Below are 50,948 nucleotides of genomic sequence, written 5' to 3' on the forward strand. Positions count from 1 at the left end.
GATGTAAGACATTGTATGGAAGGGCTTATCATAGAATCGTATTAAAGTGGTAATTGAAACCAGCGCTAATAGATTCCTGCTCAATCAAAGGCAATGAAGAGTAACATTAGTCGTTAACCCTAGCGTTAGTCTTTTCTTTGAAAAGGTGCTGTCTTTAAGGATGCTAGCTAGTTTAATAATAGTTTATATTTTCTGTCTGAAAATATAATATTTAATTAATTTAATTTTAAAAATAAATTATAAAGATTCTTTGTTTAAATTAAAATAATAACGTCCCTAAAATCCACACGGAGGTGAGGGGGGCGCATGCAATTGAAAATAGAAAGGACTGATGTCCTTTTTAATAGTTACAAGGAGGGCAACTAATCCCCTCCCAACTTCATCAAAAACAGTACAGTAAAATGAAATAGAGGCAAATTTAGGATTAAAAATAAAAGTTACCGTCAATAGAAGTGGTGATAGCACCCCCCCCCCCTAAGGAATCTTCTAGAGGACTTGGGTGCAAGGCATAACCCCGGGGGGGTCGGTGTTTAGGGATACTCGCTAGTGTACTCTTTCCTTTCAGCCCTACTCTGGAATATAATCGTGGCGGTTGGAAATGCCTGTGTTATTTATAATTACATGCCGATGTTAAGATTGCAACTGATGTTCCTAGGTCTTTGAGTGGAAAAGACCTCTGATTGATTGAAAGTGGTATCATGTTATCACTTTCAACCACAGTTTATAGACAGTAAGCTTATCGCAGATCATTTCTGGTCTTCGGTCTCGGTGCTAACAAAAAGCTCCTCCCACTTATTTCTGCCTTAGCGGATTAGTCTGTTATCGTCAATCACTGAGAATTTGGTTACCAAGTGCATTATTCGTAATTGCGAAAGCAGAAAAAAACTTGGTGAGCCAGCCAAGTGGTTTGCAAGTGTCCCATCTCACAGGTATGAATTAATTTATATACAAATTATGACTTAATCTATTATTTATGTGGACTCAACTGATCGGCCTATGTAGGATTTTATAAAAAAGGGGGCGGTGGGGTTGATGAAATTTGTGAAAATAAGGAATTTTTTCTTCTTCTAATAACTGGTGGAGTAGGTGTGATGGTTTCAGGGGCGGATCCAGGATTTTTTTTTAAGGGGGGGGGGTGCAAAATAGGTTGATCCGACAAACTTACGTTAGGAGCAAGTTTAATTAATGCAAACTTGCGTTAATTAGGTAAATTAGACTACTTTACAGGGGTAACCCTCGCCCCCCTCCCCCCTCTGGATCCGCAACTGGATAGTGTATCATTTTTTTTCACGTCTTGATATTTATTTTCTCAGATAATAATCTCAGATCATAATCAAATGTCATCGCTTTATGGCATTGTTCAAATAAAACTTATTTTTTACTTGATTATCGTCGTAAATTTATTTGTCTTTCTTTCCATTCTTAAACCAATGTTATATTTACCTTTTGCATTATTACAGCCCACTATATATACATTCATATAAATTTATATGCAGTGTTATCGCCATACCAATTATTCTCCTTTCCTTTTTCATTCTTTAATAATAATTTCTGGTCGTTTTGAGTTTGAATTATTGTAGGCTTCTATTTCTACTGATCTTAAGTTTAATATGGCCTTTACTTTTCTTTAAAAAAAACTTTCTTTTTCGTTGTTTTCGTAGTATATATATATATATATATATATATATATATATATATATATATATATATATATATATATATATATATATATATATATATATATATACTACGAAAACTACGAAAAAGAAAGTTTTTTTTAAACTTTCTTTTATAAAACTAAAGTTTAAACTAAACTTAAACTTTTTTTTTTTTTTTTTTTTATATATATATATATATATATATTTATATTTATATCGGCGCGAAAAAACAGCTCCTCTCATTTGATCTGCCATCAGCGGTCCAATTACCCTGGAACACGTATTTTGGCAGAAACTTTCTCAAAATGCCTTTGAAACCAACTTGAGACTTCGAAACCTATTTTTTATTCCTAAAAACATCTAATAATAACATTACACTGCTAACTACCGATTTTCATGTATGTATTGGGATAAATTAATTTAAAATTAGTTTCTTCAAAATTAGTGTTCCAACGTTGAAGCCAAGTTTCGCGTCCAAGAGAAATCTGACTTGTCTACCCGTGAAAAGATCTGACTTCGCTTATGTTTATATTTGCCAAAACGTTCTCCGGAGCACTCGCACCCTGGTCCGGGTTTTTATAATGGGTGAGATAGAGAATGATCATACTGCTAATTATATAAACTGTGCTTTCAACCAATCAGAGGCCACTTTACTGATAAACCTACGAAAATTTATTGAACGGATGGATCAAGTAAATGCTTATTTTCCAATGAATTGTTAAATATCAATGAGAGATACATGTTATAAAATCGGTTACATAAGGAATTCTTGAATTTAGATACGTTAAGGAATAACAAATAAGGAATACGTTTGAATATAGAATTCGAACGTTTCAGGATTACTCTTGGTTCACGCCGGAGCGTTAGCTTATCAGGGCAATTGATTTCTAATAAGCGGGGTTTTCGGAAGGTGGAGGAGGGGTCTGAAATTTTTCATACATTGCTAGGATCCCTTAACTCCATTAATATAAAAATTAGTTGTTTTTTCTTTCGAGTGATCAAAAGTTATGCCACGCTTTTTCATTTGTAATGTGAAAGAGCAAAACTTGCTATATTTGTCTCACATTGTTAAGGCATAAGGCACACATGTTAAGACATTTCTAGACTAGACGACATTTTCTATTGTTTGAAAGATGAGGTTCTAGGGGGTCAGATTGAGGTTCTAGATGAGGTCAAGATGAGGTTCTATCTACCGAACTATCCTTGAACTGCTTTTATTTAAAAAACTAGAAAAAAAAATTATTGGAAAAGGAAAATCGTTCTTTTTTAAGCAAATTTAGTGTTTTCTCTAAGAAAATGTAGCCATCTGGTCATCTTTCTTTGTAGCCATCTTAAGTCTTAACCACCTGAAGATCGCAATTTTTGTTAGTTGCAAAACCTTAGTTGTTCAGGCAGAACCAGATTTTGTCAGTGTCACTACGATGAACTGTCAACAACTACGCAAAATCAATTCAGCTTTGATACCCCTTTTCTCCGTTAAAATTCAAACCAACGGTTTTTGACTCCCAGACAGTTACAACTTCAGAGGACAGTTGCTTGTTTTTAGCTAATTTTGTTGAATATGTATGTAGTTGTTTAAAGTTTTCAGTTCCACATATCCTGCAATCAGATTTCATTTTTAAATTTTAGATTGGAGGCTTCTGATGATTTTGGAAAGTAGTTCAGTTAGGAGAAAGAAAATTTCGGAGACGAATCCAAGTCTAAAGTATACCCTGGAAAAGTTACCAAACTGCTATTTCTGCCCTTTCTTATTTTGATTACATACATGACTAGGTTATACTTATCTACATTCTGATAAAAAAAAAATGTTTTACCTTCATTTTGTGTTTTAAACTCTTACATTGACTTCGAGTTTTAAAAATCCAATTTCCGTTATTTCAGTAGAATTTTTCCCATATAATGTTTTTCTTTCAAAAATTATAATTAATATAGATGTTTTATTAATTTTATAGATGTTTTTATAATATCTATAAACCTATAACATTATAACCATATAATATTATAAACATCTATAAACCAGTTTATAGATGTTTTCATAAACTGGACAAACGTACGGGACTCAAACTTTTTCTTGCTTCTCGTCTGAGTAAAAGGTCTATTTTGCAAGGTTTCACTTATATAATACAAAGATTGTTGAAGGCCATGAAAGGGCAGTGTGCTTTGGAGATAGAAGAAGTGGTGGAGGTAGGTGCTTCAAAACACCTTACTAGGAGATAGTTTAGGCTCTGAATCTATTCCCGAGTTTCGCTCACCTAACTCAACTATCTTCCGAGATAAGCAGAAGCTCATAATATAGAATTTTTTCAAGTTGAATTTCCTAGTTTTTATAGAGGATGTGGATGGTCGATTCATTGTAAGTTTTCCATCATTTATATGGCCCATCTGCCTTTTTCAATTTTTATTCAGTTAGGTAATTGATTTTATTTGTACCCTTTTCTTTCTAGCAAAGGCCACTTATTCTGCCATTGGCAAGACCTATTCATACTTGACACCTGATTTGTGGACTGAGACTGTATTCCAGAAGTCACCGTATCAAGAGTTCACTGACTACTTATCAAAGAATCACAAGCCAATTGGCGCTCAAAAACAGGAGACCAGAGTCTATTAATGTTCTATGTGGAGCTCTTAAAATGTTCTTGGCGAAATAAAGTCATTCTCGAAAAAAAAATGTTGCTGTTACTTAACTTTAGCTTCTAACGCACGGCTAAAAAACATCTTTTATGGCACCAGTTCACGAGAAATTTTATATATTTTATATATATATATATATATATATATATATAATGCACCCCAAAAATGTTGTTAACATACATTTGAAGACTATTTTCATTGTAAATGAAGTTAGTGTATGCTATCATAGCAAAACTGCTATAGCGAAGGATATGGTTAACTTAGACTGAAAACTGGCGCTAATATCGACAAACAAAAATTACCAACGCCATCTATTATTTGGCAAAAACTTGGCATTCTTCAAGTTTAGTAATCATTTTTCTGTCGGGAGCTCAGATCAAACACTAATTTTGCCATTTAAATTAATTCAAATAATTGTTATTATTGATACTCAAAGGCGCGCTGTATTAAAATTATTATTATGTTTGCTTATAAAACAGGAAGCGACATGGTAAAGATCTGTCATCAGTCATATTTGAGCCATTAAATATCGAAAAGTTCTTTTTACAGGCCAGTTTGACTAAATTCGTAACGCTATAGAGGTGTCTGAGCTCAATAGCACAGTTCAGTTCCGAGTTATTTTGAAAAACTGCACGAAATTTTGCGTGAGAGAATTTAAATCTTTTAAAAAGCGCTATTTTGTTCCGTAAGCAGGTAAGTTTTGTGACATAAATAGAACGTACAAGTTCAGCTTCCGAATTATTTTGATAAATAGCTTGGAATTGTGTTCGAGAGAAACTGACCTTTTAAGAAACTTTAATTTTTATAAGCTTGTTCGTCCGGTAACAAATAGAACAGACAAAATCAGCTCCGAATTATTTTGGTAAATAGCGCGGAATTTTGTGTGAGAATCTGAACTTATAAGAAACCTTCTTTTTTTTTACCTGCGTCCAGTTCCATAAAGCATACCTCAAGACATAATGGAATATATAAGTTATTTCAAGGACCTTAAACTTTGCTACAATTATACATAATTATATATTGGTGTATAATTATCTTTCGCTTTCGAAATGTTTGCTAATTTAACGTAAAACCCGTGAGCATTTCAGAAAACTTGCTTCTTTTACCTACCACGACCTTACTGATAAGACTAATACAGTTGCGCTTTCGAATATGGCAAAGCCGGCTTCAAAGCTACAGAGCAGGTTAAATACCATAAAACCCTTTTTTTTCGTACAACTGGCTTGACTGCACTGAAGAAAGTCAACGGATCAAGTCTGCACTGCCCGGACACACTAACAAGGTAACTACTATTATCACTCTTATCTCATCTCTTAAAGAAGTTTAATCAAAGTTGTTTTAATGTCAGTAGTTACTTCCCATTTTTCCCCTTTTTTTTGTCCTAGTTTGGACAAAAAAACAACGCCATCTAGCGTTTGGCGATACTTTGCATTTCTCCAATATAAGAATAATTGATTTAATTAGCGAACTTGATAATTAAAATAAGTGTAACCAAAAGCTGGATGGCGTTGACATTTTTTTTTTGTCGTCACTAGTAAGTTACCCATACTTTGATTTTAGCCTTAAACTAACTGGACGCTACCTAATAGTGCTATTCCCTTTAGAATCAAAGACAGCACCTGTATATCCTGTACTATTCCTAGGGCTAATTACGGCACCACCCCCTTCCCGACTCAAACATAAGTAAGAAAGCTCCAGAAACCCCGGCCGTGACTTGAAGGGCACCCCCTCCCCCAAATTCTAAATTTCCAGTATTTGTTGAAATATTTATGCCAGTTATTAAATTTCGTTTTGTTGGCCCCCTCCTTCCCAGAAAAAAACCCCTGCGTACAAGATTGTTTCCATCCTTCTATCAAAGTGTATCGGTGATATATGGTCTATTATTAATATTTATTAACAATATTATTTTATGCTTGTCTAGGATTAATTCCTTCATCTTGCCTCTCCAAATTTCTAATTAAATACCTATATGTACATACATGTGCACATACAGATCTGTACATATACGTACATAAATGTATCTATATGGAATAATAAATTGTTGAACTTGAACTAGGAAGCTAACGATTCACCTACTTCGTAATACATTTAAAATTTGGGTAACTTGGAGTTACAAAATTTAATATTTACCGACACTACAATACAAATTATTCAATATTTGATACGCCCAGCTCTTCGTCTGTCCATTTTACAGGATCTGGTATATCAAATTCACCCTAAAAATAAATAGGAGAATTGAATACAGGAAAAACTAAATTTAGGTACAAACAAAATAGCAATATAAACGATTACCAAGCAGACAATATTTGAAGACTTTTCTAGCCCCCCCCCCCCCCGACCAAGGATCTAAAGAATAAGCCTTAGTACAACAATTCTTGAAAATACGAATTATACTGAAAGATAGATTACTTTTAGCGTTGATAATGATAGTAATACATTTTATTGCAAGTCGAATAAAGCCATGCAAAAACAGTATTCTATAGCAGATATCACAATTTTAAAACTCAAAAAATAATCTCTCCCCTTCCCTAAAAAAAACATCACAGGAAAAAAAAGAACAAAAATGAATTATTCTCCTTTTCAAAGTCGTCTGCAGGACCCCCGGGAACTCCAGGGTCTTACCCTCAAAAAAATACTGCCAAAATTAGAAAGCTGCTGACACCCTTTTTAAATATGTACCATATCCTCCACTCCTAAATTACACCTGGGACAAGAATAATCAGCCTCCGAGGCCAGCCTTTTTCTATCAAGCACCTCATTTCTATTCTTCAATGGTAGACAATTCATTCGAGCGCGAAATCGGGTTCCTAATATCTCAGACGGTAAACCTGATTTAAAATAATTTTCAAATCCAAAAAACCCTTAACCTGGGCATAAAACTTCAAAGTCTCCGACCTTTTTAATTGCCGAATTTGGAAAACATCTGAGAAAACTCACGCCATTTACCCGTGCCCCAGCCATTTAAACATTTGCCTCTCAATTACTTGGACTATCTGTCTTGGCCTTCCTCTGTCTACAATTAGCCATATCTTGATGCAACCTACTGCAAAATACTTGATAACTTCAATTCAGCCTATGCATAAATATACTTGGCTTTACGAATTAAGGAATTCAATAAGTTTCTATATTTTTTGTACTTTTCAAGATGATGATGAGAGTTAGAGGACTTGAATGCCCCTCACAAGTAAGTCTTCCTTTTTGTACTCTTAAGAAGATCTGAAGTCACCCAAGGGGCACGAGGAACTGAACGCTTGGCAGCTGAGGTTAAACAGCAACTATCAACAGACCGACTTGAATCGGTGAGAAACTCCCAGGAGGTATCAGACAATCTAAATTTAAACTGTTCAAGTTGATGCTGCTGGTAATGGACTGGTAAATTACAAGGAGTGGAAGGAACTGATGGTAGACCAGAGATTCAATAATTTGTAATACATGGAAAGTGGTCAGATATGATAACAAAGCTCGAATTAGGCATTAAATTTTATGAAGTTTTCCTAGGCCATGGTCTTCCATTCTACTCCTAGGCCAAGACACAAGCGATTCATCCTTCTCTGGCGGTCCCAGTTCTCATTCAAAATCTGATCTGTTTTAGTCAAAGAGCCAAAATATACAGATTCAATTGGATCTTGTCAAAATATCCACTTAGAGCTAGTTAACACATACGTGTCCAAGGCATATATTGAGATCCTTCAAGGCGCACATGTCATATTGAGATCCTTCAAGGCGCATATGTCATATTGAGATCCTTCAAGGCGCATATGTCATATTGAGAACCTTCAAGGAGCATATGTCATATTGAGATCCTTTAAGGCGCATATGTCGTATTGAGATCCTTCATGGCGCATATTTCATATTGAGATCCTTCAAGGTGCATATGTCATATTGAGATCCTTCAAGGCACATATGTCACATTGAGATCCTTCAAGGCACATATGTCACATTGAGATCCTTCAAGGCGCATATGTCATATTGAGATCCGCTTCCAGAGTTGATTCTTGTAGAATAAGATTTGTTGCCTTTTCTTGCTCTTGTGAACCGGGCAATACGAGGGAGAGAGCCCTCTTTATGTTAATATTTGTTTCTTTATCAAGGCTGAAGCTCTGGCAGACATGGGGACGGAGAAGTCACCCACTAGCTTTTTTTTGTCCTGTTAACGAATCTTTTGAAAAAAGGGTAATTAAATTTAGCCAGCAGCCCCCCCCCCCTCTCCCATTGAGTCCTGGCAGTTTTTCAGAATTGTCTTCTTTGGTTTTGTCATGGTATACCAGTTCAGCATTAGACCTTTTACTTTATTTTATTTACAGTTGCTAGATAAAACCTTCCCAGGGTATACTTGTGTTGTGGAACAACACTACTGCTTTCTCAGTTTCTGCTTTTGCCTCTATACAAAAAGATATACAGTGTTAAAAACATAAATAATGTAAACCACAACCCACAACAACTTAAAAAAAGAAAGAATCTAAAACCAAAAAAAAAGAATGAAAAGAAAAAATCAAACTAATATACAGTAGCTACTCTATCAGAAAACAGCAGAAGCAGGGTTGTCACCACGGTCAATTCCCAAAGTGATACAATTGCCAGAATTTGCGTGCTACATTGCGATTTTCGGTGCTAGTCAAAAAAAGTTTGGGCGCGTGTCACGGCTGCCCCGTGATACACGCATGGTCCAATTAAGTGTTCTTAGATTAGTTTTTAGGTCAATTTTTTAATCTTCTTGAATGTAATGGAATAAAAAAGTAACCTGAGCTGATCAGAGCGCTGAATGTACGCGCCCACGCATACCCCGTATTTAAATGTATTTAGATTATTCTCATGCATAAAAAATGTACTGACATATATTTTCATGTGAGACAAATCACACATCATGTAATTGCATTTTATATGTCTATATTTTCAATTTGCTCATATAAGAGATAAAGTGCTACATTCAATGTAGCATGTGCTACAGTGCAACACATGATGAAATAGTGCTAAAATAGCACTTTCATGCTGCAGGTGGCAACCCTGAACAGAAGTAGAATATAAACTACAATGAGATGCTTCTATAAAATACAGTAGCAAATGACGGTAAGATAATAAATAATAATTTTTTTCAAGATTCTAAAATCTTCGCTTTTTCTTCAATTCGTATTTGTTATTTTAATATTGTAAATCTTTACTTGGTTTCGAATTTGTTTTAGTAGCACTGAATTTTTTTTTTTTTTTTTTATTTAAAATTAAAGAGTGTTGGAATTAGCTAAGATTAAAATAAATAATTTTTATCGTAAGTATGAAAAATATTATCTTTATGCACAACCTTTTTACTTTTTCCAAAATTTAAATAATGTTTTATATTTTGTTTTTTTTTTATTTTTACGCATTTTATTCAGTTATGTTATTAAGCTCTGTAAATCAATGCTTTGTTTCATTTGTCGAAGTATATTCTTTTTGCCATTTCATTTCTGTATTTTATGCATCCTACTCCTCGATTTTGAGGGAAATAATTGAAAAAGTACTTAGTATTCTGTTGAGAAGTAAAATAAAAATGACATTTTAAATAAAATCATATTTTTAAAAATAATTTATAATATTTTTAAAATACCTTTCTTAAAATTACATTATAAACTGAATCAATTGTAAAAAGTTGTAACTTGGTCTAGCAAAATCGCCAAGGGATTGAATTAAATATATCCACTTAACATGTTTGATTGTTCTTATTTTTCTTTCTACTGGAAATAGACCTTTTATTTTTATGATTTTCTTCTTTGGTTTTCTCATGGTAGACTGTTTCAGCATTATATCATACAGAAAGACGGAGCATAGACAAGAGAGAAATAGAAAAAAAGAAAGAAAAATCACAAAAAGCTTTTCTTTTCCAAATAATCGGAAGTTTTTAATTGCAGTTATTTACCTTACTCCGTCATCCAGCCAGATAGAATTTAAAAATCATTTTGAAAGTATGTTGGATAAATTAGCTAGTCTTAATACTCCTTATTTAGTTATGGGTGATTTTAATATTGATTTAATGAAACTCCTATCTGCAGATCAGAATAGAATAGATAGAAATACTTTGCAGTTTTTGGAGGGCCCACTATCTTATGGACTAAACCCCATATGTTTTGTGCCCTCTAGAATAGCTGATACATCATTTTCACTTATTGATAATATTTTTTCACCTTATAGTGCTGTTAATACATTTATTATTCCTGATGATTCATCTGACCACTGTATAATTATGTCTGATTTTCTTATAAATTTTCCGCATAATAAAAAAAATCAAACCAAGCGTAGAGATTTTTCACATAAAAATGTGTTAAGGTTAAAAGAAGGGCTTGGTGATGTTGATTGGAGTCCTGTAATTGATGAGAAGGATCCGAACCAATCATTAGATAAATTTTATTATATTATGAATGAAAAGCTTGATCTTTTTTGCCCATATAAGAGCCCGAGAAGAAAGAAACTTACCCCAAAAAAACCTTGGATAAATGAATCACTTTTGAGATCTATTAATGAGAAAAATCGTTTATATAAAATTAGAATAAAATATCCCACGGAAATAAATATCACGCGTTTTAAAAATTATAAGAATATGCTGGTAAGGATCCTTAGAGTAAGTGAAAGACTTTATTATGAAAAATCTTTTCGAAATTCAGATTCCCCTAGAAAAACTTGGAGTTTGATTAATGATAAAATTGGAAGAAATAAAAAGTTGTTATACCCTGAAGTTTTATTTGATATTAATGGTAAAGAATTTAGAGGACCACAAGCTGTTGCTAAGAAGTTTAGTGAATATTTTGCTAGTATTGGATCATCTGTTGTTTCAGGAGAAGTTGACCTTTCTTCCCCAAGGTCGCATAAAAAATATCTACCGCCCACTGAAGATACGAGCATATTTATGGCCCCGGTTACTTTTGCAGAATTTCAAAAGGTCATTAAGAATTTAAAAAATGGTAATTCATTGGGATATGATGAACTTTCAACTAATTTACTAAAAAATATTGCAGGCGTAATTTTTGAACCATTGCTTTATATTTTAAATTTATGTATTTTCTCAGGTACATTTCCTAAAAGATGGAAAATTGCACGTGTAATACCATTGCATAAAAAAGGAGATAAATCTGATACAAATAATTATCGTCCTATTGCAATTTTATCACCATTGTCTAAAGTATTGGAAAAAATTTTAAAAGGAAGGATTACTAATTATCTAGATAAAATAAATTTTTTTACCAAATATCAGTTTGGATTTAGGGCAGGCCATCCGACGGAACAAGCAGTTGCAGCTCTTGTATTAGAAATAAATGACTGCTTAGATAGTAATTATCATGTATCTACTGTTTTTTATGATGTTAAAAAAGCATTTGACACTTTAAACCATGAAATTCTTTTTGATAAAATGTAAAATTCCGGTATAAGAGGGAAAGGACTTGAAATAATAAGATCATACCTTTATGGACGTAAAATCGTGGTAGATGTTGATGGACATTTGTCTAGTTTAAATGATCTTGAAGATATTGGTGTCCCACAAGGATCGGTATTAGGTCCGCTTTTATTTTTGATGTATATTAATGATCTTCCACGATGTTTGCAGGGAAATAATGGTCTTGCAATTTTATTTGCAGATGACACAGCTGTTTCTGTTAAAGCGAAGGATTCATCTACATTAATTCAAAATTTGTTTAACACTGTTAGTTCAGTTAATCGATGGTTTGTTTCTAATTATTTAGTACCGAATTTTAAGAAGACTGAATTTATGGTTTTTGTTCATTCAAAACATGCTACTAAAAAAATTTTCATGTAAGGAGCTTCAAGTTGGTGAGCATAAAATACGTAGAGTTCAATCATATCGTTATTTAGGAGTTTTTATTGATCCCCTTTTGTCATTTCAAACTCATATTGATCATTTAAGGGTGAAACTTTCGCAAAATATTGGGTCTATGTATCGTTTGCAACATGTTTTTCCATTTTCAATTTTAAAAATAATTTATCATTCTTTGATTGCTCCTTATTTAAATTATTGCACAATTATTTATTTAAATACTTTTTGGACGCATATAAAACCCCTACAGATCCTTCAAAACAAAGCAGTGAGAATACTTGGAAATTTTTTACATCGTCCATCAAAACTTAGAGATGCATCGGAAAATGAAACATTATTTCTTTTCTTGAATTTATTAGATCTGAAACATATAAGAGAACTTAATATATCAATATGGCATTTAAAATACAAGATCCTAGTAGTTATTTTTATGAAAAATCTCTGTTGATTCTGCCCCCTCCTTCGGCTCTTAGGTGTTCTGGAACATATCGAATTCCCTTTGTTAATTATGAAAGATCTAGATTTTCAATTAGATACCAAATACCATTTATTTCAAATAAATATAGGCTGAAAGATAGAATTCAAATTGAGGCATCATTTCGGCAAATATCAGTACTAAGGAAGAAAATATTAAAATTATGTATTGACCTGTGATGGTGGAATAGAAATTTTTTATTATTATTATTATTATTTTTTTTGTTAATATTTGTTACCCATGTTGGGATAGCCTTCCGTGCCTCACTTGTCCAGCGTTTGTTTTCTTTATGTTTGTTATGTTTTTTGTTTTTTTCTTTAACCAGGTTTTTTTTCTTTCTCTCTTTTGTTATGATGAGAAAATGTTTTTTTGTTTTTTTTTTTTTTTTTTTTTAACCAATTTTACGAGCTTTGCTCTCTGTTGGGGGTATATATTTTTTGTTATGTTGAATTAATCAAATAAACAAATAAACAGTAAATCACAATAAGCACAAGAAAAACCAAATACAAAACATGAAAATACTTTAATAAGTCACTAGTCAATACCGAAGACCAAGGACGGCTCAACCCCGATAAAAGAACACTATAGACAGACAGGCAACAGGGTCAGTTAGGTTCTCCAAAAAAGACCTACCATATTCAGTGCCAGCCATCACTATAAAAATGGACACTCCAAGAAACTGTTTGCAAAGCTACCTATTGAGAAACCATTCAAACATGCTTCACAAGAAAAGTCATAAAACACTGGAACCAGCTGAAGGGCTTAACAGTCAGCATTCATCTAGTGTTTCAAATAAAAGATCTAAAGCCGAACTGGCCAGCCATGACAAAACAAAGAGAGGGAAAAATCTCAAGATGAAGAAGAAGAAAAAAATGGGGCTACGGCCAGTGGGGGTACGGCGCTCTGTAGCCCACAGAGTGAAGCGAAAGGAAAAGGGCTAAATAGTATCAACTGAAAAGCCCGTCTGTTGTGAAATAGAAGAAGAAGAAGAAGTAGAAGGAAAAGACAAACTAAAATGACGTGGATAAAACTAAGATGACGAAACTAAGATGACGTCAAAAATAATCCAATTTCACCGGAAGCGAAACCATGTTAATGCAAAACTAACTCTAAATAAAACAACTATTCGAGAAGATAATCATATTAATTACCTAGGTCTCATGCTTGACCAAAAATTTAATTTCCACCTCCACATTTCAAACACAATAAAAAAATGCTATATAAAAACAAATATACTAAAAAGACTTCTTTCCACACCCTGGGGCTGTAAGGAGAAAACCTTACTCCAGTTTTATAAATCACATATAAGACCCCATATTGACTATGGGCTCATCGTCTATGGTGCATATGCAAAGACCCAGATGCAAAAAATTGAAACAACACAAAATGATATAATACGTCTCATATTTGGTCTTAGGAAACCCACAAGCACCAAGTTTCTGCTTATGGAGAGTGGATTAACGACAATAAGGGAGAGACGTAGCTTTCTCTTGACCAAACATCTTACAAAAATTGAATCAAATAGCTCACACACCCTACATAATTGGTTAAGAAATCCAGCCATGTATAGAGGCATTGCAGATGAGTATGCCAACATTCAGAAGAAGTTCCTCGTACCAGCAAAGTCTATTGCACCCACTTTCCCCCAATCCCCTCCATGGAATTGGTCAAGTCCCATAATAGATACTGATTTCTCAAAGTGGACAAAGTGGACCCCATCGCTCTTGTCCAGAAAAAATTTGCTGAACTTAATACAATTACCTATAAAAATCACTTCCAAATATTTGTTGATGGGTCAAAAATGAATGAGAAGGTAGCAAGTGGTGCTTTCCTTCCTCACCTGAAAATTGCAATGGACGAGAGATTATATAATAATTTATCTATAATGTCAGCTGAGTTAAATGCCATAATCATGGCATTAGAACACATTAAGGAAAACCAACCTTTGATTGCAAATACAAATAATATTATTGTATATTCCAACTCTTTATCCAGCCTTGAGTTGCTGGCCTCAGCTCCTCAGTATAAGTTGGACATTGACACTTATTATTGTCTCAGTATTATAGATAATCTTGCTGCAAGTAGCATAAAAACTTATTTTCAGTATATTCCTAGCCACTCTGGCATAAGCGGTAATCATCAGGTTGATGAAATAGCAAAAAATGGTATATATATTGACCAGCCAAGTGGGAGACCAATTCCGATTAGAGATATTTACCGATGGAGGCTATCAAATATCAATTTTAGTAAGTTTAATCCTATCCTTCCCCCCTTTCCCAAAAAGTATCTTTCTAAAATTTATCATAGAATTCGTTCTGGAACAAATGGACTAAATTTTCTTGCATTCTCGTATAAGTTTTCTAATTCAAGTGGTTCAATTCCCCTGTCCCCTCTTTGCAGGCATTGTAATATGAATAATGAAACAATTGACCATTGCCTATTTGAATGTAATATGCTGACGTCTGCACAACATACCTTGCTTTGCAAACTGTTAAAATGCTTGAAACACCACAAAATCTCACTATCGGCCAATAGCCTAGCCAACTATACCTGCACACAGAGCATAGAAATCGACATCTATCAACTCATAATTGAACTCCTAGAGTCGAAAGATCTACTGAAAGATATTTGATAATCATGAGGCAATCAAGCCAGTAGCTCTGTAGCCCACAGAGTGAAGCAAAAGGAAAAGGGCTAAATAGTATCACTGAAAAGCCCGCCTGCTGTTAAATAGAAGAAGAAGTGGATATTTCGCCGGTATAAAACAAGGAGTCTTCAATGCTAAATGTAGAAGAAACCAAATAATGGGATTAAAGATAAAACTTAAATAATCTATAAAATCGAAAACTAAATCAAATCCTAAACTAAAAGCAATAACATAAGAAATAAACCAATATCAACATATACAAAAGAAAAAGGATGAAACAAAAGAAAATTAATATAAAATTAATTAATTTTGATGCTAAATGATCCTTTTGTTGGTATCCAATGATGCAATCCTCCTTGGTCTTGTATTTATTCTAGTTTCAAGTAACAAGGAGTGGAGCCTTGACAAGGAATGGAAGAAGAGGCGGTGGTGGCGGTGGAGGTTGCAAATCATCAGCTCAGGAGCATTTTCAGTATGTAGGACCTTAAAGATCTCAAACGGAATAAGGTGATGTCTGTTTCCACAGCTCCAAAGTTATTCTGCATCAGTTCCAACATTCTTAACTTGATTAGCTGGAGCGTAGCTCCAACATTTTTGTTGGTGGGGAGGGTGGGGGCAAGAGAGGTCCACATTTGGAAAGTCAAGGAGTATATAGTAATTTTTTCCTCCAGTTATTGGGGGAAGCTGACCCCTTGCCCTCCCCCCCCCCGCCCCAAAAGACGCTAATGTTGACTAGTTTACCTTTTTTCATGTACACACTTAAACACATGCACAATTTTATATATACGTAAATATATAATTTCAATAGGGGAAAGCAACTCACAAAAACATGTCCTGGATCCTTCCACAGATTGTATAAGACCCAATACCAAAATATAGCTCCTAGGGCCTCACTCAAATTTTGTGTTCTACTTGATATTGTTGGTGTACTTTCTCTGTAGACATAACTGCAAAAAAAAAGTAAAATTTTTAAAAGTATACAAAATTGTGTACTTGCTTCTTAGAAATAACTTCCCAAAAAAATTACTGAAAAGAAAATTGCTATTTACATTTCTTATCTATTTTTGTGTGATCTGTTATCTAAATATCTATATTTGAAAAAACAATTATTAAATATATACTAAAAAATTACTAAAAATATAAAAAAGGAGACACTACTCATCTGGTGAAAAACTATCAAGAATATAAATTATTTGCTTATATATTTGTACACTTGCTTATCAAATGTACTTAAGTATGTTTAAGCATGAAATGAGTGAAGCTGGCTACTAAAAAATGATTTCACATTCAACTATCAACTTTTTTTTTAATACTCTTATATAAACAAAACGATAACAAACTTAAAATTAAGAGCTTGAAAAGATCTAGACACTAAAATTAGCCTGTTCAGCATCTTCTATAAACTACAAATAGGAAAATCCCAAGTATGCTTATTTGAAACAGAACAAAATTCATTTTTCTTTAATTAGCTCTAATCAAGAACACCCCCATAAATTTTCAGGTGGCTAGACTAAAAATATTTTTTCTTCAGGGGGCAAAGGTTCTTAAAAAATATGGCTTTTTGCCAAATAAGTATCATATTAGTTTTGGAAGTTACAAAATTAAACACCTTATATGGCAGGTTCAAATCCTGGCTTCAGCATTAATTTTTGTTTACAATTATTCTTTTTCTTTTCTTTCTCGCACTGTTGGTCTTTTTTTTGGAGGAATAGGGCAATTACCTTCTGACAAGATTGAGACCATGAGAGTTAAGTTCACCTTTATTTGAAGAGAGGATTTTTTTATATTAGACATACAATTTGTCTTTGATCATATTACCTAAAATCGTGCTTGCAAGCAACAAGGTGAAACTGCACCTAGACGTCACCATGGATGATGATGTTGACACAATAAATACATTTAACACGAGATTGGCTCAAAAATGTCCACAATGATGATTATGTAGACTGGACTGACACAATATCCTATAATTTCACTACAAATTTAGAAGCTTACCAGTCTAGTTTGTACAGCTTACTAGACCAATCCGCACCTTTTTTTTAATGTGCTGACAGATTAGAAAGTAGCAGTTTTTATCAGAGAATTCCCAAGTGACACCACCCTATCTGACAATAATTTAGCTCTGCTTCTTTTTTGAACTGAATTCTACCCATAACTTGCAGCTATGGCCGCAAGTTCTTGTGTTTGGATTCAGATGGGACAGCTTGATCTCGTTTGTAAAAGTAGGTAGTTAAATTTAGCATTTTCAGTCTTTGTTGGTAAGGAACTTGGTACAACTGCTGACAAGTTTTTTGAATTCCTTTGCATTGAAGTTTTCGTTTGCTTTTCTTTTTATTGAGGCATTTTTTCAGGCTTTGTAATCGATTTTCTATCAAGACCTGAGATCAGACACTTATTGCTGCACTCCTTTTACTAATTACGCAAATCGAATTAATTATAAGCCGTTCATAAGCTGTATTAATTGAGTCCACTTGAATTAGTCCTCCCTATGTTCCTTTTCTATTTTATCTAGTCAAAATCTTTTTGTACTTTAGTGTGAAAATACTTGACTGACAATAAAAAATGCCATAAACACAGTAGATACAGCATATAATCTTTGGGACCCTTTAAAGTTGCTTTTATTCACTGTGGAGCCCTCCATTTTCAGGAGGAAAGAGTAGGAAACAAAGCAATTCGTTTGGAGATTGCTGCTTGCATGGTCGAATTGCAATGTCACCACTTCAATTTCCAAATGAATTTGTTTGCCTTTTTCAGGACGTCACTTGCTCTCTGAAGAGTTTCATAAACGTATTCAAAACTTGAACTCGTGTTTTGCCCTAGCTTCATTAAACATAAGCGATGATAGAACCATAAACAGTCGTAATATATTTAGCTTTAAAGTAACTGGAAATTTTTTTTAGATATTTTTGACAGTTCATCATCCACGCGGCAACCCGGTGACAGCAATAATGCAGCAACCTTGTTGCAGTGCAGTAGATAAAACCTCGCAAAGGGTCTCTAGAAACTGCGTAGACCCGGATTTACTTAGAACTAGTCAGTCAAGTATTTTCACACTAAAATACAAAAAGATTGTGACTAGATAAAATAGAAAAGGAACCTAGGGAGGACTAATTCAAGTGGACTCAATTAATACAGCTTATGGACGGCTTATAATTAATTCGATTTGTGTAATTGGTAAAAAGTTGGCATTTAAATGGCATTTTTATTAGTTGGTAAAAGTAGTGTAGCAATAAGTGTCTGATCTCAGTTCTTAATAGAAAATCGATTACAAAGCCTGCAAAAATGCCAGGTGTAGCCAAACGCTAGATGGCATTGAAGAGTTTTCTTGCCGACACTAGCGCCAGTTTCTACTCTTAGACCTTACCCACACTCTTTTCCCTTGTTGACTAGGAAGGCTGCAATATTCCAGTTTTAGTCTGACTAAACCTTTGTAAAGTTTGCTAATAAATTCCTTGGATCTGCTGGCTATGGTTCTCTTGATGAGTGGGAGCAATTTTTTGGCAGACCTGACAATAAATTTGGTGTTGGAAGTGAACATCAGTTTATCATCAAGAATGATGACATGGTTTGTTTGTTTTTTTATTTTGTTCTGTTATCTGTAAAACACGCAAGAAGTGAAGTTTGGTTAATGCTAATGAAAATAAAACAAAATAGAATAAAAATATAATAGTTTAGAAACAAATTTTAGCTATATATTTGCACATTAGGGGGGTGGGGGTAAAGCATAGCATTTATTATATACGTAATCAAACCTAACCTAGGTACCTTTTCCCCTAAACCCAAAAAACTAAAGTTTAAATATTGTTCAACGAAGTGAGAAACCCCTGTTTCAAAGCAATTGCCAATTAAAAATCTTGCTTGACTAGTTTCTTCGCACACTTTGTTCGTGCTTTTCTCGAGTGGCTATCTCGCGTGTTTTACAGGTAATAGAACAATAGCAGTTTTTCTGATACAGAAAGATGTTTTAATTTAAACTGTTACCTTTCTTAAGAAAATATGCAGTCTTGGCTTTGTGAGACCCAAATTTGATGATATACAAGCATATCAATGTCAACTTGAAGAGAGCATTAGAACTGGACGTTTTATTTTATTTATTTTAAACAAAAACGGAGTAAGCCATAGGCTTGTCTTGTTACAAGTTAACAGTAAACAAAACAATAAGCAACAATACACAAAAGACAATTTACAAGAATTGAACCCCTGGGTATTGATCGATACAAGAATTAACTAATAAACTCCTTAGGCTGAACACATTACAAAGAAATAAACAAATACACCAGAATGCACCAAAAGACAAATAATGCACAATTAGGCCAAGTTTACTTTTTCTGGTGCATCATTCATGTAAATGGTGAAGAGGGCTGGTGCAAGGATTGTTCCCTGGGGTGTGCTGCTAAAGACTCATATCAGTTCTGACAAACAGACATGCCCTCCTGGCAGAGGCGTCCCAAAGGGGGACAGGGGCGCGCTACCCCCCCCCCCCCCCCCCAACTTTTCTGACATTCGGTAGAATCTTCACCGAAGGCGATAATTTCAGCGGAAATTTTGCAAAATCGGCCGAAATTTAGCAAAATTCTTGATTTATGCAGATAATTCGGCATAAATCAGGTAGCGATTCGGTAAAATTTACGAAGATCGCCCCCCATCGAGCCTCAGGACACCCCTGCCTCCTGGTCCCACAATAAAAACAGATTGAATAACTCGATTCAAGAGCTCAGTCATCCAATTGATGACAACCTTGTGCAGCTCCACTGCACTACATTCGACCTAGAGGTATGCATGACTAACTTTATTGAAGGCATTGACTAGGTTGAGAAGTATTATATCAACAGGGATATCTTTCTCCAGATGGACTGTAGTAACATAATCGTAGGCATCTAGTGGGTTTGTTTTGTTTGAGTAGCCAGTTCTAAATCCATGTTGACCTTCATGAATATATCTACCGTAGGTGGTCAATAATTGAGTCAATTATTTTGCAGACAACTGATGTCAGGCCAACTGGTTAGTGGTTGCATGCCTCACCATTTTTACTCTTTTATAAAAAATGTGTAACGAATTTCCTTTTCTTAATGTGCCTAATGGGTTTCCTAATGTGCCTAATCCGTAACTAATCAGTGCCTAATCCGTTTCCCAATGTGCCTAATCAGTGCCGAATTTCCAATCATTTGGCACTGTAGAAGTTTGTAGTGAACAATGAGAAATTTGGTTGAGAGGTTTTATGATAACTGATGGTGGTTCTTTCAGTAGCCTTGGATGAATATCTTCTAGTCATTTGTCTCTTAGAGGGTTTAGATTCTTTAAACTCTTTTCAACCTCATCAATTGACATTTTTTTACACAGCATCTGGTGTGAAATTTTATATATAGGTGGGTTGGTTGTGGTCTAGGTCGGGCTGTTGTAAAGATAGAGGCAAATTGCTGGTTAAGAAGATCTGCTAATTCTTTGAATTGGTGGCTAACCCACTATTTTCTATGGTTAAATGATGGAGAATGGCACATACATCTGTTAGATGATACATACTTCCAGAATTCTTTGGTTTTTGTTTTACATTAGCAGCAAGATTATTTTCAAAATCAGTCTCCTTGTGCTGTTCCTCACCTTGTTTCTTGCCTTTTTGTGCTCTTCATAATGGGAGGGCTTTATGCTTCATTTATAATTCCTCAATGTCCTCGTTTTTTATTTCATATGTAAATTTACTTCTTCTGATAATATTGGGAGGGTTTTGGAAGCTTTACCCACTTCAACCTTGGGTGGGTAGCTTTGATTGCCATAACAGTAGATTTCAAATTATCCTGTAATGAATGAACATTATTGTCACGATTTCCGAGGATCTCAATATTCGTTTGAAAGTAGTTAAAAAAAAGCGTTTCTGGGGATTATAAACATTGATAGAGATTTCGATGTATCGAACATTGTGATCGCAGTCGAAAGTGTTGCTGGTGCAAGGCGTTTTGGACAGTCATCGGTTGTGTAGCTAAGCTTTCGTTCAAAAGGAGTTGGAAGCGGCACTTAAGTATGGTATTAAGATTGAGTATTGGCTTTATCGAGTTTCCAAGCCCTTAGGCTTGGAAACTCGACCAAAACAATGCTTCAACTGCAGAGGTTTTGACCATATAGCTCGTAACTGCACTAATCAATTGAAATGCAGTAAATGTGCCGGTGAACATAGTAAGAGCCGTGAGAATCCTTGTCCTGAGCAAAGTATCAAGTGCTCAAACTGCGGTGGAAGCCATAAAAGCTCCAGCTTTCAGTGCAAAGAGTTGAAAAAACGAGCATTGGTGGGTCATAGTGATGCGCCAATACAGGCGAGGTGTTAATAACTGAAGTTTCTATGTAGGCTAATGTTTTTTGCCTGAATGTTAATGGAGCAAGAGAAAAGTTAAATATTCTAGAGTTAGTTCGTGGTGTATTTGACATAGTTTGTATTCTTGAGCATCTTAATTTTGATAATTCGAGAAGGTTGGAACTTTCGACTAATCATGAGTTTTTTATTCGCCTGGCTAGATCTACCGAAGGTCGGCCCTCTGGCGGAATTTTGGTAGCAGTTCATAAAAAGTATCAATGTAAGCTTCTTGATATTAGTGATTTTTTTTTTTTTTTTGCACTTGATTTTAGTAACATGGTGCTTATATGCCGACAGATTACCGTGATAAGAATTCGTCCAAGAAATATGCATGACTTGTGCATCGCTGTTGAAACTTAATCAATATGGTCTTTGGATAAAAAGCTGACAATTTGTGGCGATTTTAGTACTGATCTTTCAAAAGCTATGTCCCCTTTTTAGCAGATGTTTATGTTTCTTTCTTTTGTTTGTTTCTTTATGTTTGTTATGCGTAAGAAATGCTAATTTTACGCTCAATGTGGGAAATCAGCAAACGACGTGTGTGGCCTATAGATGTGCCAATTGGAAGGCCCAGGTATGTAATATGGTCTGCGGGTTTAACAAGAGAATCGTCCAGATTTAGAAGAGAAGTAGAGGGATTTCGCCAATTGATAAGGACAACTTCGGATTTCTCAGGATTAAAAGACAGACCGATTTTTGAATATTCATCTTTGAGGATTTTGAAATTCTGCTCAATGCTCAATTTATTATGTTTAGTAACATGGTGCTTATATGCCGACAGATTACCGTGATAAGAATTCGTCCAAGAAATATGCATGACTTGTGCATCGCTGTTGAAACTTAATCAATATGGTCTTTGGATAAAAAGCTGACAATTTGTGGCGATTTTAGTACTGATCTTTCAAAAGCTATGTCCCCTTTTTAGCAGATGTTTATTAGTTCTTTGCCACCATATATGTCTGTTGTTCCGAATGATAAAGATTTTACTTATATTCATAATTTTGGGTCCACTTCTAATTTAGATTTTGTGGTCACTAACTCTTTTCAAGTAGCAAGTTGATCAGTACATGTTTTGGATGATTTTTGCTTGGTGATCATTCTCACCTTGAATCTTCTTTACCGATTTCAGCCACGAGAAGTAAACTTTCAATAAATATTTTTTTTGTGAAAAATTGCTGGAAGAATGTAAATATTGAGCTATACTATTGTTTTCTGCACCTTTCAAAGATTAATTTCTCGTTTCATTTGCTATCTTCTACGTCTAAAGGTAGTTCTATTGGTCTAGATTACTATCTTGCTGAGATAGTACATTGCTCAAAAATTACCGAGTCTTTTGCAGTACCTTGAGTTTCTGTTAGAAAAAACACTCAGAAAATAGGTTGGTTGGATTTTCCTCTGCTTAAAGAGGCCAAACTCCAACATCTTTTCTGGTAACCTATATGGTTGGAGTGCGATAGGCTTAGTTTTGGAGTAGTATTTGAAATTATGAAATTTACGAGACGTGCATTCCATAAGGTTGTTCGAAAATAGAAAAAACAACAAGTATATGATATATCTTATTCTGTCCAAAATAATCATCAACTTCTATAGAAACAAGTATCTAAACTTACTCGTTGGTACTCCCTAGAATCTGAACAGATTAGTATTTCTGAGTGGCATGCTCATTTTTTGTCAATTTTTCAGCAGACCCGCCACTTCTAGTCTTTTTTCGAGATATTCCTTGTAGGTACCTATCAAATATTGACCATAGTAAGAACTTTTTTAATATTCCACCTTCATCTATAGCTACACAAATTCAATTGATGGGAACAAGAAAAGCCCCTGGTCTGGATGGACTAAATACCAAGCATCTGAAGTACAGCACGCCATACCTCATGACCATCTTTCCTTGTTGCTCCAGGCAATTGTGTCTCAGCAATATGTGCCCAACGCCCTTTATGAAGGTGTTATAACTTCATTAGAAAAAAGAATATAGACCCTTCAGTTTGTGGTTTGTATAGGCCAATTACTGTTTGTTTGATAATTAGCAAACTTCTTGAAAAAGTCCTCTTCCCGTTTTTTAATGTACGTCGCGATTTTGGCGACAATCCGTTTGGGTTCAACTGTGGCATTGGAGTTAAAAATGCACATGCTGTTTTCCTGGATATTATTGATTGACACTGTTTGGCTAAGAAAAGTTTGTATGGGTGCGCCTTAGATATCTCTAAGGCCTTTGACTCTGTCCTTCATTAACATGCTATCCTTCGTAATGGCGTCCACCCTTTCATTTGTTTTTGCTTATGGTGTTGGTATCAAAATTATCATGTTGAGGTGGGTTCTGGCATTCATCTTACCGATCGTATTCCAATAAAGAGAGGGGTCAAACAAGGTTTGGTCATTAGTCCAGCTTTATTTAATAACACTATCCACACAGCTACTAGAAACAGTCCCTCTTTTCTCATTGATCTGTTCATTGATATAAGCCATCTATATTATGCTGTTGATATTGTTTTGATAGCTAAGAGTCTTGATTCACTTCAATCTGCCGTTAATGTTGTCCAATCTAGTGTTTTAGATACAGTCTTTCCTTAGAGGCTTCTAAAACAGAATTTATTGTATTTCATTGAAATTCTGGAGTAAGTGACTCTCTTCTAGTTGGATCATCCTCAATTGCATGCTTAGATATGTTAAATTATCTGGGACTACCCTTTCCTGTGTCTATGAAGAATACCCGAGCTCTCATTATTCAAGCTATTGATTAAAAAAACTTTTTCCACAAAATAAGTTTTTCAAAGAAAGGTAAAGAACTCTATTAAACAGAAAATGAGCAAAAATAAAATCAAAAAATCTAAAAAGCGTGAAACTAACCTACCACAAATCAGCATCGATAAATAAATGAAACCCAAAACGAACAGAAATTACAATAAATAACCAAGTCAAACTCAAAACGTGCAGAAATTAACATAAGTTGGGCTAAAAACCCTTATGCGTTCCAAGGCCAGAACATAATTTGCACTTTACTGAAAAAAATATAAATACTTTTACTTTTATAACTTAAATAAATTATATAATTTTAATTACTAAATATCAGCATATGTTTATTAAACTGACAATGCCCGTTCATTTGTAATTTTTTCAGTAAAGTGCAAATTATGTTCTAGCCTTGGCAAGACAAAAGGGATTTGAGCCCAACTTATATTAATTTCTGCTCATTTTGAGTTTGACTCGGTTATTTATTGTAATTTCTAATCATTTTGGGTTTGATTTATTTATCAATACTGAATTGTGGTAGATTCACGCTTTTTAGATTGTTTGATTTTATTTTTGCTCATTTTTTTTTAATGGAGTTCTTTACTTTTCTTTGAAAAACTTATTTTGTGGAAAAAGTTTTTTTAATTATTTTCTGTTCGTTTTTTATGGGCATATTCTTTTCAGGGGAAAAGAATAATACTTTAAATCTTTTAGTTCTTTAAGACTTTATAGTTTGGCCTGCTATTTGTATGCTGGAGAAAAATTTTTCAGCAATTTTCAACAACATACACCCTTTTAAAAATCTGGACACAAATAGTAGTGTTTAATTTCGTTTCATACCTCCTCTAGTTGACCTGAAATAGAAAACTTGATACCATTCGCAAAAAAAAAATGTTTACTTTCTTTGATAGCTTGGATACACTTACATTATTTTGACTTGGTTAAATTTTAAGAGCAGAAGTAGCCCCGAAAGTTTGAACATAATACCCTCAGTAATTCTTGGGATACTGCTGAGATGCCTTATTGGGAATTAGCATTAACACAGTGCATTTTGATTTAATCTTAAGGCAACCCCCTCCTGTGGGAGGGGGATTAGTTGCACTCCAATCACTTCCGACTATTAAAAGGGCATCAGCCCTTTTTATTTTCAATCGAATGAGCCCTTTTCGAAGTTCGAACGACAACTCATTTGATACGAATTGCCCTGGTATAAACAAGAATAAATAAAAAAAAAAATCACACATTATACCCACATCGATCTTTACTATTAAAATTTCAAGCCTTCCAATCACTTTCAACTATTAAAAAGGGCACTAGGCTTTTCAATTTCCAATCGAATGAGCACTTTTTGAGTTTCTATGATAACGCTTTCTATAAACACCTTATATACCCCCAAAGCATAAATTACAACCCTTACCCTGAGGGCTGTGAGGGTGGTTGTCATCCTCTAAGACATATTTTCCAGAACTTTTAACTACGTTAAACAAAATGGCTATCTTAAAATTTTGATCGGATGTGTTTGGGAAAATGGTGGGCATGAGAGGGGCGGTATTCACTCACCACTCACTTTCAACTACTAAAAAAGGCAGTACCCCTTTCAATTTCCGATCAAATGAGCCCTTTTGAAGTTTCTAGAATAATACTTTCAATAAAAACCTTATATACACCCAGGGAATAACTTATAAACCTTGCCCTGAAGACTGTGGGGGGAGTGTCCTGCTCAAAGGTATAATTTCCTGAACTTTAAACAGCGTGGAACAAAATGGCTATGGTATCTCAAAATTTTGATTGGATGTGTTTGGGGAAATGGTGGGCGTGGAAGGGTTGTTAGTTGCCTTCCAATTACTTTCGACTAAGAAAAAGGGCACTAGCCATTTGAATTTCTAATCAAATGAGCCCTTTTTGAAGTTCCAACAACAACACGTTCAATAAAAACCTTATATGCCCCCAGGACATAACTTACAACCCTTGCCCGGAGGATTGTGAGGGGGTTGTCATCCTCAAAGACCTAATTTCCAGAATTTTCAACCACCTTTCACATCTATGCTGTCTATTAATGGTGATTAAATGTGTTTGGGGAAATGTCGGATATGAGAGGGGGTTCATATCCTTACAGTTCCTGTTAGATTTGAAAAAGGGCACTATACCTAACAACTTCCGTACATCTAAGTCCCTTATTCAAGTTTCTACGACAACGCCTTCTATAAAAACCTTATATGCCCCCAAGGCTTAAATTACAACCCTTGCCCTGAAGGCTGTGGGGGAGTGTCCTCCTCAAAAACATATTTCATATCTGGTAATACACTCCGCTTAACAAAATGGCTATCTCAAATATTTTGATTGGATGTATTTCCGGAAATGGTTGGAATGAAAGGGATGTTGTTTGCCTTTTAGTCACTTTCAACTATTAAAAATAGCACAAGCCACTCCAATTTCCAATTCAATGAGTCCTTTTCAAAGTTTCTTCCTTTTCAACTTTTCAAAGTTTCTTCCTTTTCCACTTCTTCGATAAGAAGTGCCCTACTGTAAAGGAAAAAATGATACATTGTGCCAACATTGTTCTTATATGCCCTCAGGGCATAACTTAAGGGCATAAGTTCAGGGCACTGCAAAAAAACTTTAAAGCCCATTAAGTTTTAGGGGATCTTCATTAATGTTCTCAAGGAGTTTGGCTTCAGCTTCCAAAAAACAAGGAAGGATAAAGGTATTATCTGTAAATGGTGCAGTCATATCAGAATATGATGGAAAGTGAAAAGTTGGTATGAATCAAATAATAGAGACAGTAACCAGGTGCTATGTGCAAGCTGGACTCCAATGTGCTGAAGCTGACCAATGCCTTGTTAATCCTTTCTTTGATCTAGAAAAAGTACTTTGCACACCACACAGAGAGGAAATGTTGATTGAGTTTTCTTGAAAATATGCTTGCTACAATTTTACAGTATTCAAGAATGTGAATATTAAGGGATGTTGTTTTTTTTTGGGAGCAGAAGAACAGAAACCAATGGGTAAATGAAATTACAACTTGTCTTTCATCATGGATTAGAGAAGTTGATAGTAGAAGCACTGTCCTTTGACTACTGTGGTGGTCAAAATAGAAACTGTCAAATGCTTGCATTGCTTTTTTCAATTCTTCAGCAGTCTAAAAGTATATAGGCTTTCTTTTGGGACATTTGCTGCTGACCATACACAGCAGCCATTATTTGGTTGAAAACAATATAGAAGTAATAACAGTGTATGCACCAAGTCAATGCATGACTCTAATCCAAATTGGAAGAAAAAATTCAGAACTGCTTTGAACTTTGCTGTAAAAAGCAAGTGCTGAAGGCAGCTTATACTGTAGAAATTCCTGTTTCAGAAATGAAGAAGAGACCTTGTGGCCCTCTGCAAGAAGAAGGTGACCCCACATCTATTCCATCAAAAATAGGAAAGTTTGAACTTGACTGATTGAACTAGAGAACTAAACCTCAAAATCTCTGTTCAAATGCGTCCTTGGCTATTCAAATTTGGCTTATACCCAAAACCATAAAAATGAACATACAGTTAACAACTACTATTTTAGACCTTTGCTCAAATACATAAAATCTATTCAAATTAATATTTGAATATGCAGTAGTTATTTTTTAAATGCCAAATGTTTTCTTGTCAACTGTATAGCTGACTGACCGTATTTCAAACAATAGGCTATACGAAAAATGTGGTTCAATACTGGTCTCTAGGGCTATAATGAAAGAAAGGTTGAGGTGGCTAGGGCACATTATGCGGATGGAGGATGACAGATTGCCGAAGATTGTTCTTTTCAGTCAACCGTCTAGGGCTAAATGGAAAGCAGGTGGTCCTCGTTTGGGGTGGGAGGACGTCATAAAGAAAAATTTAAAGGAAATGGTATCTTCATGGGCGGGCGTGAAGAGGGAGGCTTTGAAAAGATTGGGATGGACGAGGAGCGTGCGTAGCTGTGTTGGCCTCAGACGGATTGGTGCTGCGGTGAGTTGTTAGTAGTAGTTAGTAGTATAGCCTATAAGAGTGTGTTTTCTGTGAAATAAACTTTTCTGAAACATAATGATAAAAAAGTGAAAATAATAGAAAACATGCTAAATGAAAAATAACATAATGCCTTCCTTCAACAACAACTAAGAAAACTATAAAAGTAAATGCTGAAATTTTCTAAGACATGAAAATTATTATTTAATTATAATCATCATTTTTTTTTGTCTTCTTGTATTGACTTTCTGTCATTTTTGCTGAAAAAAAAATATCTATAATTTGATATTTGATTTTGATTATGCAGAAAATGCACCATTTTAGGCATAAGTATATTACCAGTAATGGGCTTAAGAAGACATGTTACAAAAACAATTGTTACTTCATAATATGCATAATAATCCTAGTTAACATATTTTCCAGGACAGAGAACCTTTATCCTCACTATTTCCCTTGTTTTTTTTAGTTTTTTAATCACATTTCTAAATATTTCTGTCAATTCTTCAAGTCTTGAAAACTGTTTTAAAACAAATACTCAAGAGTCATCTAGCTAATCTACCCTTACCTAAATTTATCAATATTAGCTTATTCATATCTTTTCAGCAGATGGCAGTGATGGTGTTTAACTTTCATATATAGAATATATATGAAACTACATAAATGATAAATGAAACTAGACAAAAACAAATAAATGCAGTGAAATCTGTTTATTTTTCATAATTTTGTTAAAAGAAATTGTACAACAGTGAAAGTGAGGAAAAAGGTTCTCTCCCTTAAAAATATGTTAACTAGGATTATTATGCATATTATGAAGTGAAAATTGTTTTCTTAACATGTCTCTTTATGACCCAGACTGGTAATACACATTTAATCCATTTTACACAGACTTCACAATAATGAGGACAATTTTTTTTAAATGAGGCCCCCATTGAGAACTCTCAAGATATAAATTTGATGTAGATAATTTTGGAGACCACACTGCCTTTCCATGATGATAAAATAAAAGTTCAAAATAGGGATACAATGCTTTTTAATACCCAGTGTATAGAAATTCACAAAAAATACCAGATATTTTGGTCACATATACAGTGCCCATCATCAGTAGTAAAACTAAACTAAAACCATTCAAAAAAAAATGTTTATACAGGATTTCAAATAAAACTAAATACTGTTTAATTCTCTAATTCTTGTCAAAGCAAAGGTGGAAGCTAGTCTCTTTGACCTTCTTGGATTTGGGCCAAATTCACCTGTATCCTGATTCAAAGCAACATTCTTGAATAAGGTTTTCATTATTTCTAAATATTCATGAAAATTTTGCTTTAAACCCTGATCCCTAGAAATCAAAGAGCTCATATGTTTGGCAATGAGATTCCAATCAGAGTTTGGAAATGAGCTTATTACAGCATAAAGATTCTATTTCTTTGGCTTTAAAGCAAGTCTGAAGATTTTAGTTCAGCCCTTTCAGAATATATTTTCAATTTTCCAGACCATTTTATTTTGTCTCTTTGATTTTTAGGGATCAGGGTTTAAAGCAAAATTTTTGTGAATATTTAGAAATAAAGAAAATATTATTTAAGAATATTGCTTTGAATCAGGATACAGGTGAATTTGGACTGAACTCTATCTATGGTAATTTATTAAAATCTGACTGAGTAAAGTTCAATTCATTCAATATAGTTGACCTCTGTCCAAATGTTATATCATTGAATGCTAATGAACCAAATCCAAAAGGTCAAAGAGGCTAGCTTCTGCCTTTGCTTTGAAAAGAATTAGAGAATTAAACAATAAGTAGTTTTATTTGAAATCATATATAAACTTTTGTTTTACATTGTTTTAGTTTAGTTTTACTACTGATGATGGTCACTGTATATGTGACCAAAATATCTGGTATTTTTTGTGAATTTCTATACACTGTCTATTAAAAAGGATTTTATCCCTATTTTGAAATTTTATTTTTAAAATGTAAATTCCATCAGAAGCAACTACCAAATCATGAAAGAACACAAAAGCAACATCAAGTGATGTCCGCATTTTCATCTTAACTAAAAGGTGTTGTAAACTGCAAATTTACCATTTTATTCACCTAGCTCAACTACTTTCTAAGATGGCAAAAAAGCCACTAAACTACAATTATACCAAAACCTTTTGTTTCCTCATGTTGGAAATGAGGTAAATTTTTTGCAGTTCATTTTATTGGCTTACAAATAAAGTAAACATACCATTCAATGCCTTTTTTTATGTTCTTTCCAAACATAATAATCATTTTTGTTGGAAATGAATTTTAGGGTAAGGGTTATATTAACAGATTAATCAGATAGATAAAAAAAACATACCACTAACATCAGAATTTCATCTTGAGTCCAAATATAACACTCATTTCTGCCACAAATTATTTTCAAAATTACTTCTAAGCTTCATTAAGTTTCTTCAATTTTCCTATTTTTTCACAGAAATGTAATGGCTGCAGTTCAATTTGAAAAATATTAAACAGTTTGAATTTTTTATTTTTTTGGGAAAAACTTACACTAGCTTCAGAATTTCATCCTGAACACATTACTAGTGATGGTAATACAATTTTTTTCTAGTTTTCAGCCTAAATATAATCAAAGTCCAAATTCTACACTGTATCTTAGTTCTGAATCAAGAACAAACTAAACAGATAAGATTTATTTTGTGCAGTTTCACCCAAAACTAGGTTAAGTTATGAAACTAGGTCACTTTAAGGCAACCTAATTTATTTAGTGGTATGTATTTGGATTAGACCCTGGCACATCAGCATGTGTGGCACAAACTGGTACTATGAGCATCTAGTTCAAACAGTTTGTGGTAACAAACTGTAAGTAAGCAGCAACCTGGCTCAATTGTAATCAATAGTTACCACAAACTGTTTGAAACTGGATGCTCATAGTGTTAGTTTGTGCCACACATGCTGTGTGTGGCATGCCAGCAGCATTGCAATACAGTACTTCAATGGTGGCAACATGATTGGATGATTTTTGCAGATTTGGGGAGCCAATTTTTTTTGGTGCCAGCAGCATTACAACACTTCAGCAGCAGCACCAACTGTATATCATTTTCAATTGTTCTGATTTGTATATTGCAGTTATTAGATGTATTGCCAGTCATGTGAAATGTCATACTAATAAATAATGATGAAGCAAGCAACAATTTTTTCATAACTTATGGTGTCTTACACATCACTAGTAATGTGCCAGGATGTGTTCAGGATAAAATTCTGAACCTAGTGGTAAGTTTTTCCCAAAAAAAATGAATAATTCAAACTGTTTAGTATTTTTCAAATCAAAATTGCTGCTCAATAAGATTTAATACTTTTCTTATTGAGTATATTTCAATTCAAATTGCAGCTTTCAGCAAAATTTAGTATTTTTCAAATTGAACAGCTGCCATTATGTTTTTCTGAAAAAAAAAACAGGAAAATTGAAGAAATTTAAACAAGCTTAGAAGTAGGCTATTTTGAAAATAATTTGACAGAAATGAGTGTTATATTTGGACTTGGGATGAAATTCTGATGCTAGTGGTATGTTTTTTTATCTATCTGATTAGTCTGTTAATATACACCTTACCCTCCCCCACCCATATATATATATATACCAATTCTGGGTATATATTTCCACATTAGGGGAGGGGATAAAATTTATTTCTGATGTAAATGAGAGGTAAGTTTTAATTTCACTCCCACACCCATCCACCCCTAATGTGCAAATATATACCCTGAATTGGTAAACATAGGGGTGGAGGTAAAATTCATTTCCAACAAAAATGATTATTATATTTAGAAATACCATAAAAAAGGCACTGATTGGTAAATTTATTTTATTCGTAAGTTAAAAATATGGAATGGAAAAAATTTACCAGAAATAGTTTGAAAACTAAAGGGTAAAGTTCTATGAAATCATATTATTGAGTTAGGAATAAAGTGAATACACCATTTGATGCCTTTTTTATGCTGATTATGAATATAATAAGCATTTCTATCAGAAATGAATTTCAGCCCCCCCCTATATAGGCTATACCTAACCCTTAATGGGCCTATATTTGGGGGGGGGGGCTGAAACTCATTACCGATAGAAATGCTTATTATATTTGTAATCAGCATAAAAAAAGGCATCGAATGGTGTATTCACTTTAGTCCTAACTCAATAATATGATTACGTAGAACTTTACCAACTAAACTATCTTAGCTGGGAAAGTTAACTTTTTCAGAACAATCTTGTAATAGGCCTAGGCTAATTCTGCAGAACATGAAACAAGTCTGTACTAGACCGATCCAATGTGAACTGATTTTACCCTGCCCTTCCTCCAAATTGAGGTTGTGATGTTGAAATGCACTGTTTTCTTATGACAGAAAATGTTTGAGGTTTGAAAATTCTTTGAAACATTTCAAGAGAAAAGCAAATTTTCGCCAATTTTCTATTCAAACGATTTCAATTATGTAGTATGCCATCTATATAGATGATAAGAAGCAAGGGCTAGAAGATAAAATTTCGGCAAACGGGGAAGATTGATTAAATGTCTTGATTGATATTTACTCTCATTAAAAAAAACTATTAGTTTTTATGTTAAATAATTTTAAGAATATCAGTTACCCCCCCCCCCTTTTATGCCTTTTGAAAATCAGAATATAATTTGCACTTTACTAAAAACAAAATACATTTTAAATGTTTTCACTTTTTTAACTTTAATAAATCAAAAATTATTAGGAATTTAAGGCATATGTATATTAAACTGTCAATCCGATTTTTTTTTTCAGTAAAGTGAAAAGTATGTTCTGGTCTTCAGAAGGCAACAAATAAACGAAACACAAAAGTTCAGAAAATTAGATAAATAAAATAAATTAGATAGATTAAATAGTAATTAAAAGCTCAAATGAAAAACTCCAATATAAATTTTAGATCATTATCTAAAATTTTCGATTACAGCTGTCATAAAGCTCATTCAATGAACTCTTTTCCTCTCTTTGTTTCTGTCTCTTATTTTCTTTTCCTCATTTTTATGAATAAATGTTTTACATATTATGTGTTTAAATGCTTAATAGTTTAATGTTAAAGTTTTATTTCAAAATCCCCCTCACAGCAAAGGCCATGGAGCCTTTGCTGTGTTTTGAGATTGTAATATTAACTTTTTTTTTGTTATTTTTTTGCTTGAAATATATCTTTAAAAAAAATGATTCTCAGGGATCTATTTTGGTTACATATTTTTTTTATTGTTAGTATATAACTCGTAGTCCCATTGTGGCGTTTGTGATCAGCTGATTTGTCAAGAACGATGAAAAGAAACAAAAGGAATAGTGGAACACCAACAATGAGTGAGAGATAGAAGTAGAAAGAGAGAGTGGGAGGGAAGAAACAAAAAAGGAAATAAGGGTGATAGGGGACTAAGGGCGGGTGGGAGGGGGAAGTTCCAACATGCCAGCACCTCTGGATGGCTGTAGAAAATGTACAGACGATGGCTATCGAAACGTGCCCTAAAGTTCACAAATTTTAAGTTCCAGCACCTTTTTATAAGTTGTAAACGAAAGGATGGCACATTAAACCTCCTCCAATGTTAAATATGCCCCCATGAGTCCTTATATACTCCAGTCATATTGCATTATACTTTGAGATAGCCATTTTTTACAAAATGGCCAAATGTCTAATAAGTATGCCACCAGGGTTGACGTGACCCAGTTTTAAACCTTATTATCTAGGAACAGGGGGGGGGGTATCAAAACACTCTTCAAGTGTGTAAAAACATAAAAAAAAACAGGAAATTATTATAGAATTTCAGAAAAAATTGGGAGGGCAGCTGCCCCCCCCCCTGACCAGGCTTAGAACCACCAGTGGACCCACACAGTCTCAAAGGCAACAGCCTTACATTACATAAAATTGATTTAGCTCATGGACAGGTTTTAATTGGAAAGACGGACATTGCTCATTCTTAACTGTTAGGTCAGTCTCAAACTTGTAGGGACAGATTCTTTAAATTATCAAGAAAAAGGTTACGTCACTTTTAATTTCGTTTTTGCTTAGGCAATATCCGGAAATGAAGAATTTGTTGCGGAAATACCAGCGTGTTCATTGGGGAGGAATATATGTCTTTTAGAGTTCTCCCTTTTCTAGGTCTCGAAAGAATCTTTTTGGAGGTATTTCCACAAGAAAATACTTTTGTTGGTGCTCCCATTGAAAAAAAATGAAAAATTTTTGAAAATTGACACCACTGGGGAACACCTCAAGAAAAAGGCTCAAATGGTTCCAAAATGTCTCATTTGGAAACACTAGTCGTAACTAGTTTGCCAAAGAACCCGTGAATCCAGAAACATGACATAACTGTTTGTTTTTTTGTTTTTGTTTTCGTTTTTTTTTAATCCCACCTCCTCTCCTCTCGGTGACATAATAATCTTTTTCACATAATTTCAAAACTTTAATGTCACCTACACTGATTTAAAAATGACATTTATTTTTAAATTTTTTATCCAAACAATATTGATGAAAACACTCTCTGCTTCTATAAATATTTAACATGATCAAAATTTTTAATAAGGATTATTAGCCTTCATTATCATTTTCTGTATTTTTATCCTATATTTCCTTTTTTCCCCTTCCTTTTTTCCATTTTTTCCCCTTTTTCCCCTCATCATCCTTTTTCTCGTATTAAAAAATAAATTCAACAAAAATACAAACTTAAACCAAACTACAACCACCAAAAAACTTCTTTTCCTCTATTTTCTCCTCCAATATATCTCTGAAATTAAAAAAAAGTAAATTAACCCAATATATCATTTTCATCATCCTAACTATAGACTCCCCTTTTCAAAACAGAAAGAAAAAAATAATAATAATAATTTCCCATTTATATGAACTAAAAATGAATTAAGGCAATCAAATACAATAGGTTACTCTCCAGGGCATACTACAACACAATAAAAACAAAACAAAATACAACGCATGCCCTGCTTGTAGGATGCTCACCCTCCTTAGGAGAATCCTATGGCGGTGGCTTCAATTACATTCCAAATTTTACATTATCCCTTCAAGCTTCCATCAAAAAAAGAAGAAATTTATGCTTTACTTGATTGCCTTAAAAAAAAAAAAAAAAAAAAAAAAAAAAAAAAAAAACTATTTACCAAACTCTCTATCCACTCCTCATGAATTCTTTCATTCCATTTTGTCTTCTTTCTCAAAAGCTCTACTTTCCCCCTAACTACTCCTTTAAATCTTTCTAACTCAACTCTCTTTTTCTTTTTCCTCATCTTCCAAATATGGGTAGATGTCCTTGTCACAATTAATAACATTTCTTTCTGCCTCTTTTCCAAAATGTCTCATTTGGAAACACTGGTCGTAACTAGTTTTCCAAAGAACACGTGATTCCAGGAACATGACATAACTGGTTTAGTACGCAATACATAATGCGCCTCACCTGATGTTGCTGATCTTGGCTAGAATTCGGCACAACCTTGAATTTCTTACTCCGATATTTTTTGAATTAAAGAAAGTAGAAATGCGACACTTGGCTAGCTTCTTTCCCATTGTAAATTGTGCTGTAACAATATTTAGTCACGTGTATTACTGGTTCACTGAAAGAATCTTTTAGTATGAGAGTCCTACTTGATTTCATCACAGTAAGTTTTGGGTTTTTCAATTTTTTTCACATTCGCGTAAAAGTTGTTCCATAGGGGAGGGGGGGTTTCTAGTGGTGCTATGGTTTTGAAAAGGCTGTCCCCAAAAAAGAGTAACTTTTTTCGAGCATTGCAGTTTGTTGCCCTTTTATCAGATTGTTTGTCTCCCATGATGATCGTACTGAAAGCAACTCCCTTCCCTCCTCATTGAGTATTTTGACAACCGTCCTGTAAAAAGTTTGGCATGAAACATTTTTGAAAAGGGAATTTTTTTAAAGTATTTGAAAAGGGTGTTTCCCTCACAAGTATTCGTGCAAAATTGTATCAGGAGGGGGGGGGGATTGACATTTTTTCTCAACGTTGCTAAGGTTTTGATAGGAGTCTTCCGTATACAAATTATAAATTTTTTTTTCGAGCTTTGCAAAATATTTCGCTTTTGTCCGATTATCTGTCTCCCATGACGATTGGGCACAAGTCCACTCCCTCCCCTTCGGGATGAGTGCTTTAACAGCTGTTCTTAGTGCAACAATTTTGGCGTTATCATTTTTTCCTAACGGGGCTAACGGTTTGAAAAGGACGTCCTAGAAGAAAAAAAAGTATAATTTTTTCCGAGCATTGCAATTTGTTTCCCTTTTGTCCAATTAAATAAAAAAAAACAAGTTTTTTTAACTGAAAGTAAGGAGCAATATTAAAACTTAAGACGAACAGAAATTTTTCCGCATATGGAAGGGGCTGTCCCCTCCTCAACGCCTTGCTCTTTACGCTAAAGTTTTACTCTTTCTCACAACTCTATTTGTTAAAAAAATAAAAAAAACTTTAGCGTAAAGAGTATTGCGTTGAGGAGGGGACAGCACCATCCATATACGGAATAATTTCTGTCGTCTTATGTTTTAGTGTCGCTCCTTACTTTCAGTAAAAAAAAACTTGTTTTTTTATATATTTAATTTCTGATTTTTTTTAATAATGCTTGGAAATCCGGTGCCCCCCGTCATAAAAATGTCCCTTCCCCCATGACAATATCCTCCATGGAAAGATCCTCCCGCGTAGCCTACTCCTCTGAACCTTTTCCCACCAGAAGAAATCCCTCCTGAAAACGTCTGCATACTTACAAGTCACAAATACTATATGAGTAGAAGTGACCCTAAAGCTACAGAACGAACACCCCTGCTGCCATCTACAATTTAGTTTAATGCTGACGGGACATAATTTATTCAAGGATTATCGATCGAGTATAATGGTGGTCAAGGTCAATCGATCTGTTGTTGTTGTTGTTTGGCCACGTGTAATGGCATGAGGAGTGATTTACATAATCGATGGGGGAATTATTGATTCACGTCTGGGTGGAATTATGAAACAATATGGTCATAGAGTCCCTAGGGAGAAAGATTACGTAATCGCTCAATGACCTCTTTTTCCAGGGTCGATTTATTTGATGTTTTTCTCGGATGTCAACATCAAATTATGGATGTTTTATGGTTTTTGTCAGTGTGAATTTGAAAAACAGGAACTTTGTCACATATATGGATGTCAACAGCAATTCATGTCTGTTATATGGTTTTCTCAGTGAGAATGAAAAAACAGGAATTTTCTCACTTGGATTTACATAATCGCTAGGGGAAATTATTGATTCACGAAGGGGGAATTAAGAAACAAACATGGCTTCATTGTTGTTTGGTTAGCTTAACCTGAGAAATTGATTTACATAATCGCTAGGGGAAATTATTGATTCACGAAGGGGAGAATTAAGAAACATTAAGGCTTCTTTAATCTTAGGTCTGAGGGATAAACGTTCTTTAGGTCAGAGAGAAAAATTAATATTCTATTTTTAAATAGGGCTTCATTGATCTTTAGTGTCAGGAATTATAAGTGACGAAGGGGAGAATTAAGAAACATTAAGGCTTCTTTAATCTTAGGTCTGAGGGATAAACGTTCTTTAGGTCAGAGAGAAAAATTAATATTCTATTTTTAAATAGGGCTTCATTGATCTTTAGTGTCAGGAATTATAATTGACATCACTTGTTATCTTGGAATTATGCGGGAGTCTAAAGAGATAGAAATTCTATTTTTAAATACGGCTTCACGGAGCTTTAAGTCGGAGAGATAAATTGATATTCTAACGAAACCCTAATAGTTTAGCTAGGAAAATTTATGAGATGAAGAGATTAACGTAGGAAAGGGTTTCCTAGAAATTTGAAATGCGTTAGCGCGGAGATGCCAAACAAAAGGAACACGCTGAAATTACGTTTAGGGATTATTTGGGCGAAACGGTTTTAGATATTTTATGGGATTATTTCGGCGAAACAGTTAGAGACATTTGAAAGAAGATTTTAGGAAAGGTTTTAGAAGTGAATTTGAGGGTGAAACTCTGTGGTCGTTATAATACACAAGTTCCATTTGAACAGTGTTGTGAGGTCCTCTACCCCAACCCCAAAGGGTTCCGATCCCCCACCCCAACCCGAAGGAAGCCCCTGGTACTCAAAGGTCCCCCAAGCTCCCATAGAGCCCCAGCCCCCCAAACGCCCTCCTCAGACCCTCAAAGGCCCTCCTCTGGTCCTCAAAGGGCCCCCGGACCCCCAAAGGGCACCCGGACCCCAAAGGCCCACCCCCCGGTCCTCAAAGGTCCCCCCGGGCTCCCAAAGAGCCACCCGCGCCCCCAAAGGCCCACCCAGACCCCCAAAGGGCACCCCCGGGCCCCCCAAAGGCCCATCGAGCTCCCAAAGGACCAACGGGGTCCCAAAGGCCCTACACCGGTCCCCAAATGTCCTCCAGGCCCCCAACGGGCCCCCCGGACCCCCAAAGGCCCTCCCCCGGCCCCCAAAGGGCCAACCAGCTCCCAAAGGACCAATCGGTCCTCAAGTGTCCCCCAGACTCCCAAAGGCCCCCCCCAGTGCCCCAAAGCTCCTCCCCGGTCCCCAAAGGTCCCCCCAGGCCAGAGAAGCGCCTCCCTGGGCCCTCCAAAAGTTCTAGTTCAATTTAAAATTTTCTCAACGAAGTCAAGGAAAGTTCAAGTTCTCTTCTGAATTTTCTCAATGAAAAAGAAATTAGTCATTGATCATTTCTATTTTTTTTCCAAATAATATAAAAATTTTCCACTTTAGTTCAGATCTGTCTCGAAGAGATGAAAAATTTAAATACTGTTCCATATTTTTCACAGAAGATAAAAAAGTTCAAGTTCTCTTCTGAATTTTACCAAAGAACACACTTCAATTCTAATTTCTCCAGAGAAAATAAAAATCTTCCACTTCTGTTCTTTATTTCACAAAGACATAAAGAAATTTAAAGTTCAATTCTAATTTTTCAGTGGAAGATAGAAAAAGTAATAGCATACTTGTGAATATTTTCCTGGAAGATAAAAAGTTCTAGCTCAATTTAAAATTTTCTCAACGAAGTGAAGAAAAGTTCAAGTTCTCTTCTGAACTTTACCAAAGAACACACTTCAATTCTAATTTCTCCAGAGAAAACAAAAATCTTCCACTTCAGTTCTCTATTTCACAAAGACATAAAGAAATTTGAAGTTCAATTCTAATTTTTCGATGGTAGATAGAAAAAGTAATACCATACTTGTGAATATTTTCACGGAAGATAAAAATTTCTAGTTCAATTTAAAATTTTCTCAACGAAGTTAAGTAAAGTTCAAGTTCTCTTCTGAACTTTACCAAAGAACACACTTCAATTCTAATTTCTCCAGAGAAAACAAAAATCTTCCACTTCAGTTATTTATTTCACAAAGACATACAGAAATTTAAAGTTCAATTCTAAATTTTTCGGTGGGAGATAGAAAAATTAATACCATACTTGTTATTATTTTGACGGAAGATAAAAAGTTCTAGTTCAATTTAAAATATTTTCAATAACGTGAAGAATATTTCATGTTCTTTACTGAATTTTACAAAAGAACACACTTCATTTATAATTTCTACGGAGAATATAAAAATCACCCACTTAAGTTCTTTATTTCACAAAGACATAATGAAATTTAAAGTTCAATTCTAAATTTTTTCGGTGGAAGATAGAAAAAGTAATACCATACTTGTGAATATTTTCCCGGAAGATAAAAAGTTCTAGTTCAACTTAAAATTTTCTCAACGAAGTGAAGAAAAGTTCATGTTCTTTACTGAATTTTACCAAAGAAAACAATTCATTTATAATTTCTACAGATAAAATAAAAATCTTCAACTTAATTTACTTATTTCACAAAGACATTAATGAAATTTAAAGTTCAATTCTAAATTTTTTAGGTGGACGATAGAAAAAGTCATAACATACTTGTGAATATTTTCCCGGAAGATAAAAAGTTTTAGTTCAATTTAAAATTTTCTCAACGAAGTGAAGAAAAGTTCAAGTTCTCTTCTGAATTTTACTAAAGAACACAATTCATTTCTAATTTCTCCAGAGAAAATAAAAATTTTCCACTTCATTTCTTTATTTAACAAAAGACATAAAGAAATTTAAAGTTCAATTCTAAATTTTTCGGGGGAAGATAGAAAACGTAATATCATACTTGTGAATAATTTCCCGGAAGATAAGAAGTTATAGTTCAATTTTAAATTATCTCAACGAAGTGAAGAAAATTTCGAGTTCTCTTCTGAACTTTACCATAGAACACACTGCAATTCTGATTTCTCCAGAAAAAAAAATCTTCCACTTCAGTTGTAAGTTCCCCAATGAAATAAAGAAATTTAAAGTTCTATTCTAAATTTTTAGATGGAAGATAGATAAAGTAATACTATGACAGTGATTGTTTTCCATGAAGATCAAAAGTTTCACTTTATTTATAATTTTTCTTAAATTCAGTTCTGATTTTTCTCAAAGAGATGAAAAATTTAAAGTTCATTTCTAAATTTTTCTCTAGAACATAGGAAAAGTTATACTACGATTGTGATTATTTTTCAGTGAAGATAAAAAGTTTCACTTTAATTCTAATTTTCTTAAGTTCACTTTCCTATTTTTTGCAAAGAGATGAAAAATTTAAAGTTCTGTTCTATGAAGATAAAAAGTTTCACTTTAATTCTAAATTTTCTTAAATTCAGTTCCGACCTTTCTCAAAGAGATGAAAAAATTTAAAGTTCTGTTCAATATATTTTCTCAGAAGAAGAAAAGTTCAACTTCGATTCTGAATTTTCTCATTGAAAATGAAATAAGTTATTGATCAATTCTATATTCCCAAAATAAAATAAAAATTTTCCACTTCACTTCAGATTTTTCTCGAAGATATGAAAAATTTTAAATACTATTCAAAATTTTTCATAGAAAATAGAAAAGTTCAAGTTCTCTTATGAATTTTACCAACAAACACAAGTCAATTCTACTTTCTCCAGAGAAAATAAAAAGCTTCCACTTCAGTTTTATGTACACCAAGACATAAAAAATTTAAAGTTATGCTCTAAATTTTTCTGTAGAAAATAGGAAAAGATATACTATTTTAGTGATTATTTTCCATGAAGATAAAAAGCGTGACTTTAATTCTAAATTTTCTTAAATTAAGTTACGACTTTTCACATAGATATGAAAAAAAATTAAAGTTATTTTCTATATTTTTCATAGAAAGTTGGAAAAGTTATACTTTGATCTTTAATGTGCAAGTTCTCTTCTTAATTTTATGAAAGAACACACTTCAATTCTAATTTCTCCAGATAAAACAAAAATCCTACACTTCACTTTATTATTTAACAAAGAAATAAAGAAATTTGAAGTTCAATTCTAATTTTTTGATGTAAGATGGAAAAAGTAATATCATACTTGTGAATATTTTCACGGAAGATAAAAAGTTTTAGTTCAATTTAAAATTTTCACAACGAAGTCAAGGAAAGTTCAAGTTCTCTTCTGAATTTTCTCAATGAAAAAGAAATTAGTCATTGATCATTTCTTTTTTTTTCCAAATAATATAAAAATTTTCTACTTTAGTTCAGATCTGTCTCGAAGAGATGAAAAATTTAAATACTGTTCCAAATTTATTACATAGGATAAAAAAGTTCAAGGTCTATTCGGAATTTTAACAAAGAACACACTTCAATTCGAATTTTTACAGAGAAAATAAAAATCTTCCACTTCAGTCCTTTATTTCATAAAGACACAAAGAAATTTAAAGTTCAATTCTAATTTTTCAGTGGAAGATAGAAAAAGTAATAGCATACTTGTGAATATTTTCCTGGAAGATAAAAAGTTCTAGCTCAATTTAAAATTTTCTCAACGAAGTGAAGAAAAGTTCAAGTTCTCTTCTGAACTTTACCAAAGAACACACTTCAATGCTAATCTCTCCAGAGAAAACAAAAATCTTCCACTTCAGTTTTAAGTTCCCCAATGAAATAAAGAAATTTAAAGTTCAATTCTAAATTTTTCGGTGGAAGATGGAAAAAGTAATACTATGACAGTGATTGTTTTCCATGAAGATCAAAAGTTTCACTTTATTCATAATTTTTCTTAAATTCAGTTCTGATTTTTCTCGAAGATATGAAAAATTTAAAGTTCATTTCTAAATTTTTCTCTAGAAGATAGGAAAAGTTATACTACGATTTTGATTATTTTTCAGTGAAGATAAAAAGTTTCACTTTAATTCTAATTTTCTTAAGTTCACTTTCCGATTTTTTGCAAAGAGATGAAAAATTTAAAGTTCTGTTCTATGATGATAAAAAGTTTCACTTTAATTCTAAATTTTCTTAAATTCAGTTCCGACCTTTCTCAAAGAGATGAAAAAATTTAAAGTTCTGCTCAATATATTTTCTCGGAAGAAGAAAAGTTCAACTTCGATTCTGAATTTTCTCATTGAAAATGAAATAAGTTATTGATCAATTCTATTTTCCCAAAATAATATAAAAATTTTCAACTTCACTTCAGATTTTTCTCGAAGAGATGAAAAATTTAAATACTGTTCCAAATTTTTCACAGAAGATAAAAAAGTTCAAGTTCTCTTCGGAATTTTAGCAAAGAACACACTTCAATTCTATTTTCTCCAGAGAAAATAAAAATCTTCCACTTCAGTTCTTTATTTCACAAAGACATAAAGAAATTTAAAGTTCAATTCTAATTTTTCGGTGGAAGATAGAAAAAGTAATACCATACTGGTGAATATTTTCCCGGAAGATAAAAAGTTCTAGTTTAATTTCAAATTTTCTCAACGAAGTGAAGAAAAGTTCGAGTTCTCTTCTGAACCTAACCAAAGAACACACTTCAATTTTAATTTCTCCAGAGAATACAAAAATCTTCCACTTCAGTTCTTTATTTCACAAAGACATAAAGAAATTTAAAGTTCAATTCTAATTTTTCGATGGAAGATAGAAAAAGTAATACCATACTTGTGAATATTTTCACGGAAGATAGAAAGTTCTAGTTCAATTTAAAATTTTCTCAACGAAGTTAAGTAAAGTTCAAGTTCTCTTCTGAACTTTACCAAAGAACACACTTCAATTCTAATTTCTCCAGAGAAAACAAAAATCTTCCACTTCAGTTCTTTATTTCACAAAGACATACAGAAATTTAAAGTTCAATTCTAAATTTCTCGGTGGGATATAGAAAAATTAATACCATACATGTGATTATTTTCACGGAAGATAAAAAGTTCTAGTTCAATTTTAAATTTTCTCAACGAAGTGAAGAAAAGCTCATGTTCTTTACTGAATTTTACCAAAGAAAACAATTCAATTCTAATTTGTACAGAGAAAACAAAAATCTTCCACATCAGTTCTTTATTTCACAAAGACATAAAGAAATTTAAAGTTCAATTCTAATTTTTTTCGGTGGAAGATAGAAAAAGTAATACCATACTTGTGAATATTTTCCCGGAAGATAAAAAGTTCTAGTTCAACTTAAAATTTTCTCAACGAAGTGAAGAAAAGTTCATGTTCTTTACTGAATTTTACCAAAGAACACAATTCAATTCTAATTTCTCCAGAGAAAATAAAAATCTTCCACTTAAGTTCTTTATTTCACATGAACATAATGAAATTTAAACTTCAATTCTAAATTTTTTCGGTGGTAGATAGAAAAAGCAATAAAAAGCATGTGAATATTTTCAAGGAAGATAAAAAGTTCTAGTTAAACATAAAATTTTATCAACAAAGAGAAGAAACGTTCAAGTTCTCTTCTGAATTTTACTAAAGAACACAATTCATTTCTAATTTCTCCAGAGAAAATAAAAATCTTCCGCTTCAGTTCTCTATTTCACAAAAGACATAAAGAAATTTAAAGTTCAATTGTAAATTTTTCGGTGGAAGATAGAAAAAGTAATATCATACTTGTGAATATTTTCACTGAAGATAAAAAGTTCTAGTTCAATTTAAAATTTTTTCAACGATGTGAAGAAAATTTCAAGTTCTCTTCGGAGCTATACCATAGAACACACTTTAATTCTAATTTCTCCAGAAAAAATAAAAATCTTCAACTTCAGTTTTAAGTTCCCCACTGAAATAAAGAAATTTAAAGTTCTATTATAAATTTTTAGATGGAAGATAGAAAAAGTATTTTCTATTAAAACTATTTTCCCAAAATAATATAAAAATTTTCCACTTCACTTCAGATTTTTCTCGAAGAGATGAAAAATTTAAAATACTATTCCAAATTTTTCATAGAAGATAGAAAAGTTCAAGTTCTCTTCTGAATTTTACCAACAAACACAATTCAATTCTAATATCTCCAGAGAAAATAAAAAGCTCCCACTTCAGTTTTATGTACACTAAGACATAAAAAATTTAAAGTTCTGTTCTAAATTTTTCTGTAGAAAATATTAAAAGATTAACTATGTTAGTGATTTTTTTCCATGAAGAGAAAAAGTTTCACTTTAATTCTAAATTTTCTTAAATTCAGTTCTAACTTTTCACAGAGAGATGAAAAAAATTTAAAGTTATGTTCCAAATTTTTCATAGAATATTGGAAAAGTTATAGTTCGATCGTGAATATTCAAGTTCTCTTCTGAATTTTATCAAAGAACAAACTTCAATTCTAATTTCTCCAGAGAAAACAAAAATCTTCCACTTCACTTCATTATTTCACAAAGACATAAATAAATTTAAAGTTCAATTCTAATTTTTCGGTGGAAGATGGAAAAAGTAATACCATACTTGTGAATATTTTCACGGAAGATAAAAAGTTCTAGTTCAATTTAAAATTTTCACAACGAAGTCAAGGAAAGTTCAAGTTCTCTTCTTAATTTTCTCAATGAAAAAGAAATTAGTCATTGATCATTTCTATTTTTTTCGAAATAATATAAAAATTTTCCACTTTAGTTCAGATCTGTCTCGAAGAGATGAAAAATTTAAATACTGTTCCAAATATTTAACAAAAGATAAAAAAGTTCAAGTTCTCTTTGGAATTTTAGCAAAGAACACACTTCAATTCTAATTTCTCCAGAGAAAATAAAAATCTTCCACTTCAGTTCTTTATTTCACAAAGACACAAAGAAATTTAAAGTTCGATTCTAATTTTTCGGTGGAAGATAGAAAAAGTAATAGCATACTAGTGAATATTTTCCTGGAAGATAAAAAGTTCTAGTTCAATTTAAAATTCTATCAACGCAGTGAAGAAAAGTTCAAGTTCTCTTCTGAACTTTACCAAAGAAAACACTTCAATGCTAATCTCTCCAGAGAAAACAAAAATCTTCCACTTCAGTTTTAAGTTCCCCAATGAAATAAAGAAATTTAAAGTTCAATTCTAAATTTTTAGACGGAAGATAGAAAAAGTAATGCTATGACTGTGATTGTTTTCCATGAAGATCAAAAGTTTCACTTTATTTATAATTTTTCTTAAATTCAGTTCTGATTTTTCTCAAAGAGATGAAAAATTTAAAGTTCATTTCTAAATTTTTCTCTATAAGATAGGAAAAGTTATACTACGATTGTGATTGTTTTTCAGTGAAGATAAAAAGTTTCACTTTAATTCTAATTTTCTTAAGTTCCCTTTCCGATTTTTTGCAAAGAGATGAAAAATTTAAAGTTCTGTTCTATGAAGATAAAAAGTTTCACTTTAATTCTAAATTTTCTTAAATTCAGTTCCGACCTTTCTCAAAGAGATGAAAAAATTTAAAGTTCTGTTCAATATATTTTCTCGGAAAAAGAAAAGTTCAACTTCGATTCTGATTTTTCTCATTGAAAATTAAATAAGTTATTGATCAATTCTATTTTCCCAAAATAATATAAAAATTTTCCACTTCACTTCAGATTTTTCTCGAACAGATGAAAAATTTAAAATACTATTCCAAATTTTTCATAGAAGATAGAAAAGTTCAAGTTCTCTTCTGAATTTTACCAACAAACACAATTCAATTCTAATTTCTCCTGACAAAATAAAAAGCTTCCACTTCAGTTTTATGTACACCAAGACATAAAAAATTTAAAGTTCTGTTCTAAATTTTTCTATAGAAAATAGGAAAAGTTATACTATGTTAGTGATTATTTTCCATGAAGATAAAAAGTTTCACTTTAATTCTAAATTTCCTTAAATTCAGTTCCGACTTTTCACATAGAGATGAAAAAAATTTAAAGTTCAGTTCCAAATTTTTCATAGAATATTGGAAAAGTTATACTTTGATCGTGAATATTCAAGTTCTCTTCTGAATTTTATCAAAGAACAAACTTCAATTCTAATTTCTCCAGAGAAAACAAAAATCTTCCACTTCACTTCATTATTTCCCAAAGAAATAAAGAAATTTAAAGTTCAATTCTAATTTTTCGGTGGAAGATGGAAAAAGTAATACCATACTTGTGAATATTTTCACGGAAGATAAAAAGTTCTAGTTCAATTTAAAATTTTCACAACGAAGTCAAGGAAAGTTCAAGTTCTCTTCTGAATTTTCTCAATGAAAAAGAAATTAGTCATTGATCATTTCTATTTTTTTCCAAATAATATAAAAATTTTCCACTTTAGTTCAGATCTATCTCGAAGAGATGAAAAATTTAAATACTGTTCCAAATTTTTCACAGAAGATAAAAAAGTTCAAGTTCTCTTCGGAATTTTAGCAAAGAACACACTTCAATTCTAATTTCTCCAGAGAAAATAAAAATTTTCCACTTCAGTTCTTTATTTCACAAAGACACAAAGAAATTTAAAGTTCAATTCTAATTTTTTGGTGGAAGATAGAAAAAGTAATACCATACTTGTGAATATTTTCCTGGAAGATAAAAAGTTCTAGTTCAATTTAAAATTTTCTCAACGAAGTGAAGAAAAGTTCAAGTTCTCTTCTGAAATTTACCAAAGAACACACTACAATTCTAATTTCTCCAGAGAGAATAAAAATCTTCCACTTCAGTTCTTTATTTCACAAAGACATAAAGAAATTTAAAGTTCAATTCTAATTTTTCGATGGAAGATAGAAAAAGTAATACCATACTTGTGAATATTTTCACGGAAGATAAAAAGTTTCACTTTATTTATAATTTTTCTTAAATTTGTTTCTGATTTTTCTCAAAGAAATAAAAAATTTAAAGTTCTGTTCCAAATTTTTCATAGAAGATAGAAAAAGTTATACATTGATTGTGAATATTCAACATAAAGATAAGGAACTCCACTTTAATTCAGTTTTCTCGAAGAAGTGCAAAATGTTCAAGTTCTCCTATCTATGGCTAAGTTTTCTAAAGACAAGCTATTTTCTTGCGAAAACACACAAAATCAGAAAAAATGTTCAATGTTCCTTTAGTTCCTACGCAATTGGGCTAAAAATGAAGTTATTTATGCAGATTTTCAACTATTTATGGTTAAGGTTGCTAAAGACAAGCTATTTTCTTGCGAAAACACACAAAATCAGAAAAAATGTTCAATGTTCCTCTAGTACCTAAGCAATTAGGCTAAAATTGAAGTTATCTATGCACAGTTTCAACTAGCTATGGCTATGTTTACTAAAGACAAGCTATTTTCTAGAGAAAACCCACAAAATCAGAAAAAATGTTCAATGTTCCTTTAGTACCTACACAATTAGGCTAAAAATGAAGATATTTATGCAGATTTTCAACTAGCTATGGCTAATTTTGCTAAAGACGAGCTATTTTCGTGCGAAAACACACAAAATCAAAAAAATGTTCAAAAGTGCTTAAGTAAAAACGTACTAAGGTTTAAATGAAGATATCTATGAAGAGTTTAAAATAGCTATGGATATGAGTCATATAGACAAGCTATTTTCTTGCGAAAACCCACAAAATAAGAAAAAAAATGTTCAATGTTCCTGTAGTACCTATGCACTTAGGATGAAATGAAGATATTTATGCAGAGTTTCAACTATCCATGTTTAAGTTTGCTAAAGACAAGCTATTTTCTTGCGAAAACACACAAAATCAGAAAAAATGTTCAATGTTCCTTTAGTACCTACGCAATTAGGCTAAAATGAAGATATTTACGCAGAGTTTCAACTAGCTATGGCTAAGTTTGCCAAAGACAAGCTATTTTCTTGTGAAAACACACAAAATCAGAAAAAATTATAAATGTTCCTTTAGTACCTACTCAATTATACTAAAATTGAATATATTTATGCAGAGTTTCAACTATCTATGGCTAAGTTTTCTAAAGACAAGATATTTTCTTGCAAAAACACACAAAATCAGAAGTAAAATGTTCAATTCTCCTCTAGTACCTACGCAATTAGACTAAAAATGAATATATTTATGAAGAGTTTCAACTAGCTATGGCTAAGTTTAATAAAGACAAGCTATTTTCTTGCGAAAACACACAAAATCAGAAAATATGTTCAGTTTTGATTTAGTACCTATGTATATTGGCTAAAAATTAAGATTTTTATGCAGTGTTTCAACTCTTTAAGGCTAATTTTGCTAAAGAAAAGCTATTTTCTTGTGAAAACACACAAAATCAGGAAAAATATTCTATGTTCTTATAGTACCTACGCAATTAGGCTGAAATGAAGATGTTTATTCAGAGTTTCAACTATCTATGGCTAAGTTTGCTAAAGACAAGCTATTTTCTTGCGAAAACATACAAACTCAGAAAAAATGTTCAATGTTCCTTTAGTATATAAGCAATTAGGATTAAATTAAGATATTTTTGCAGATTTTCTTCTATCTATGTCTAAGTTTGCTACAGACAAGTTCTTTTCTTGCTAAAACACACAAAATCAGAAAAAAAAATTTTCAATTTTCCTCTATTAATTACGCAATTAGGCTGAAATGAAGATATTTATGAAGAGTTTCAACTAGCAATGGCTAAGTTTGCTTAAGACAAGCTATTTTCTTGTGAAAACACACAAAATCAGAAAAAATATTGTTAGGTTAGGTTAAGTTAGGTTAGGTTAGGTTAGCCTACGTACGCGCGCATATAGGTTAGGTTAGGTTAGGTTGGATTAAGTTAGGTTAAGTTATGTTAGGTTCGGTTAGAGTAAGTTAGGTAAGGTTAAGTTAGGTTAGGTTAGGTTAGATTAAGTTAGGTTAGGTTAAGTTAGGTTAGGCTAGGTTAGCCTACGTACGCGCGCGTACGTAGGCTAACCTAGCCTAACCTAACTTAGCCTAACCTAACTTAATCTAACCTATCCTAACCTAACTTAACCTAACCTAACTTAATCTAACCTAACCTAACTTAACCTAACCTAACCTAACTTAATCTAACTTTAAATTTCTTTATGTCTTTGTGAAATAAAGAACTGAAGTGGAAGATTTTTGTTTTCTCTGGTGAAATTAGAATTGAAGTGTGTTCTTTGGTAAATTTCAGAAGAAAACTTGAACTTTTTTTAACTTAGTTGAGAAAATTTTAAATTGAACTATCACTTTTTATCTTCCAGGAAAATATTCAAAAGCATGCTCTTACATTTTATATCTTCCACCAACAAATTAGAATTGAACTTTAAATTTCACTGTGTCTTTTTGAAATAAAGAACTGAAGCGTAAGATTTTTATTTTCTCTGTAGAATTTCCAATTGAAGTTTGTTCTTTGTTAAAAGTCCGAAGAGAACTTGAACTTTTTTATCTTCTGTGAAAAATTTGGAACAGTATTTAAATTTTTCATCTCTTCGAGATAGATCTGAACTAAAGTGGAAAATTTTTATATTATTTGGAAAAAAATAGAAATGATCAATGACTAATTTCTTTTTCATTGAGAAAATTCAGAAGAGAACTTGAACTTTCCTTGACTTCGTTGGGAAAATTTTAAATTGAACTAGAACTTTTTATCTTCCGTGAAAATATTCACAAGTATGGTATTACTTTTTCCATCTTCCACCAAAAAATTAGAATTGAACTTTAAATTTCTTTATGTCTTTGTGAAATAATGAAGTGAAGTGGAAGATTTTTGTTTTCTCTGGAGAAATTAGAATTGAAGTTTGTTCTTTGATAAATTCAGAAGAGAACTTGAATATTCACGGTCAAAGTATAACTTTTCCAATATTCTATGAAAAATTTGGAACAGAACTTTAAATTTTTTTCATCTCTATGTGAAAAGTCGGAACTGAATTTAAGAAAATTTAGAATTAAAGTGAAACTTATTATCTTCATGGAAAATAATCACTAACATAGTATAACTTTTCCTATTTTCTACAGAAAAATTTAGAACAGAACTTTAAATTTTTTATGTCTTGGTGTACATAAAACTGACGTGGAAGCTTTTTATTTTGTCTGGAGAAATTAGAATTGAATTGTGTTTGTTGGTAAAATTCAGAAGAGAACTTGAACTTTTCTATCTTCTATGAAAAATTTGGAATAGTATTTTAAATTTTTCATTTCTTCGAGAAAAATCTGAAGTGAAGTGGAAAATTTTTATATTATTTTGGGAAAATAGAATTGATCAATAACTTATTTCATTTTCAATGAGAAAATTCAGAATCGAAGTTGAACTTTTCTTCTTCCGAGAAAATATATTGAACAGAACTTTAAATTTTTTCATCTCTTTGAGAAAGGTCGGAACTGAATTTAAGAAAATTTAGAATTAAAGTGAAACTTTTTATCTTCATAGAACAGAACTTTAAATTTTTTATCTCTTTGCAAAAAATCGGAAAGTGAACTTAATAAAATTAGAATTAAAGTGAAACTTTTTATCTTCACAGAAAAATAATCACAATCGTAGTATAGATTTTCCTATCTTCTAGAGAAAAATTTAGAAATAAACTTTAAATTTTTCATCTCTTTGAGAAAAATCAGAACTGAATTTAAGAAAA

General features: G+C 32.7%; 1 protein-coding gene across 1 annotated transcript; it reads right to left on the reverse strand.

The window, feature by feature from the left end:
- Window positions 1-6,389: 6,389 nt before the first annotated feature.
- On the reverse strand, window positions 6,390-32,702 carry LOC148941849 (NADH dehydrogenase [ubiquinone] 1 beta subcomplex subunit 2, mitochondrial-like). The gene is made up of 3 exons (XM_089103444.1): window positions 32,569-32,702; window positions 16,033-16,156; window positions 6,390-6,505 (listed from the first exon to the last, which is right to left on the reverse strand). Exons 1-3 carry the CDS (start codon window positions 32,658-32,660, stop codon window positions 6,437-6,439), a joined length of 285 nt encoding a protein of 94 aa, XP_088959570.1. The 5' UTR covers window positions 32,661-32,702; the 3' UTR covers window positions 6,390-6,436.
- Window positions 32,703-50,948: the final 18,246 nt, after the last annotated feature.

This window comes from Artemia sp. Qi Xiang Cuo, chromosome 17 (assembly GCF_049724085.1).
Source record: "Artemia sp. Qi Xiang Cuo chromosome 17, ASM4972408v1, whole genome shotgun sequence".
NCBI classification, from domain to species: domain Eukaryota; kingdom Metazoa; phylum Arthropoda; class Branchiopoda; order Anostraca; family Artemiidae; genus Artemia; species Artemia sp. Qi Xiang Cuo.

Excerpts from the sequence above, each read along its gene's own strand:
- LOC148941849 (XM_089103444.1), bottom strand. The coding sequence starts at position 32,660 with ATGTTTCAAAGAATTTTCAAACCTCAAACATTTTCTGTCATAAGAAAA. Across the intron at positions 16,157-32,568 it reads CAATTTGGAGGAAGGGCAGG|TTATGTCTACAGAGAAAGTA; the intron begins GTAAAATCAGTT and ends TTTTTTTTGCAG. Across the intron at positions 6,506-16,032 it reads AGGATCCAGGACATGTTTTT|GGTGAATTTGATATACCAGA; the intron begins GTGAGTTGCTTT and ends ATTTATTTTTAG.